At 41.0% G+C, this 72,089-nt stretch overlaps 1 protein-coding gene across 1 annotated transcript; it reads right to left on the minus strand.

Moving 5' to 3' along the window:
- Positions 1-6,430: 6,430 nt before the first annotated feature.
- ETAA1 (ETAA1 activator of ATR kinase) lies at positions 6,431-15,335 on the minus strand. The gene is made up of 6 exons (XM_064510157.1): positions 15,038-15,335; positions 14,077-14,214; positions 13,694-13,770; positions 12,013-12,131; positions 9,542-11,682; positions 6,431-7,715 (listed from the first exon to the last, which is right to left on the minus strand). The coding sequence occupies exons 1-6, from the start codon at positions 15,201-15,203 to the stop codon at positions 7,600-7,602; spliced, it is 2,757 nt and encodes a 918-aa protein (XP_064366227.1). The 5' UTR covers positions 15,204-15,335; the 3' UTR covers positions 6,431-7,599.
- Between the last annotated feature and the right edge of the window lie 56,754 nt (positions 15,336-72,089).

Genomic DNA, 72,089 nt, shown 5'->3' on the forward strand with positions numbered 1-72,089 from the left:
TGCTGAGATGACAAGTATGTCCGCTATGTCTTCCAAGAATCCCTCTCACCCTTTTGTGAGTGTTTGAATCTCTCCATTTCCCAAATGTATGTTTGTCTGACATTTTTTGTAACTAACAGGTGTTTTATGTAGTTTCACTGGTGCTTCATACTTCCTCAGAAAAATGAGAAAGGGTCTTTCTTTATCTGGTCTATACTGATTGACATTATCTTAACACATCTTCAAGTTTCTTTCCATTCACCTCCATAACTCTTCCTGCAGGTTACACAACATGCTTGGGCAGAACCTTTTTAATGGGTTATATTGTCAAGATTTGACATTCTAATGCAGCGCATTCAAACTTTTGATCTCTAGGAATTGTTCGTTGGAGATGTGGAGCCTGTCAGAAATTTCACGTACATGGATTGCCGGGTTCCTTCTTGTCATTGTCTTCATTCTCGTCATTCCCAAGTCAGCACAGATGAACTCTCTGCTCTCAGTCACCTCGCACACCTCCTTTAGAAGCAGTCCAAGTATCCCCACACACATCCACAGATTACAGCTTGAACAGCTTTAACACACTGAACTCCGGATCCTTAGCTGTCAGGAGTAGATGACTTAGGCCTTAGGAAAATATCTGAGTTTGAGATCTTGCTAAAAGTAAGTCTGAAACCTAGGAGAGAGCTCCAATCTTCTAAAAAGGCACAGGAGTCTGATTGCTGTATAAGTCTTCATAGGGCATGATTCCCAATTTGATCTACTGTTAAGAGAGCACACTTAAGGACCACCTCAGACAGTGAGGGATCGTCACTGAGGGACAGAGAGGCAAAAATCCCTGAGGAGTTTTGAAGAGTTTGTGTGACATTTGGATCACAGTATCTTTTGTGCTACTTCCACTTCAGCCTTTGTTATTGGAGAGAAAATGAGTCTGAAAGACATAGGCCCCCTGCGCAAGCATAGCATTCTTTTCCCTTCTTGCTGTTAGTTGGAAAGCTGGTATTTAAAGGAAAAAAAAAATCTTCCGGCATCTTCCGATCTTTCATATTGGAAATAGAAGTCTCATCTGGTTTGACTGCCCCTCCGATGAGGGGCTTGCATTGAAGTCCCACAAGTCAGCGTGCTCAAAATTGAGCAACTGATACGGAAAAACATTTTTAGGCAGTGTATAAAATTCAGATTCATTTACTCATTTTTTATACTTACTCAAGTTCAATAATAAAGTAGTTATTGGAATTAATACCATCTTTGCCTTTTCGTACAGAGCATTACAAAACATCTGGCCCTATCCAAGTACATTGTAACCTGTAAGAAACAACAAGGAAGGAAGATAGCAATTCAAATTTATGATATTTCTATGCCCATATTTCATGTTTTTGCTGTAGAACATGAGAGCTAATTAAAAAAGTCCTTCACCAGGCATTATTGGTGAGGGAAGTGTTACCACTTTATCTACTAAAATGTTGCCAAACTATTATGCAAGTCTTGGAGAAGACTTTTTTTTCCTCGTGTTCTGTCCGTTTTTTTATCACTGAGGTTCAGCTTTCTGCAGGTTTGTAACACCCAAAGCTAAGTATTCAATGGCTTATTCAACAAAACTATTCATCAAACTCTTCTTAATACCACTGTGAATTACCAGTGTTGAAAGAAACTTTTAGCCATGAGAAACCCCCGCCGGGTACCTACATATCCTTTGCCCTAAAGCCGTGATTCTGCAAAGCATGCCAGCATATGCTTTAGGCACGTAAAGGAATCCCACCCTTCTTAGCCAAAAAAGGGGGGGGGGGGAAAGCACTGAATTGCTATGCTGTGTTAGAATATGATTTTTTATTTGGACCCATCCATCTTGTGTTCATGGACCTGGAGAGTGCAGGAGGGCATGCAAAGTGTCATTCCCAAGCCTACAAGGGTCCTAATTTCCCAGGGTTAAAACCCAAACCAAGCTTTCCCTTAAAGAGGTCAACCTGCAAAGAGCAGGCAACATCATTAAAAAGGAAATCTGTAAATCCCGTATTCCTCTCCTCACTTCTTCAAACTACATTATTCTAGGTGAAAGCTGTTAACGGTGGCCTTTGAACAACTATGCATAAATGCAACCTTTTTTTTCCTGAAAAAGTTTGAAAATGAGCATAAACAATAACAGTTTCTGATAAATGCAGTCCTATTTTACTAGATTTATGTGCTAAAGACAAGAACTCCTTAAAATAACGAAACGCATGGGCTTGATTCTCTGTTCACCTGAGTCACTCCATTACCTCCAGTGCTTAAGGAAATTGCTGCAAGAGTAGAATCAGGCCCTTAATGGTTCGCCAGCCTACCACACTGGCATTACATACAGACAGCAGTCGAAGAAATTTATATTAGTTCCACAAGAACAGTACATGAGATATTTGTAAGTGTTTTATGAGGCAGGATGTCTCTGACTGTTCTGACAAAAATACCAGTACGCTTAGTAACTGGAGCTTTGAACAAATATTGCAGTTATGATTTACAGCACAATCGCCAGAGTATTTCTAGCTTCGTCTTTGATGGCTACTTACTCAGGCTGTCATTTTTAGCTCTACAGATTATATCTGCCTTGGCTTCTTCCACAAACACTGGATTCACTGGAGTGTGTTACAGACAATACAGCTCTCAAACAATGAGGCATTTGTGTTCAATTTCTTCTATTTTATCTTTGGAATTCTACTATTTAGGTCACTATCTGTTGCTTCCAGCTATTCTTTCCTGACAAATTGTAGCTCTTTTTTGGGCTTAAAAAGATATAATCAATGAATTCATCTACGTTATTCCTCTGGGTATAAAGGTCTAGATGTAATAAATGCTACATATAGCAGAAGATTAGATTGCCATTCCTGAACTGCAGCTCCAAGATTAATTGTGCATTAGAGGCCGAAATTTGAAGAGCTGCTGGGTGCTGGCCTCCTTGAAAATCTGATACAATTAACACAATAAAAAAACATATTAGTAAATTTCTGAAAATCTTTAAACATGATGCCTCACCAGCATGAACTGAAAGGGTGTGAATGTAGGTCTGTTGTTCCACAGCACACAATTTTAGATACAGATTGGGAGAATAATGATGAATGGATCATTTACCTGATGGTGTCCGTCTTCCTAAAAGAAAAAAAATAACCCACCAGCTCTTAGCTGAAAAATCTAATCCTTGGATTTTAGCAAGTAACATCACTGCCAGTAAGAGGCTTCAATATCCATGGAATAAAAATAATGTTGCAAGTATGGGGACATACAAGAATTTCATTTACATTTAAACTAAAGCTCACTGATTGCTCTGCTCATGTAAAAAATTACTATGCTCTGAACGAAACGAAGATGAGTGCTTAAGCAAACAGTCATAAATTAATTTATAATGAAACATGACAGTCATAATTTAATTTGGAATGTATTTAAGATTGTTGTTACTGTTTGTATAGGTCTTTTTTGCCTGGAGGAAGACATGCCTTCATAGTGAAATGTCAGCTATTGAAATACCGAACTTCTTATGCGTACATGTGTATTAATTAATTAAAATGATGTAGATACTGTCCTAATGAAGAACTGTTGTCTACAGCAAACAGTCAGACAAAAGCTTGCACAAGTCAAGCTGGCATAAGAAGAATCAGTGGGACACAAGATTGTAACACTAAGCCTGAGTATTACCTGCAAAATCTGGGGGGCTGGTGAGGCTGTGGCATAACTTCCTTCCTCAGTGGCCATGAGAGGGGACATCACACGAGAGCCGGCAGCAGGACTGCAGCTTTTGCACGTCTCTCCTGCTCTGCAAAGCTGCTGGCTGCCCACACACAGGGTGGCAGCTCTCTTGGCCCAGGACCACGTCCCTGCAGCGTCGGGTAGGCAGATGGCTGTCGTAGGCAACACAGTGCTAAGCACATCCGAAACATGGTTCAGGGCACCTAACGTCTGCATTATCCTCTCTGTGTCACTCACCGACTGCTATAGGAGCAGCTGAAACGACTGTCTGCCTAACCTGTGCCCCTCGGGTTCGGAGACACAAAGCCGTCTCTAGCTACCCCCCTACTGTGTGGCTGGCTTAATATCCAGATGTTCCAGCACTAGGCAAAGGTTAAATTCCTCCTGAACGGTAGCTAGCTGCGCCTGACGCTTGTCTGCACCCCTGCCACATCAGGGTGCTGCCCTGCCTGCGGTGGCCGGGTCCTCTTCCAGCCGACTCCAGGGAAGGGCAAGGCTGGTACATGGAGCGCTGGCCACTGTGGGTGCTTGAGGACGGACGGGTTCCTCCAGCCCGGACTCCACCAGCAGCAATTACCACTTCCCTAACGGGAAACAAGCTCTGTGCTGTATCCTTTATATTTTTTATTTTTATATTAGTATATATTATTATATATTATTATGTATATATTTATACTATATTTATATTATTATATTTATATATATTTATATTATATTTTATTTATATTACATATATTATATATATTATATATAATATATATATTATATAATAATATATAATATATATTTATATTATTATTTTTATATATGTGTGTGTGTATGTGTGTGTGTATATATATGTAGCTAGACAATTTATTTTTCATCAGCTTTCTCCTAAACCTTTCAGACATTTCTGAAAGTGTCCTCTCAGCCAATATGAAGATATTCCTTTTTTACAATAGGGAGTGACCATCCAATTTTTGAAAGACAAAAATTCATAGCTTTTGGAGTTTTACTTTCGATATTGAAGAGGTTGCTCTTCTTTGTAACTATTTGTAACCCCTAATGACTCTTTCTTCTGCCTGCACTGACCTTACCAGGGAAACTGTATTGAGTTATAGTATTTCTCTAAGCTTTTCACTTTTATCAAATTTGCCTAGTAAAGATGGTATAGAGGATTTTAATTTTGCTGCAAGAAATGATTTATCTGTTTCTAATAGGATAAAGTCACAAAAAGAGGAAATTCTATTCAATTTGTTAATTGAAAGATGATGGGCAGTCAGTGAGGGTGTGACCAGAAAAAATCTTCATAGTTTACGTCTTGACATCAGTTAAGAAACGATGTTCCCACATACTTGTGATTTCTATTTAGAAAGCAATGGTTGAGAAAGACCAAGTTATAGGCCTTGAAGTGTAACATCTATGCTAAAAATAGGTATTTATGAAAAGTAAAATAAAAACCAAAGCCCCTCTGTTATGATTAACTTAATGGAGGGGCTAGTAGATGCATTGTCTCTAGAATGTCAAAAATAATTTAAGCGTTTCACACTGATTCAGTGATTCACACTATTCAGGTTGTAGCATTTTGTATGATGATCTTGGGTAGCCATAATGTGCTTAGCCTGTATTTCATGTCAGGTTTATCCCAATTTCAGATCTGATTAGAAGTTAGTGCTTTTGCATCAGGGAATAAAATCTTCCTAAAAAGTATTGTCCAGCTCATGCTCCTTCCCTTCCAGTTAGCTCCTTTTCTCAAATGAGTATTATTAACTATATTATCTCTGAAACCAAAAATTATCCTGTTTCCTTTTATACAGATTTTTCTCTAGTGAAATATCCTGGAGAATGAAGATAAACCGAACACTGTCCTAGCAAAAGCCTTTTATCTTTCCCAATACGTTTTAACATTCTTGTGTATCAGGACTTAAAAAGCCAGTTTCATAACTCTCATATTTAATACTGATAGTAGAAGCCTTTCCTCATAGCCACTTCCTTGGTCAATAGCACATCTGGCAAGTTACCTGATAGTTTATATTTTTCTAGAATACAGTGAAGACAAACATATCCTTCACATGAAGATCAAACCACATTCTCAGCATAAATCCAATTTTTGCAACCACCACAACTTGGGTTTACATTTACGTGCTGTATGGACATGCAAATCTTGTGTCTTTAAACAGTTTGAACACTGGCAGCAGAGACTTGACAACAAGGAACCTTGCTATTCCATGTTATATTAAACGCATTATTATGGTGAAGTTCTTTAAAAAGCTGAAAACATTTTTTCTTGGTTAATTTTCAGTCAGATCAGCAAGCTGATCCAACTCTTCTGCTGCACAATGGATAGAGTTGGCACAAGGACAAGGAGCTGCAGCCAGAGCCTGTAAGTAACACTCCTTTTGGCACCAGCACAGTCTTCAGTGACTTAGGGATTTGATTTCATAATCAACTACCTAGCGCCCAGAGTTGTGGGCAAGAGAAAAGGACCTTGGCTGGTTTGAAAAAACATCTTTAGTATTCCAGGACTGCATTGCAGATGGTTATGTATAGAACCAGCTTCCTCAAGGTTCAAGGATTTTAGTTTAAATGGATCAAAGGAGGCACTTTGCCACCACTACAGGTAGAAATCTGAGGCGTGGATTAACCGGGTGTCTTAGCAAGAGAGAAAATTCAGGTAAAGCCAGTATGGAATGCCTATTCCACCCTCTTTCACCTATTTCTATATGTCTACCAAGTACTGTATTTTCCAAACCAGACTAGAAAATGTTTTTTAAAAAATTTAATGACGATTTACAAATATACAGTTATTTACATTTGCAAGAGTTACAAAAAAGGCACATCCCAGAGCAACCAAAAGCTTCCTGTAACCCTTTGGTACATCTCAAAGTTATTTATTTACAAAGCTAAATTACAGTCATTTTTCATAATGTCAGATGTTTATATAAAAGCATTTATCAGTTGTGAAATATCTTCCAGCTTACCCACAGGCAGTTTTTATAGTTTGAGCTCTTCTACCATCTATCACATCAAAATTTCTAGTTTATCAGTCCCAATTAAACAGGCATCACGTTGCATTTTTGTTCTAACAGACCTTAGTTTGAAAAATACGTATAACTCAGGGCTAAACTGATCGATAGCTGTTGAGAATTTCCCCTAGTGTATTTGCTTATGGTTTGGTAAAGGGACATATTCTGCCTTTTTTAGTAAGCTTGGTAATAGCCATTTAGGAAAAGGTTGTCCAAATTTGTTAGCTATGGTATTTCCAACTCTTTCTGGAAGGAGTTTAAAAAAAAAGTCCTTTTCCGGATGCTCTTTCACCTTGTAAAGCTTTCATATAAAATTCCTCCTTCACCATGTATAATTCTTACCTAAAATAAAGCAAGCTTTCCATGTCCTGTGTATTTCCATTATTTTTTCTGATGTTGGATGTTTTCTTGATTGTACCTTTTCTCAAACCAAAACTTAAAACTTTCATCTACCTGAGAGCAAAACTTAGCACTTCTTAGTCTAACTTTAATATTAAGCTATTTACATGCACTTGAAAGTCTTTGTCTAGATTAAAGTATTCCCAGAAAGAGAAATACAACCAAAACACATGTAGTCTGATTTTGAAGTCTTCTACTTTTGTGTGTGTACAAATACTTTCATGCTGGCAGGATATTTTAACTGTACAGCTTCAATGCATAATAGTATGCAATCTTAAGTTTCATTGCGCTGAAGATAGCTTGGGACTACACATTTACAACTGATATTTTTTAAGAGAGACTGAAAATCACCAGAGTATTAGTTATGGTTCAGGATGAAGATTTTTTACTGTGAATTAGAAAAAGCTTGCAGTCAGTAGCTGTGAACACAGTTTAAGGAATGTATTCCAGCATTACAATGGTTCACTTCCCAAAACTTATTCCACAGGCAGAATATACTCTAGTCAATTCAAGCATCTTTTAAGGATGCCTGCATTCTGGATTTTCTTCGTGCAAGAGCTTCTTGTTTTTTCCTTTCAATTTCTTCTTGAGAACATTTTCTGGTTTTTTGTTCTGCCACAGACACTGTAAATAGAAAACATGCATTAGGAGCCTTCAAGTTTGTTCAGTATGTATTTTAACTCATCTGTTTTCAATGTCTGAAGATATATGGCAAAAGCACACTGTTCTGACATGTGAGGCACCCAAGTTAAAAATGGCTCATCTATCCTGTCCTCAAGGCAGGAAGGGGGATAAGATACATGACCTTTGTAGTACTACTCATTACTACCTCCCAATGAAAGTACTGGGATGCAGACATTTGCTTCAAGGAAATTTTACTTGGCTGCCCTTCAAGTGAACCTTGAGACATCAGAAGTCAACATAGGAGATGGCAATGGGTTAAGAAAATTAAGGTTATCAGAGTGAAAAGGGCTCTACAATTTAGTGAGTTAGGCAGAGATATGGGCATCGAGATGGTATAGACACAGGGGTCAGATATAGTACAGGTGTCACACAAATAAAACCAGAAAGGTTGAAAAAAGGTCAAAAGCAGCAATAAAAATCTGCAAAGGAGACAAGAGCATGATAGCTAAGTGTAATATTTTATATGTTGTGTTACAGAACTATAAATTCCCATACAATAAAATCCTGACCTCACTGGAACCAGCAGAAAGACTCCCATCATTCTGAAAATGTTAAGATTTTTACCATTTATATGCCATTTTCCAATTAATGTATTTTTAATACATAGTCTTTCAAACTAGGTAAGTAAAACAAAAATTTTTTTTTTTTTTTTTTAAAAAAACAATTTCAGATGATTCTTTATTCTCTAGAATCTTCCACTGAATATCTGGTTATCCTCCCCCCCCACAGTAACATCTGAAATTGCTACTTCCCATTTATCTGCTTCTTGCCCAGGTATGAAAAAGAGATAAAACAGTGATTCTTCTAATAATGCTAGGTAATAGTTTGGAGGAGTTAATTTGGGGAAGGGCCTTTTTTTTTTTTTTTTTTTTTTTTTTTTTTTTTTTTTAAATAACAGTGCTTTCAGAAAATTGAGATTGATATAATACATTCTAAAGGCAGGTTTCATCAAGATTAACGTTGATTAGAACTTCACAAAGCCATGAGATAAGTAAAAACAAGAAGTGACTGACACCTGACTGAGTCTACATTTCTCTAGTAAGAAAGACCAGTGCACAGCATGTTACGTTTCCATTGTCAAGTGATTGTAAGAACTGACTGGGAGGCTAAATGAAAGGAAATAAGGCAGTTTTTAGATTGACTGCAAAGAATATTTAACTGGCAACTTTGGCCACTGAGCAAAACAACATAGGCCAATGTTTCAGAAATGCCTAGTGACCTAAGGCCAATTTCCAGGTGTACAATAATAAAAAGATTGTAAATTTAGCATTCCATTTTTCCTGCTACCTTCTTTCCCTCCCTCACTATTTTTTCTGAATCAAGGTGAGGTAAATAATTAACTTTTTTCAAAATGAGCTGTGAATTCAAAATAGACTTAGGCTATAGCATTTGCTAAGCATCAAACCAGCAACATATTTAGGCAAGTCAGAATATGGCATGCTGAGTGTTGCCATCACAGTATATTTGATCTTAGTGCATCTGAGCATCTATGGAGAGTGTGTAGTATTCTGAGAAGTGGAGTGAAAGTGAGAAACAGAAGTCTTTAACTACAGGGATTCAAAAGATATGTCAGGACAGTTTTATATTGCAGAAAAAAAAAATCAAGTTCTAGATGGAACGTTTACTAATGCCTAATCTGAATTCACGAATACTGAAATCTACTATAAGTTGAAATATGATATAAATCTCTCCTTTGGCATTATAATTAATTATAAATAAGAAAACAAACACAAACAGTTTAACAGGGTTAGTATAAAGACACATACCTGATGTAGGTAGTGCAAAAGATTCTGAGAGGTGTCTCTTGAAAGGCAGTTTCTTGTTTTCAAGCTTGCTGTGCAAAGTCATGTTCAGCTGATTCTTGCTTTCTTCCAAACCCTGCAGAGTAATTCCAATACCAGAATGACTCTCTGGATTTTCAGACTCTACGTGAAGAGTGACTTGAGAATTGTTAGTCTTTCGGAACTTGAACTTTGAAGGCATAAGTGACGTTTTGTTACCAGAGCTGTTATGTAGCGTCTTTCCCACATTATACAAAAGGTCTTGGCTGTCTAATGTTTTGCTACTAAAGGTGTTTATTGCATTAACAGGATTTATTTCAGAACCAGTCTTTCCTGCTGGCACAGAATTTGATCTGTACCATTTTCCTGAAATAGTCTTTGTAATATCTTCAGAAGCAGCTTGATGACAGTTTTTAGACAGTGTGTATTTACACTCCATAGGAGTACCTGAGATCACAGTTATTGGACTTGAGACATTTTTGCAGTTCACTGTGTGACCTGTTGTAGTCAATCCACGTGTAACCTTTGAGGAGTTTCTACAGGAAAGGTTTACTGAAACCGTGTCCTCTTTTGCATTTCTTTTTTGAGCAAAGAGGTGATCAGATAGACCTTGTTTAGATGCTGTGAAGCTGTTATCAGCATTTGACCTGGAGTTAATACTGGCTCCTTGTGTAGTTTTAGCTCTTTCATTTCCTTGTTTAACATCCTGGCTCTGAGTCTGTTTTTCTATATCGTCACATACCTGATACAACAATTCATCATCCTCACAGTTTGCATCCCAAAGACTATCAGATTCACAAAACATATCTAAAACCTCATCAGAAAACTTTGGTTCGTTCCAGTCAAACGATAGAGGACCTTTCTTTGGTATTTCAGTTTGATTTAAGTAACCTGTATTAGCTTGGCTGACCACTTTAGTCAGATCATTAGGTTTTGCATTAGTAGAAATATTGGATGATTGACAGGAAATACTGTGTGCATTATCCCCAGGTTTTTCAGTCTGTGGTCTATGACTATTAGATCTTGAAGGAAAAAGAGGAACAGGGTTACTTTTAGGCTGAACAGTTTCACTTCCATTCTTCAATTGAGATTGCCTTGAAACAGGAATATAGTTAAAATCATTGTTTTGGGCACTTTTCCAAGTAGCATTTATTTTGTCTGGCTTAACGTCACATTTGCCATGAAAGGAAAAAGTCTGTGTCTTTGACATTTCTGTCCTATTATATGGCTTTTGTAAAGAAAGAGATTTTGAAACATTTTGTGTGTTTTTACTAGACTGTTTCAAAGGTGAATACTCCAAATTGTTAGATTTGTGTAAAAAACCCAAACATGTTACTGAATTGCAACTACTTTTTTCCTTTGTTCTACTAGCATCACTGAAACCGTACACAGGTGGATTTGTAGGAACTGGTGAAGCCTCTTCAGTATTTATCAGTTCAGGATTTTGGGTTATTTGCATCACAAAAGAGTCATCTGCCAAAAAATCTGTATCCCAGTCATCAAAATCATCATTAACTACTTCAGCAAGCTTACTGGAGACCACCAATTTTTTCTTCAAAGAAGGATTTTGTTTTGTTGACATGAAGGTATGAGCTTTTGGAAAAGTCTGGTTCATGCTTCCTAGTAAACACGGAGTATCCTTTTGACATGTCTCTGAAGTAACACATTGCATGTTTTTGATTGGCTCGGGAAGGTGTTCCTCCTCCAAGGTGCTTTTGTTTTCCTGGAAACCATTATTTAAAGAAATACCTGAGAGTTCTTGGCTCAACTGTCCACTACATTTCTGGGTAGAGCAATCAAAAAGAGCATGAAGGGCTATTTCGGCTTCAAGGTCTATAGACTTTTGACTACTAGATTGACAGGGCTCTGCAGCAGGGATGCCAGTGCTCTCTCCCACTGGCTTCAGGGACAGAGCAGCATCTGTTTCAGAAACTTCATCAAGGACTGATTTCAGGTTCTTCATCTGTACTTCATCTTTACAATTACTTAAAGTCTCTGAGGCAGTCTGGATGAAGTCCTGACAAAGCTTCTCTTGTTCCTGAACAGCATCTAACTCTACCAGATTTTTATCAAATTCTTTAGCCAATTTCATGAGTTCCTCTTCAGGATTTTTTATTTTAAGATCTCTAGATAAAAAAAAATATACATAAAAAATAAAAATCAGAACTACTGAGAAAAAATTGCCAAGTTCAATTATACTACCCTATGAGCTGTTTATTCTCTAATTTAGCAACTACAGAGAGCATGGCTGAATCTTGTTTTCAAAGGACAATCAGCATGTATTCCTTTTGATAATTCCCAATGATAACCACTCTGTTAACAAGAGATAACAACCAAAAGTTAAAAGCATTCTGTATGCTAATGTACATTTACTCACTAGACATAAACATAATGAAATAATACATTCCTTTTCCTGAAAGTCTAGCTGTGATATACAAGACAAAACTGGAACTTACCTTGTACAACTTAACTTTGTTCTAGTTCGCAGTTTTACTACTCCAGGTGTACAGGGAATGGCATCCTCACCAATCCACGTCCCTAAAAGGGATCCTCCACTGTAGGCTGCTTTTTCATCCTGAATGATTAGATTTATAATGCTTAGCAATTTGATTTCAGATAAAAGATTCAACTAGACATACACCTTGCATTCGTTTAAGTTGCTAAAACAATTAAACTGGAACAAGTGTGCTGAAAGCCACAGATAGGAGCTAAACCAATACAAGCTAAGCAAGATTATTGCAACGGGGTCTACTGATAGTTTTATCAGTTTAATTAGATCAATTTAAAGCAGCAACTTCAATTAAAATAATTGAATTCTATTTTGGCACTCTAATCTAATACTGTTTTTACTTTTCCAATCAGGTTTACACATCATCTGCAATTTTCACTTTGCAAGCTATATTTTAGTTTATTTTAGTAAGCAGCTACTTGAGATACATTGCCTTTATCCAGATTCAGCAGCATTAAGAGACCAGAGAGTTTCAGAAAATCATATTCTGAATGCTTCCTGTTAAAAATTCTGATTTCTTCCATTACAACTCTTTCATACAAAGAGCCTTTAAAGAAAAATAAATGAAGTTTAAAAACTGAATGAGGTTGTTTCAGAGCTTCAAAGTGCAGGCTTGGATCTGAATTCTCAAATCTAAGAGACACAATACTGTAGTAGTAAAATTAGAAGTGGGCCAGAGCCAAATATGGAACATTAAGAAACACTTCAATTAGCCAGCAAAAAATAATTTGAACTTTACTAACTACCAGGGTGATTTGGGGGGTTAAAAACATTTTTTTTAAAATTAGGGAAAAAAAGGATATGAGCAACAGATAGTCCCAAACCCAGTTCAATTTCTAACTAACTTACAATCATGACAGTATTGTAATCATTAAGAAGAGGGGAAGCGGCATCTCTTATTATACTTTAAAATTTCAAAATCACTGATATCACATAAATATTCTAAATAGTGAAGAGAGCTGAAATGGCCCTGTCAAACAGGCATATTTTGCATGCCACTACTGTAACAGTATCTTATTTTCACTTTCCAGGCTGCAGACATCAGTTTCACAACTAGAGAGATATCAAGAGCATGGACGAGGGTTTAAAAAAAAAAAAAAAAAAAGAAAAGAAAAAAAAAAGGCAAACTAATTAGAATTAGAGGAACATTATTATGTCTACAACATTGTCTCTTTCATCTCAGTGTTGTCCTTACAGTTCCACAGTCTGTATTTCAAGATCATTCAGAATGTTTAAATTAACTGTCAGGTAAATACAGTATGTGAAGAAACTACCTTTTAATGGACAAGTGATTAAGGGTGACTATACCACAACTACTTTCTTAAGAACTGGGACAGTAACTTGCATTCTGAAAGCAAAACTTTCTAAAATGGAGATGCCGCAGATCCACTTTTCTTAATGCATACTTTTTTTATAGCATCTGCAACTCAACAACAGCTAGTCAAATGCTATGGCTGTGATTTTAATTGAATCCTCTTTTATGAGCATGTTACTACTTTTCTGCACACTTGCTTCTTCTCATACTAAAGATGTAATTTTAGTTACAGTAGTCTCTTCACTAAAACAATACTGTAACACAATTTTGATTATTGCTTATAGAGAGCATTGTTTTAGAAAGTAATAATTACCTGAGGAGCAATACGATTAACAATTTCTGAAATTTCTACTGCGCATCTACTGGTAATCTGTTTCTTTTTTTCATTGCCTTAAAAAAAAAAAAGAACCTTTTTAAAAACTGCAAAGTATTACCAAACTCCCTATGTCTCAAATAATTCAATTTTACTTGGTAAAATAAGAAACTGATTCAGCGCTACATTGAAGAATTTATGGGACCAGAATAAAAACAAAACACAACCAAACAACCTGATCATCTCTGAACCCCCCAACTCTACCACTGCCATGGCGGTAACAGGAAGGGGGCTTTTTTCGATAACTCAGATCTGAAAACTTTTAGTATATTCCAACATATACCTCAAATAGGCAACTGAAGTATGAATTTTGGTAGTATTACCTAGTCTGCATGCAATTGGTGAATGAGGATCCCAAAAGATTTCTTGCTGTATATCAGTATCATTAACAGGAGAGCTGAAAGTAGGTATCCGTGATTTCCTACTCAATGATCTCTTTGGAGTCTTATGTAAACATGACTCTGTGTAAACAGAAGAATGATCTTTATTAAACAATAACACATAAAAGGCTGAAATAACTCAGAACATACAACAGGGTAAGGCACAAAAAACATGGTGTATAAACCTTAAGAATAAAAGTTCACGATGAGTTCACACTCATCAGGATTCCTTTAATTAAACATCAGTGGTTTTCACAACTGTACATTTAACCCAAAACATGACCAGTAACACTCTACCAGAGAGATAATGGAGCATTATGGGATGCTTGCAGTTATATGCCTAGTCTCTAAAGGTAAGGAGAACTGTCTATCCTCTTCCAGGAACAGCAGCTTCAGCTTATTTCAAGGGAAAAACCAGACATGGTATGGGAGAAGGCTTTGCACCCCACTTGCAGGTGTCTATCCCCTAGACTCAGATTTGGGTCACAGCACTCCGTGGGGCCCCTGCCTTCGTACCTGCATATACTCCCCCGCCTCCCCCCGGCCTTTTCAGACACAAACGCTGAAAATGGGGACATAGGTAATCAAAAATTGCTCCTGGTTACCACGGAGCAGTAACGACCACACACATCACGTGCCGCTCCACTAGCCACACCTGCCTTCCAGAAGGTGAAAAGCACCGCGCGGGACGCCCTGCACGCGGGGGCTCCGCCCGGCCGCGGTCATCATCGCCGCAAGGGCAAGGGCGCGCCGGCTCGGCAGGGCCTGCGCCCGCGGGCGCGCTCCACCGCCGCCGGGCAGAGCGGCGGTTGCTGGCCCGGGGACGGGCGAGGCGGGCTCGGCTCCCCCGCAGCCCGAGCGCCACCCTCGGCGCCGCGGCCCCGCCCGGCTGCTCCCGCCGTACCTGCCGCGCCGCGCGCCGCCGCCGCCTCCCTCGCGGGGAGGCCTCGGCCCGCGCCGCCCGCCGCCTCCTCCGCGGGGGGCTCCTCCGGCCGCCGCCGGCTGAGCTTCTCCTCGCCGCCACTCCGCCTCCTCAGGGCGGCGGGCGCCTTGCGCCGGCTACCGGGCATAACGCGCGCTCCGGCCGCACCGCATACTTCCCCTCCCCCCACCGCCGCTGCGGCTCCCTCACGGCGCCGCCATCTTGCCGCGGAACCCGCCACGCCGCCGCCGATTGGCCGGCGCCGCGCCGCCTCGAGCGGTCATTGGCCCCGAGCGGCGGTAGGCGGGCGTGCGGACGTGCGGACGCGGCAGGGAACTGCGTCCCGCGGCGGCCGGTCCCGCCCCCCTGGCGCCCGGCGCCTGCTGCCCGCGTCCCCCAAGCGGCGTCGCGGGGCCTCTGCCTCCGAGAGGGGAACGGGAGTTAAGGGGAAGTCCGTAGCGACCGCTGAAGGGGTTTCTCAGTTTAATTTCTAGTTAAAAAAAAAGGGGGTAGACCTTTCTGGCTGCCCCGGAGCTGAGTGCCGAGGCCATCCTGAGGTGGTTGGGGGCATCTGCCGCCAGGCGCTGCGGCTGTGAGGAGGGGCGGTGTTCAGGCCCCTTTTCTCTGGTTAGCTGGCACCAGCGTCCAGCCCCGCGTGCCAGGAGGGGCCACCTCCAGCCGGGCCTGCCAGCTGCCCTGCTGGCCGTGACCGCCTGCCTTGGCGATTGAGGACCTGGTAGCTGGGGCAGGCCGCTTGTCCCACCTGGCATTCAGCGGCCCTGTGGGCCTGCCCTTGTGAGGGACGAGGTTTCCTTGGAGCTGCTTGGGTCCTGGATGAGGGAGCAGGGCAGCAAGCATCCCGAAAGGCACATAATTCCGGGAAAGGAGCAAACCGTTTCCGCACAACCTAAGCAGCGTGGAAAATTGGGCTGGCAAAGAGAGACTTACAGAAGCCAAACTTGGTAGGTAAGAAAATTAACATGATGTTCCTAAGGGATTCTAATGTTACATCATAATTTAAAACAATGTAAATGGAAACACATGTATGTATTGCATCATAAGGTGGATATTTCCTCCCCCACCAGTTAAACATAGACATATAAATACAACTACTAAGTAGGTCAAGGAACGAACTACCTGTATATTGGTTGCTTGCTTGGTGTTCATTTAATCAATTTGCAGTAGTTTGGGATCACAGTTCATTTACAAGATGTGAGCAGTGGATTTCAGTCTAGGAGTATGAAAAGTTTTCAAATCACCAAAAAGTGATTCCCAGAGTTGTGAAACCTTCTCTTTCTGCCCAAGGTCTCAGGCGAACAATGTTTTTTCGGTTCTCCATTCCATGAGGGTAATTAAAGCCAATGGAAGACTTTTTAACAAGGAAAAATTAAGTACTGTATATTAAACAGAGAAACTGTTATACATATGGTTACAGTATCACAGTTAAAAAGAAAGTTGTAACATTTGAATGATCAATTCTTTTATGTTGCGTATTTCAAATATAAATTGGAGGTAAGAATGAAAAAAATGGATCTAAAGGTAGGCTGCAGAAATCATCATTAAGCATCTGAGTATAGCTATTGTCTTGTAATCATATCAGCATGGGTAGATCTTTGTGTTAGTTATCTCAGATTAGTACAAAGCTGTGGTGAGGCTGCACATAATGTTTTTGATCACTGGTTTGTAATACATCATTTAAAAGCTGTGAGGTTTTGCACAGATACAGGAATGGCTTGTCTGGACCCTTTATGCCATAGATGCAATGTAGATTAGATGCCCTGTGTTGACAGATACCAAGGATACTGAGAAGAATCTGTGTCTGTTTACAGTAGTAGTAGATACAGCTTGCAAGCCAGCAAAACCTGTTTAAATGAACAAGACTTACTGGGAAGTGTTACTAAAGGCCTTGCTGTCTCTTACTGTTTCCTAGTGGCCACATAGCAGCTGGGCATTGTAAAGTGGTCTCCTTTCACACTCCCGTATGTTAACAAGTATATTCTGAAATACTGTCATAAATAATTAAAATTAAGTGACACGTGTCACATTCAATGAGTGCTGTGAATTTTTCAGAGCTGCCTCTTTGATTTCTGCTTTTCTCCCAGCTCATTGTTCACTAACCTTGTTCATAAAATGCAAGTATTCGCCACAGGTCTTTCACACATTAGTGAGATTTTACTCTTATGGTAAAAGAATTTTGAAAAAGAACATTTTTAATGTGTATCTAGTTCTGCATGAGCCATCTTGTTACATCAGTTTCAGCATGTGCAAAGTTGTGTTAACAAAACTGGGCAAAAGAATAAATATCTGCACATACAGAAAAGTCAAACAGGTCCATGATGAAAAAGTCCCATTTCCTAATGAATAAAAGTGTGTGTATCTCATTGCAGCTTAAGAACTTAGCTTTGAGCTGATGCTGTTTATTAAGTTAAGAAATGTAGTGGTGGAAGTCTGTGATGTTGAAGGGTTCCTCTGTGGAGCGATAGCCTCAAGGAGGAGGGAGTTTGTGTTCCCTTGTCATGGTACTAGCAGCTGGATCCATGGCTAATTGTGGTGAGGCTCCGTTCCAGGGATTCACAGCAAACGCTTAGTGCTGTGGTTTGGAGTCCTACTTGCAAATCAAGAGGGATAAATAATGGAGGAGGCTGACTGAATAATAAAGTTAGTTTTAGTTTTAATAGTACTATAAACTGCCTGAGAACTTTTTATTGTAGTTTATGAGACAAGGATCTAAAATGAAATGAAATAAATATGGAAGATCTGAGAAATTTCCTAACTAATATTCAACAGTGTAATGAGAACATTGAAAATATACATGAAAAAACCCTCCTCTCTAAAATCTTTTGAGTACAGAACTTTAAAGAGAACATTTTTATTTTGGAAAGAGTATGTATCATTAGTGGGATTTTTCAAAGTATCTAACACATCGCATCAATTTAATTAACAAAGAGAAGTGACTATGTTATAGTTCATCTTTCATACTTACTAGGGTAGAAGAAAAGGAAAATCAATGATGATAATTTCACTGAAAATATGAAGATTTGTGAGGGGACAGAAATTATTATAAATAATGAGTTTAATTTGACAAATACTATCTTTTTCTAGAATGTTTTAAAATGTCTGTGGCATTTTCAAAGTGAACTATCTTGATATTTTTTGTTTCCAAACTACAGTTTCATTTCAAAAGTGTTTTTTTTTAAATGCTGAAAAAGAAGTAAAAAATTCACACATGTACACTCATACCTCAAATTGCCTCAAATGAAAATGTGCAAGTGTATTTTCAACATCTGATACTAGGTGAAAAGAAAAATTCTCCAAGTCTAATATTTCTTGGATAACTTATTTCAAAAAATGGTTTGGGTACAAACTCTGCCATATGCAGAGTTGTCTGCTGTACGGTTCTTTAAACATGTAACTTGTTTCCTATGGAAGGAACTGTTAAAGAAAGAGTTTATGTAGCTGAGTAGTCATGTGTACTGTGTACCTAAGGAAATTTGATAAATGGGTCACAGTCTCACCTGTTCTTTCTCTGCAGTTAGACTTCTGGCAAGGCAAAAATCAAGGAAAGCCACAGGCTTTTGGGACCTATAAGATCCTGTTTGTTTCTTTGATTGTCTACAAAAGCAAATTACAAAAGCAAATGTCTAAAAAAACAAAAATATATATGTTTATAGCACTGCTGCATTCAGTCTGTAGTTCTGCGGGAGCCCTCAAGAGATTTCAGTGGTCCCGAGAGCAAGAGTCTGTCCATGCTTCATTTTGTGGTGCAGACTGCCCTCAGTCATTCCACGTGTTTCTGCAGGTATGGCTTGGAGATGCTCGGACATACGCGCAGGAGCATTGGATGAGGTAGCTTATGCACCTGAAATCTTTTAGCCATCTTTGCCCATTCAGAGCTGGTCCAGATGTTTCTGTGCAGTGCTGCCTTGTCCAGTGTAGATGTGTCCTGGTAGTCTGGCTCCACAGCTCTCAAAAGGAGGTAATAGTACTTCTGAAGCATCTGATTATCCAGGGGATAACCACAAAGCCATTGGATATTAGAGTGAAGGGAACTGTATAAGCAGAGAAGTGGATTTAGATGCTTAACCTAAGACACATTTATAAATACAACCCTGTGGACCAAAACAGAAATAAACCAGAACACCTATATAAAACTTAGTATGAAAGTAGAATACTCTAGCCACAGTTTTTAGCCTTTTTTTTTTTTTTGCAGAAATCCTTCTCATCCATATATCTCCTTCAGAAGCCTTGGAGTGCTTACTAAATTATAGCAGTACATGATAACAGATAGTTTATACAAGTTAACTGCAGGAGATATATGTGTTGTGTTGCCTTCATTGAGACTGTAGGAAAAACGGTGAGGGTACCTGAAATGTTAACTTAATGGACAATGATTTTTGCATCCATAGGGAAACCCAGGCATCGTTCATGTATTTTTGCTTTTATTAATAGCATTTTGATAGCCCAGTTTTAAAGCTTGCCCTTGACTTGCCTTGAAATATCATACTGAGTTCACTTATTACAGGACATTACTTTAATTTTTCAAGGTGAAATGTTCACAGTGCAGAAACTGGTGAGGAAAATATGGCCCAAACAGTTACATATACCTTTATTTTTAAAATGCTGTCCGGAAGGGTTTGCAGCACTCTCTGCTGAGGCGTAAATTGACCTAGACAGTAAATGATACATGACCTTAAAAATATCCAAAGTATCCTTGCTTGAGAATTTTTAGTAGAGAGTTATTAAATGTCACAGTAATTTACACAAGCGTATCCTGGTTTATACTTCTGCGTTCTCTCTTTCTGTCTTCTCACCACCATGTCATCCAAGAACCTTAGAAGCTTTAAAAATTTTTACATATATCTCATTTTTTCCCTTTTTTAATCATAGAGTTTCATTTTATTGTATTTATTACACTCTGAAAATCAAGTCAAACGTGAAACTATAATGTAGCTCACAAAGGCCTGATCCAGCAGAGCACTTAAATACCTGCATAACTTCATCATGATGACATTTTCCATTGCTCATTAACTGGCATTTAAAGGAAGTTTTCCATTGCTTGGTGTCTGGGCATTTAAGGGAAATTATCAGCCAAAATGGGTCAGTCATTTAGAAGAATTAGGTCAGGTAGTGAACCTGCTACAAGTTGCAGTGGTCTTTAGTGAGCCCTGCACCTCCACCCCCTTGCAGAGAGTGGGAGATAGCCATCGGGAGGGTGTTCTTTTAGGTATGTATTATAATGTAGCCTTAATTCCACAGCTGTCTTCTGCTCTCCAGTGCTCAGGGTGAGCTGCATTCTAGAGGTGAATCCTGGTTGTGTAAGGCTGGAGTGTTTGTAGGATTTCTACTTTAAATCTTAGCTGGGGTGGTTAGCCTGAGCACACTGCTGCATGGAGGTGGCTCGCTGGCATCGTGCTCTGGAAGAGGTACTGGGTCTGGAAGGGGTCTGGGCACTTGTGCACTGCACTGGCTTGGGTTCGGGACGCTTGCACTAAGAGCAGGAGGAATCTTGAAGCAGCCATCCATCCCTCATGTGCACACCCCTTTGCACAGTGGCTGCGTCCAACCCTGCTGCCAAGGAGCTTTTTGCTATTTTTTCCACTGATGTATGTGCTATCATCACTCACTGTACCAAGGGAGAAATGAGTCTTGGGTGATTCTCCCAGCTCAGATGCACCCTCTGCTACCTCACTGTTTATACACGGAGAAAAGGTGTAAATGAGGATAGGATGAGAAACAGCTCTTAAAAATTACACCAGCCATGTTTTCTTTTTTTTTTAAATTTGTCGATTCTGCTGTATTATGCCTCCATGCTATCAAGGAGTGAGAAACAAGTTTTCTGTTCTGCTCTCCTAGTTTCTGGAATTTTTTTTGTCCCTTATAAGAAAACAAGTTATAAGGTTCTTTAAAGAACAGGAAAGAATAGGTTTCCAGCTTGTTTTGAAAGTCTGACAAATATCTATCTTGTAAATGATTATTTCCCTCATCAGTGACAAAAACTGACCTGCATTTGAAGATCTAGAGTTGCTAAAACTCTCACATGCTACAGTGTAAATTAGTAAAGTATATTGTCAGCTACCAAAAACAAAGCAGCCGATGGTCAGCGAAGACAGCTTTTTGGTTAGGCATTCTGGAGAAGGAAAATAGGCACTGCTTATTTATTTAAAGTAGGCTTAGCTTTTGATTGATACATCTGTTCCAGGAGAATGTTTAGCCTGCGGTGCTGAATAATTTACTGAAGAATCAGTGATCAAACTAGTATGAAATTCTCCAAGTGCAGTCATTCTCTGCTTTTTCCCAACATACTCAGCGATTTCTGGGTGGACTGTTTTTACATAAAGTGTTCATAGCCTGCAGTTGAAAAAACAGTTTCTCTTACCAAAGTATTTTTTTTTAAGGCTTTCATTTTATAAATTCTATACATTATCCCTTGAGTCTGTATCCCATTAACTATAAGCCACAGTTTACCTGGAAATGCATAACAATGAAGTCTCTCTGTTCCATATGTGTGTGTGACTCCCATTATGCAGTACATATTGCTGCTGGTTTTGATGTTGGGGCGATTGGAGGTGATTCTCCCTGACAGCAGTTTTGTCATGTATGCATAATGATTCAAGGCTTCAGTCCAGTACCTGATGCTCACGTTACAGGACCACGGCCCTATGTGAACTGACTGGTTGTTTCAGTGACAGGACCAAGCATGCAGTGGATATGAAGGTTTGGCCCCAAACTGTGATGCCCTGGTTTCAGGAATGAAGCAAGAGGAATGTTATGGTTCTGATGCCTCCCTTGTTCTATGGTGAGACCTTTTTTTTATTCCAGAACAGTTGGTTCTGGCAGCTTCCTGAAGCAGTACTGAATTTTGGACCAGGGTTCCTTCCAGTTTTACATGCCCTGGTCTGGTGGTCCTAATTCACAGAGCGAGCAAACAAGTGCCTGGATAAGAATTAGACACCCTTTTGATTATTAATTTTTTCATTTATTTTCAGATGGCTTTTCCTTTTGTCATATTGTTCACACATAATACGTCTGACTCTTCCTATGTCACACTACATCTTTGCAGTAATTTGCTGTGCTGTTCTGTCCCTCTGGATTTTACAGCAGTGGATCAGAAAGGAAGTGCAAGCTCTAGCAGAAATAATAAATCCACTGCAGGTCTTGAAGGTACTAATTTCTGCAAAACAAAATACTGCCTCAGTTCTGTTATGGGCTAGAAGGGGTGATCAAAGTGAAATACATTCATTGTGGAATTGGTTTGCAAAGCCCGCTTCTAAACCATTACATACTCTTCCTACGTGTATTTTTTTAATATATATATATATATATTTTTTTTTTTTTCAAAAGTAAATAATGCAGTCGTGTCCAGCCTGGCCTGTAGCACGTAAGTCCCATGCAGCTCTCAAGGAAGTTCAAAGATTGCTCCCAAACCGGGCCGGTGTCACCAGATGGGCAGGAGAGCTGTGTTGGCCTGGGGAGATTTGGGGGAGGGGGCTGTCACTGGATAATGCAAATCTGGGTAATTTATAGGAGATCCATGAGGGGATGCAAAATGCAGTACTTTTGGGCTGCTCTGAGAGTTGTCCGTATGTCTGCCACACTGGTGTGATGGGAAACATGGTCATCTCCCAGCTGCTGACTCCCTGGGAGCACTCAAAAGTCTGTGGCATAAGTCCTGTGACTCCCAGCCGGAAGGTCAGGGTAGTTGGTCATCTTTAGAGTAATCTGACATTTGAAAAAATATTTTAGGAACTCTCCTGTAATTACAGATATTTCTAATCTATGCAATCTATCCAATTAGGTTCAACCATGCCCAATTCCTTGTCTGATTGCCTGAGTCTTTCCGCTTAACCAGTCAGGTTTATTCAATAAGGTGTCCTATAATGTTATTTCCTTCCTTGAGAGTGTATGTTATCATCCCTGACAGACTTAAGAATCCCTCCACTTTTTTCTTATTTTAAATCCTCTGTCTCTACAGTAAAGCTTTGTGCTTTAGTTAGGAATCACCTAGCTGAGGAGAAGCCTAGATGGGAGTTTGGATCTCATTAGTTTTAGTTTTAATTACCTAGAAAATTCTTAAGAAATACAGCAAGTGTAGAGCAGGTACAATATGGGTAGAATCCCTTTCTGTTTAATACAAGTTAGTTTCAATTGTGGATTCAAATAGTTAACAAGATTAGAAACAGTAAGAAATGAATCCAGTTGCACCAGTGGTTGACTCACTGTTACTGTCATTTCCTTTTTGCTTTGGTCATGGGGATAACAAGGTAAGAAATAGCTGTTTGTTTCCTTTTATTGATTCGTTTGATATTTGAAATAAAGATGATCTTTTTTTGTCTGAACAAGTCTTTTGTAAGTTAATATTATGTTAATTAGGATGGATGTCTTCCTGAACCTTATTTTCTCATTCATTTGATCTAATTAGCTGATTAATTTTTAATTGCCTACTGAGAGATCTTTACCATATTGTGATTTGTGTTTTACCTTTACATTTGGAAAACAATGGTACGCCTAAAATGACTCTAAAGTATTGTATTGAGGTATTTCTGCAAGGGATAATTGCAAATTATGATTTCTTCCTGCTACCTAATTTTAGTGCCGTCTACTTTGAGTCAGTGCTCATTAATCAAAAAGGTTTGCATACTGTGCAGTAGTAAGAAGGTATTTTAGTTAAGACGAGCTTCACAGAAGAGGGTCTATGACTTGGTGATCAAACGGAAATCAAATCTCTTGGCTATGTATGAATACTACAGTGAATGCTTCCCGACTTTAACCAATTTATTTTTACCCTGCAATAATTTTGAAAATGAATGTATTAATAAGCTTAGAAATAGAAGTATAAACTTAGAATGAGGCCAAGTGTTGATTAAAACATATTTTCCAGTGGTGGAAGATAAATCACGGTTCTTGGGAAGTTATTTCAAATTATTCCCTGAGAGTTTAAAATTTGCACCTTATTTTTAGACTGAATTTGTCTTGCTGTAACTTCCAGCCCTTGGATCATCTTGTTCTGCCTTTGCCTGCTAGATTGAAGAGCCCTCTATTATCAAATTTTTGTTCCCCATAGTAAGCACTTGTAGACTGTGATCAAATCATTCTTTAACTTTCTCTCTGATACGTTAATTGATTGAGCGCCTTGAGTCTCTTGCAGTAAGACATGTTTCCTAATACTGTAGTTTTTCCCCTGACTTCTACGGAGTCCATGGAATTTTTCATAATCTTTCTTAAAATGACACTGCAAACCCAGTGAAACTGGTAGTTGTTTCACTGATGTCAAATAAGATAACATAGCCACCCTACTCCTGTTTGGTAATGTTGGTACATCTGATGAGCATAGTAGCTTTTTTGCTATTGCATTACACTAGAAATTCATAATGATCTGGTCACTCATCATGGCCTTTGTTCCCCAGTCCTTGACTCCTCTTAGGGTCTGTTTTAGGATCTCTCTCTTGTTAAGTCGGTCTCATTATACTTGCTTCTAGATGCATGGCCTTCCCACTGGCTCTATTGAAGTACATAATGTCTGGTTAAACCCGCCTAACCCAACTGTCTCCATTATTGACCACTTCCTAGTCATCTGCAAATTTTGTGAAAAAAGTTTTTTTAACAAAAATAAAAGTCTAGGAGCCAATAACCAATACATGTAGTTCCCCAGTTACTTAATGATGGCTTAGGCATGTTTGCTATGAAGTTTTAAAGTCATTTAAGATGCTATTCTGATTCTAGGAATGGATTTATCACATCTAATTCTAGTCATCGAAGTATTAGCTTCTAATGTTTGGTAGTTTTCCAAGCTCTTCTTGGAGGATCTCAAGATGGGGACCTCCACAGAAAGATGCAGCTGACTAACCTGAAAGACTTTTCAGATAAGTCCTTTTTGACAATACCTTTATCTCTCCATTGACTGTAATGGAACACAGAGGAGTAATTAAAGTCTGGATGCCTAACTTTTAGACAGCTTTGATTACTGTGGATAAATCCCATCTTTTATGCTCTTTAGTTTTTCAGTCAAAATAGATGTGGTACCAAGTCAGTTCTCTAACAGGCGTCCATCAACATGGTTGCCGTTAGTGGTCCCATTTGTAATCACATCAAAAAATGACATCAGGTTAGCCTGACAGGATCTATTTTCCAGAAACCTATGTGGATCAGCTTTAATTAGATTATCCCTTTTAGTTCTTTATCAAGTTAGTTATCACTCATATGCCTCCTTTACTTTTCTATCAGATCTTTCTATCAAATTCCAACTTTTTCCATTTTAAAATTGACACACATCCAAATTGTGAACAATCTGAGGCACTGATGTTTCAGGGTTTTTTTGGTTGTTTCTGCCCCATCTATATCAGATGGATTTTTCTCTGAGAGGCTTCTGCACTCCTAAGCCAGTTAGCAACAGATATAAGAATGACTTCAAGCCATCTCTTATAAGAAGATACTCAGAAATTTCTGCCTTGCAGCCTGATGAGATGGCTTTACAGTGGAGGGTGTTTTTTTTTTTTTTTTTTTTTTTTTTTTGCCAGGACTTTATATGAAGAGTTTCATAAAGACATTAGATTGGGTGTTTTTATGTTCCAAATTAGCATGTTTTAGAAGATTTGTATATATCTGAGGATAAGTTACCACGTTTTTTGGTTCTCCTTCTTCTTTGTTCCTTTTTCTCTGTAAAAGATACTGCCAGAGGTAAACAGAAAGACCAGAGTGTCCCATTGCCCTCTGTCTCCAGCGAGGCTTCCAGGGGTGAAGGGAAAGCCATGATGACCATGTACTGTCCATGTGGAAAGAGATGCTAACCAACATTTTTTATTGGATGTAATGTTTTTGCATCGGGACGATGCTAGCATAAAGACTTCTGCCTCCAATTTGCAAAGATGATTTACAGAATGTAAGTGATAAGAGAAAACATACACAATGTGGTCTTCCTGAACAAGGAGACAGCCTAAAAGCTTGGAAGTCTATCTGACAGATAAGAGATGCTAGTGCAAGAGAGTTTGTTTTGCTCAACATACAAGTTAGAAGTCCACTGCTGGCAGTTTAAGTATCAGCACAACTAGGCTGACAGGTAGCAAAGTGGTGAATTGTAAAGGCAAATCCTGTCCAGCCTGATCCTTGTGCTAGATTTTGAGCAGCACTCCGCAAGACAGAAGAGCTCATATTTTATGCCAGCCACTTTTGTTCATCTGTTGGAGGGATGTGTTAGCCATTGTAGAAGTGGACCAGTTCAGAAGATACGTAAGGATTTCTTGTACCTAAACAATGATCAACTGCAATGTCACCAGTGATAGGAATTATTTGTTTTCTGTGAAGATGGATTAGAGCAATAATTCAATGACATCTCCTTCTTCCTGGGTAATCTAAAGACAGCTTTTCTGGGAAGGGAACTTGCGTTACTTGAAAATGGTGTTTTACACTGACTAACTCTGACTGTCTTAATAACCAAATATCAGGAAAGCAGTTAGCATCTAGTGTGACTACCCACCTTTGGAGATTGGTTTGCCTCATTTGGAGATGTATGGAATTTCCTTTCTTTGCCTTTCTTGGTCTCACCACATCTTTCAATTTTTGCTATTGTCTGCTATTTCTGCCTCTGCATTAAGAGTCAAGTTAATAGTTTTGCAGTGTCCAAGGCACCAGATGGGCCAACTGGAGAATTTAAGTTCATTAAGGGATTGGGGCTGTTGGTTTTTTTAGGTTCTTACTTTGCCAGACTGGTGTCATATGAGATGTTTTGAGAGAATGTGTTCCAAAATGCAGTTTTATAGTCCAGAACTAATACCTTGAAACACAGCAAGTGCTTCATAAGCACATTATACAGTTACTAGTACAACAGCTCCTACATGAGCTTAACAGAATATTTGCACTGAAGCCATTTCAGATCTTTGGGACAGATCACACTTAAGCTCATTATAGGAGTTACCTAATCAGCAGCAAGTTGCATCTCAACGGTAGGTATTTATGTGAGTACTTCTTGTGAGGTGTTCATCCAAGTGTAAATTACTCTGCCTCCGAACAGATTTTAGCTGGTGCCAACAGCTTGGATGACTGGCACATTGTCATTTTCATAACACACCTAGAAGGGAAGTGCCAAAAAATGTAAGTGGCATTGGTGCAGTGAAAAGATTTCCAGCAAAAAATTGTGTCAAGGTGTATCGGCAGAAATAGGTTGGCTTCAGTTAATATCTGAGATAAAGCATGATTAAAAATTACTGTTTTTCTTTCAGTCTGTGAGGAGATCTCAGGTCATGTCAAAACAGTGCATGATGATACTGCCATGATGACCCAAAATTATGGTTTGTGCTGCTTCTGGTGCTCTTTCTTTTCAGTTGTCCCTGAACTACCCCTTCCCCAGCTGGGCTAGTGTCATGAAGACAGTTTGCTTTCTTTCCTAGCCATTCTGTCAGAGGTTGTTTGGGGGAATCCTCTGTGCTCTTCTGGCTATTTTGCCCTGGTTTCCTAAAGAAACAGGGGTTATGCAGTCACTCTGCGTGTCTGCTAGTCAGCTGCGTCCCTCCCTTTCTATTGTCCCATTACAACAAAATTTGACAAAAGGACTGAGGTCTTTCTGAAGCTAAATTCCTACTAGTATTGTGAAAATTGGTGGTTAAGAAGAGCAGACAGACCCAATTTGTCAGTCTCATTCTGGTGTGTGACCAGAGGATCGCCACACTGCAGTGATGCTACATATGCTCTGAGTTCACACATTACTGAACACATCTCACATGTACTTTATTAGACAGTGTTTAGTCCAGTCATGGGATGCAAAATCAAAGCGAACCACACTTTGCAAGTTTACAGCTCAGGAAACGGAGAGAAGCTGCTTTCCTTCTGCTCACTAGAACAGAAATCCTTCTGAAAAGAAGGTCCCAACCTCTGCTTTGGTGCTGTGCTGCATGTGTTTTCATGCCATTAGCTGCGATGGTCACCATTCAGTCTTCCAAGGGATGATGTGATGTACCGGGGGAAAGGGTTGTTTCCAGTGTTACCGGGATAAATCTTCTTAGGAACACTTGACTGAGAGCATACATGTTCTACAGTGATGTCTGTTTAAAGAAACCAGCCATTTCCCCACAGTACTGTAGAATCTTCTTTTCTGGCAAGAGATGTGAAGCATTTGCAATTTCTATGTATTATAATGGATTTTAATGCAGAAGTGGTTCGTGTCCAGGTTTATAAAACAGAAGGTGTGTACCTCACGCTTTTGTTTGTTTCATTTATTTAGCATGGCATGACTAGGTCCTGGGACTGGCTTATATGAGGTCGTTATCCTATTGATTAAGTAGTGTGATGAAAAGGGCATGATAATACACTGCCGAAAGATTATTGCCAGACACTTTGCAAACAAAGCTGCTGAAAGGAGCGCAGTTGTGAGACCTTCAGCGTGGTGGGTAATTAGCAAGCAAGTAGGAATTAAAATAAAGGATACATGGCATGATATAGTGATTATGTGCAGATAATTAATGTTTTGAATACTCCCTTTTGGTAACTCTAATGAGAATACATCTTAGTACAGGAAATATCTGTTGGGACTACACTATCCAGAATCCTTAAATGAGCTGTGCAATATGTTGTCCTTGACAATGAAAAGAAAGCATAGAAGCAGTGCTGCAGATCTGTCTCTTCCTCTTTTCTCTCTAGATCTTTCTTTCCTTCTGAAAATCTCATACTGGTATAAGAAATCTCAGAGGAAAAAAATCTTTGGGATGACATGTCATTTCTCTGAAGAAAAAGAAACTTTCACGGTCCAACAATTGGTCTGAGCAAATTGCTTTTTGAGTGGGAAGCATCAGCTTCTATTCCAGGAAGCAAAGCACTAAATTTGGGAAGTGCAAGCAGTAGTAAATGTGTGACCGTTGCCTTTAGATTAGCCTCCCCCCAGCCCAGGGACACAAAGACTCACCGAATGCTCCTGAAATACTACGCAATGGAGGGCATCCAGTTCATTCTGTGGCATAAATTTCATCGCACAGCGCTTTCAGGTCTCAGGTCTACGACACCCAAGAGATTAGAGGACTTTTCAGGTGCCACCTCAGCTGCCTAAAGGGGAATAAAATGAAAAATTTTGGAATGTGACGTGAGCCAACTACAGGTGGATGTTCAGGTAGATACAGAAAGACTTCGCGCTGGCTCTACATTATTTCTTTGTCCAGCTTCAAGCTCCTCCCAGTCGTTTGTTCTGAGAAGATGCTGACAATTGCGTACATTTTATTGATGAATGTAAATCTTCAGAGCCCTTACCCGCAGCCTTTTAGACCATCGTTTGAGATCTCCCGTCTCAGAAAAAGAGTGTCTTCTTTCACAAGGCTCAGAGCTTCATGCTGAATACACTGAGGGAGAGCTAAACTGCCACAGCAACAGTAACAACAGGAGGGAAGAGGGCATGAGGGAAAGAAAAACAGGAGGGAAGAGAGACGAGAGTAAAAGGGAAAACCTGCTGTTGTGGGGGGAAACATTACTCCTGGCAGAAGGGGGAAGCTGCCATGGTGAGGGGGGAGTAAATGGGGAATACTCTGTCCAGCTCCATTAACCTTAATTTTAGCTCCTCTTTTCCATTTTTCAACTTAAGTAAGCAAGCGTATAGCCATGTTTATATAATAGCTGGAGTAATGAAGATGGAATATACCAATTTGGGGCTAATTCTTGCCCTCAGGAGAGCACAGGGACTGCAGCTGTGGCCAGCCCCTGCAGTAAGTGGTGAGGAGAACAGCTCCTTGTATCTGCCTTCCCATTACATCCTCACCAGGGACCACCATAGTCTAGCCTTTAAAATAAATAGATGAGGTTAATTTTTCCAGCAATAGAGGGTTTAGCAACCCTCAGCACTGGTTCAGTTTTGTTCTCACTCGTGCTAACGAAGTGGTTTCCCTGAGAACAGTGGGACCCACTGCAAACTTTCAGGAAAACCCATGTGTAGTCATTAGCAGTCACTGGGTTTGGAGTCTTGGGGCCATCTTTATTCTTTTCCTATTTGATATCTTCACCTTCCAGACCGTAACAGGCAGGGTTTTTGTCAACCTGTATCACAATGCTGTTAAGTACTTACAGCCATGTCCTTTGATTAGAGGGCGTGGGAGAAGCATGTGCCATGGCGCATTTGAGCGCATCCTCTGAAGCTGAGGTTGTAGCTGAATTAATTATTTTCATGACTGGAAGAGAGCAGGCAATGCTGCCTAAAGAGTGGGAAGATGTGTGCACGTGTGAGTGTGCGTTTGTGTGGTTATATTGTTTGGAAAGACCAGGTCCAGATACCCTTTCCCTTGGCATTGTTTATGTCCAAGTTCTCAGTAAAGATGTAGCCTGAGAAGTCTTGGTTTTCTGCCTAAAGTCCTGCATTTGCCTGAGGTTTCACACGCCTGCAACCACATCTCGCTGCAGAAGCCCTGGCCCTCTTGCATCCCTGTTCTGCCATTCCCCAACTGAAGCCCTTTGCTTCTGTGGGCAGGGGGGAAGTTGCCCTTCCTCTGCATTGCTTGTTTTCGTTATATTAGCAGTATGAGGTACCCTTTATTTATAATCTGAACATGAGGGATGTTGGGCCAATCTGGTGCTTCCAGCCGGCTGAACACTTCCTAGTGCTTTCGATGCCAGATATAACATAATTTATTGTGGAAAACAGTAGGGGTAATACCCTTCTTGCTATCAACGGTTAATGTAGAATATCAGCAGTTCTTCCGCAAGGGTACATGTATTGTTGGATGGTGTGTGATTCTGTATCTCATACTAAAATAGAAAAACAAACTTCCTTCCTTTTTAATGCTGCTGTTCTCCTCCTTTTTTCTTTCCTTCTTTCCCCCAGTTTTTTTAACTCCTTCATTGCATTACGCAGTTTTCAAGCATTTCCCCACAATGGAAAAAAGCAATTTTACTTTGTTTCACTGGCATGAAACTGAGCAAACTAGGGATTTTTTTTTTTGCTTTGTTTTAACTAAAACATTCATTTCTGTGCCAAGACAGAGGGAAACTGCTGAGTTAGCCAAGGCTGTAAATTGAACTGATCCTTTTACCTCTAGAAAATATTAAAGCATCCTTCTGCCACTGAGCTGGCACCCATTGCTGGATCAAGTGCTACTATTAACGGGAAATCGAGAAAGTACATTATCACTCCAGTGCTGTCATTACCAGAGGGTTTCACTGAACTGCAGTGTTCAGGAAAGTGAGGCTGCAAAGATGAGAGAAAAATGGAACACTTAAGGTAGGAGGAAGAAAGCTTCAGACAAAAAACTTGGAGATACATTAAGAGTTTGTGAAAGTACCCGGCCTGAGAGGCAAGTGGCTGCTTTTTTAAGAAGAGATATGATAGGTAAAACCTCCCATTATTCTTCAAGTACAGGTTTAGAAAGAAACTGGCATAGAGTTTTCTAATGTGCTTGTCTAATCAATTCTACAAGATCTGAAACCTATCAAGGCAAGATTGTGTCTGTCGGAAATATAATGAGGTACAGTCTGTACCAAGGAAAACCCCGAAGAGAGGTTTTTATTGTGAACTTTTTCCCTGTCTGGTAGAGTCAGCTACCTCTTAGTTGTTCTTTTGTTAGAGAGGTATTTTTTTTAATCATTGGAAATAGGTACTAAATTGCACTGATAGTTCAGTTAAAGAATATGATGGAAATTTGTAGAATAATCAGTTAGTAAATGTTGCGGCTATTTAAAATGTGAGCTTAACCGAGGCGTTGCATGGTCAGCAGCTGTCTTCTCCCTGCCCAGCCGTGCTGAGTTCACCTCTGCTTCAGCATCTGAGCGCTGGGGCGCACATTTCGTTATAATTCACAGCCTGGGCTGGATCTGACTTCCACTGTATGGTATAAAAAAAAGACAAATAATACTTAAATACAGTTCATTTTCCTTCTCCTTTTCAAAGTTCTTTATAGACTTGAAATAATCTTCCTGACACCCATGCAAAGTAAGCATTGCCACTGAGTTTTACAGTTGTGGAAACTGAGGCACATAGGGGTTAAATAACAACATTTGAAAATATCAGCGCCTAAAATTAGGCAGCTTAAGCCCAGAGCCCAAAGAGAGGTCCTGAACTCCTGATTTCACCAGAAAACAGAAGCTCAGCATTTTTTTGAGGCTGTGTCCAAATCTGAGGGCTGCAGAAGTCTGTCTCCAGTATGGTTCCCCAGCTCATGATCAGAGCCCATCGCGTTCCCAAATGATTTCCAGGACCTGCACATTATTTCTAGCCCTGCCTAAGACTTGGCACTCCGGAGATTTTACTGACTCTTGCTTCTGGCTTATCTGGTCTTGGTCAGGTCCCTCAAACTTTACACCTGTTTCTTCATTTGCAAAAGGTGTACCTTACAGGCATCATCAACTTCATAAGCAGATTTCTATAGGAAAATAAGATTGATTTTTGTTTTTATTTCCTGGGATAGGCTGCTCTCTGAGAATTACTCATCAAGCCACGTATTTGCTTTGCTCAGTGCTATTCTAATAGAAATATGTCTTGTTTGTTTAGTCTTGCACCCAGATCTGACCTGCCCTTGTTACCAGAATGCACTCACTTGAGAGCTCGGGGAATCCACGATGATGGCCCAAAAGTGCAAAAAATGAGCACTGATCTTGACTGCGTATCATCAGCGTGTCTGATTTTGGGGCACGGCCTGAGCTCCCGGGGGACACCCTGAGGTCGTGCAGGGCCGAGGCTGTTCTGGGTGCCTGAAAGGCAGCTGCCCCTGCAGTTCCGAATGAACATCCCGGATCGGAGGCTCCCGAGGAGCAGACGTACCAGTGTTTGTTTTGACTGAGCACTTACTAGTTAATGCAATTCCTGCCAATTCATAGTAACAGTAAGTCAAACAATATTGAGCTACTATTTCACAATTCTTAGAAAATCATCTATTTCCCAAGTTACAACAGAAAGGAATATTCTCCCTCCCGCCCCAAGTTGTTTTCAAAGAGGTTTCAAAAATCATTCAGATAATCAGACTTTAGTGCTGTGAAATTTTATCAAAGGGCACTCTTTCCCTGGACTCAGATATGAACCTATTTCGCCAATCAGATAAAACTTCCCAAGCTTTTTCCTAGCAGCATCAGTGGTTAACTTGATCTTATTGCACTGTAAAGGATTTTGTGCTACAAATCATTTTTCTTAGAATCTCTTTGTTATGTTGGGTGAACTGTGGACAAATTTTTTTTAAGAATGTTTCCAGGAACATTAGCAGCATGGTGTAGTCTTGAAATAAATGAAAATGACTTGGAAAAGGTTTCCTTTTATATTAATAAAAGAGAAAATGTATAATGAAAAAGGCTGATAAGGGAAATGTTTAAGTTTATTAACAGGCAGGAGGAATGCCTATTAAACAGTATAATATCTGCATACCAACCCCCCTTCCATTTTAAAATGTGTATGTTATTTTAGCTGTTGGGACTCCTTCCTTCCACCTTGTGAAAGCTGACAATTTTTGCTTACAGCCTGGAGCTAAATATTGCACTGCCTCGAAATGGAAGATGAAACAGGCCAACAGGTTTTCTTTGTCTTTTGAAAAAAATGGAGTGTCATTTCTTCTCCCTCCCCCTTGTGTGTTCCCCCCCCATGCTACACCCCGACTAGTATTAGCAGCTTTTCCTCCAAAAAAGCACTAGATGGTGCCCCTTTTCTTTGAGTGTGACAGAGCTGGATTTCCCAAGAGAGGTGCTACTGCCCTGCAGTGAGGATCAGCAGGCACAGAAAGTTGTAGGGTCTTCTTGGCCTTTAATAATGTTAAGAGCACAAGATAAGGCTCTTTTACTTCTTTCAAGCCTCCAGACATAAACTAGCTCCATCTTTAGGAGAGCATCTTGTTAAGGACTGAGAACGATTCATGGCTTCAAAGATTCCTGAGTGGTAAAATAAAAAATGTGATTTCAAACCAAAAATGAGAAAAAGCAGACTGTCTCCCTATCTCTCCTTGTCCTTTCCAGCACCCAGCACTCCAGCGTCAAAGAGCATTTGCTATATTCTTTGCTTCAAAGAAAACTTTTCAAGTCAGGGATTTTTAATTAGATGCTTGCTGGGCAATCGGATTGATATAGTTAGCTCATTAATTTTGTTATTATCCCTGGCCCATAACTGACCAAGCAGCATTCTGTAAACAGGATATATGTTACATACGTGCAACTGTATGTTACAGTTCAATTTTTTTCTCTTAAAATAAAGTGCCAAGCAGGAAATGTGGCCTCACCTTGTATTCTGCATGTTCCGTCAACTTACATTTTATCTTTATTATAAAAAAAAATCTTATTAGTCATGCTTAGCAGATTGTTACGTAGCCTTTGAAACTGGAACGAATAATTGGTTAAAAGGATATTATCTATCTGTATCTATATTTCTTTCTGCATTGGAATAACTGTTTACCTGGTGTATGTCATCACTTGTATTTAGCAGGTTAATATATTTTAGTACCCCAGCAGCAGAAACAGGTAATGTGACATTGAAACAAATTAAAAATCAACAACAAATGAAATGATGTCTGCTTGCTGAGAATGAAAGCTGAGGCAGATATCAAACCTCCCTATTATGAAATCCCTAAAATTTCACTGAAAGCAACCATTTCCTGCAATCTGTTTATATATGCATTTGAAATGGCATAAAAGTAAACATTCTTTGAAGTGACCCAAGATAGATTAGTCCAGGTTTGTCATTTCGTACTATTTTTGTAAATGGTCCTTAGAAAATTAGGTCTGTTGGCATCTGGGAACAAAAATTCAACTGGGAAAAGAAGCTTTAATATGAAACAGAAAGAATTATTCCCATGCTCTGGCTGCCCTGTCATATGTCATGACATGTGGCAGGTTGACTGCTCATTAATTCTATTTATATCAGTATGATAATACACCCCACTGAGTACACATGTGTTAAAATATTCATAAATTATGTTTAGTGCAAGCAGATATACATTACATGCCAAAAGAAGACTATTATTTAAAGACAAAACTGGTAAACAGTCAAACACGGAAAAGTCTTTTTAATGTTGGTCCAGTACATTGTGTATTATCAAACTTGCATTTAATTGCCTTTACTTGCAGACTCTGTCTCCAGTAATGCACTATGCAATGCACCTTTACATTTTTAACAACTTTCAAAAGAAGCAGCTTTTACTGAAAGAAATTGGAATTTCAGAAATTACTGTAAATGTCATATTATCTCCAAGCAATAAGTATACCAATTTAAAATATTTAAAATGAAGGCTTTCTTTGACCTTCAGGTATTTAAGGCACTCTTTAAATAGCTGAAAGCTCGAGTCTAAATTTTAAACAAATCCAATGTGAACAATTTTCTATGGGAAATGCAGTCTAGTTAAAAAAATAGTTAATCATACATTGTTCAGGGTATTTTATGCTCTGCATATATATTTCATAAACTTACTAAATACTTATTAAAACAATTTAAAAATAATTTTTAAAAGGAATTGAATTCATATAGAATGTGAAGGTAATCTCAGAATATTTAAAATGGTTATCTCTGCATCTTACAATCTCTTTGTTTAAAATCAAAATACTCCTTAAATGCAAAGGATTTTGCATGTGTTCATAACATTGTGATAGAATTAAGAAGACTATTTAGACCCATGCTTTTTAACTAACAGGACATCATTACTAATTGTGTTGAATTCCTTAATCTAAAAATACTTTAAAAATGACCGCTCACATTTAAAAATGCATTTCAGAACTTTGGAAATTATCACAAATTTCATGGGCTAATGTTGCAGGTGTTAAAATCACTGGGAGTTTCAAAGCTATTAACGGAAGGCATGATAGGGTACCCGTTTATTTATAGTTACTGTGATAGCAGTTACCCTCCTGAATGAGTACAATCCAAGCTGGTTTAGATATCCCGTTCATGCTTCATAGTTGGAAAACAATTTCAAAACTTTTAAAAACATCAAATGCCATAATGGGGATGGGGAAAAGGAAGGAAGGGTTTGCTTCATGATGAAGTTTTGAAAAGATGTACGATGAGGGTCCGAGTTTATGTAGTTTGTAAAGGGCAAGTAGTTACCCTGTTTCTACTCACTTTTAAGGGGTCTGCAAAGGGACAGAATGAAGTGACTGACTGTAAAGCATACATAACCTTTCTGATCACGCAACCATACTGAAGTTTCTAGCAGCCGTGAAGCATGTTGGCTTGTGATAAAGGACGAAAAAGGGGCACAGCAGTGCAGTGTTACAAAGCCATCCTTAGACCCGTTTTGTAGGAATGACGGCTTGCCCAAGTGCTCGTGGGCAAAAATGTTGCCTCTGTATTTTCAGCTGTACTGTCAAATGTGCCAGCCGAGGTGACTGTTCCCCAGCCGTGCAAGTGGCTCGATTTTACCCATCAGTGAAATGGTTAGAAGGGGTTGGGAATTTTCTGTTTCTTTGATTGAAAATGCTGGTTTGAAGAAACTGAAGCCTTTTTTGCAGGCAGGTATCAATTTCAAAGAAACTTTCATCAGCAAAGGTTTGTCAGCCGTCGGCTGGAATTTCTGGTCCCAACCAGGAGGAGATGGAAAGGCTGGAATATCAGGTAGCAGGGCAGTTGGGGCACTCACCTGGAATGTGGAAAATCAAGGTTCAGGCCTGGGGACTTGAACGTGAGATTTACAAAGCAAGTGCCCTAAATGCAAGGCTTTAAAGTTCTTCTCTTGCTGTGCATTTAACTATTTATACAAAGTGGAGCAGCCCTAACAGGAGATCTTGAGACATAACATAGCCTGAAGCCGGGTAGCCGAGGCGCACACGTGGAATGGGAGAGAGTGGCAAAGCAGGCAGTGGGTGAGTGCTTTAACTACCCAGCTTTTAAGGCCTGGTGTCAGTCTTTCTGCCTGCCTCTCATTTTAGTGGATAAACTTCAACAAGTCTTGGTCCCAGGGAGGAATGGGAACATTTTTGAAATCTCATAAAAGCCTTGCAGAATGAGAAAAGTGCTTCTTCCATCCCTCTGCTGATCCTCTTTGCCATAGAAACAAATTGCAAAAATCCACTGAATTCCTGGGAGCAAACTGTGACTCATATAATACAATTTGTAAATAGCTAGAGAATTTACTGGATGTAAGGTTCCTTGTAAGTATAAAAAGATGCTGTCCCTTAACAGTACAGCTTTTTACAATAAAATGCTTTCTGAATTTTAAGAATCTCCGTGATAATATAAGCAAGGCTTTTAATCTTGGTAATGGTAAAAGCAAATTATATACACCACCTAATTTTATCAGACGGTAACAGTTGTAGTTTTTATCTACAAAAACAGGTTGTGAGTGCTAGAGGGGAATAACTCTTCATAGCAAAAGCTAAGTTAATTTTATGTTGTCTTATGTTGCTAGCGAGGAAGTCTCTTTTTTTTTAGTTCATCCCTTTTTTCTGATTTTTCTGAAAAAAAAGGAGTCATACCACACAACAGTTATTTAAATACAAAAAAAAAAAATCCTGTTAAAAAGGTCTCTCATTATAAGCTTTCTGAAAGTTTGCTGTGCACTTTCATGTAAAACTTGGCCTCAGTACAGAACTGCTGTACAATCATTTTCATCTGAGATTTGAACATATTGGAAGAACTAGAGCAGTTCTTTCTTCTATCCTGTCATTTTTTTCCCTTGGAAATGATGAGCATATGGCAACCACCCTCACTGGATTCTCAAACAACAGGAGGGACCTTATTTTGATTCCTACATCCTGTCATCAGTGAATCCCATGATATTTTGTTCTTGCAAGGCTAAAGATGTGATTCGCATTTGCCATAAGGACAGAGCTTAATGTGATGCCATTTTACCACAGGAGCCCTCAATCAGTTAATTAAACATGATATAAATCACTGCATGTATTTGTAAAGTAAGATTAATATGGCCAAGTCAGAGTAATGAGGAATCCTCACTATTGTCTGAGTGTGAATCACTGTTAGGAAGATTACCCTTTTTGAAACTGGATAGCTTTGAGTGGGTTTTGTTGGTTTAATCCCTCAGACTGTTTTGTGCAACTTGAAACCCAGAGCTGTCATCTTTAGCCAGAATTTCAGCCATAACTTCCTCAGCTTTCACCCAATCATTTAAATCAGCATTCAGCATTCGAATACTTAGAAAGATCAAGCCTTTCAGCATACCACAAGGCTTCTTCATACCACCTGGGACATTGGCAACATGTTTAATAAATATTTCATTTCATTTCATCCTGAAGATTCTTCTTTTGTTTTTTTTTTCGGGGGGATTTATGGGGTACCCACAGCAGCACATTCCATCACTGCGGTCACTTTGGTTTACAGCCTTAATAAAAGGCTTTTTTTTTTCTTTCTTGAAGTGCTATGGAGCCTTGTTAAACTAGAGCAATTACAGACACACAAGATAGGTGCTCTGGAAAGATCAAAGCCCCCCTAAAGCCAGCTCGGTAGGATTCTGGAGCTCTCTTTGAAAAGTGCTCGGTTTACAAAGTAGAGATGTATTAAACCACACATTAAAAACCCCATGTTCAAGTAATGCTAAAGGCCTGACATTATTTCATGTGGAATCCACTTTAGCCACTCTCTTTTCACATCAGACTTCGAACCAAAGGAGCTCTCCTGGTATAGCAGCACACTGTGACACTGTGCACACCGTGGTGTGTCTTGCGTGGAAAACTAGCCCTTGCTGTTCTAAAACACTGGAAATACGCTGTGTGCGCGGAAGGCAGTCCTGGCCCTCGGTATGTCAGTTAGCAGGGGGGTGGATAGGAAAGGAAAGAAAAAGGAAAAAAAGGGGACGATCCTTGTTCTTGAACTGAATCCTGTGCCCATCAGGCACAGGGAGACTGGGATTAGGGAAGAGGCAGGACGGTAACGGCTAGATCCAGTGGAAGGACAAGGTGTTGCAGCACCTGCCTCTGTAAGCAGGACGGTGTGCTGGATGCCTGTGCAGTGGCTGGAGAGCATCTCAGAAGCGTAATTGTAGTTTACAAAGGAGATAGCAAGAGGATATGATATCATCTGAAGTCTTAAGTGCTTTCCGGGATCTGTAGAAGGTGCGGGATTACTCAGAAGGTGCTTCCATCAGTCCCAGCAGAAGGGGCAATGCTTTAAAAATGTCAGTCGTTGCCTCAACTGGGGCTGTGATGCCTGGGGAATAATTCAGTGTCAAAGGATTAAACTCGGAACTCCTTGCTTGCAGGAGAAAACACCTCTACCACCACGCAGCCTGGTCTTTTGGCAGAGAAAAAAGGAAAGGAAGAAAAGACATGGGTGCTTTTGCTCCTTCCAATGAACTTGTGCAACTGGACAGCAAAGGTTATGAGTAAAGAGTACAGTACTGACTCCAGAGCCTAGAGGGGAAAGAGATGTTGCAGAGTCCCTTTTCCTGTCCCTTTGCCCACGTTACCGGTGGACGGTTGTCAGAGCTGACTCAGCAGTGCCACGTGTGCGCAGAGACCATCCGATGTGCACCGATGGAGTCCCTCTGCCTCCAGGCTCCTGAGAAGGGATCTTTTGAGCCTCTCTTCCCTGTTCGTGTGCCTCCGCTGTGTCTGAGGCCTTTCGTGGACGTAGCACTTCAGGCTTTGTCTCTGCAAGACCGAAATCAGGAGCCTGTGATTTCAGTGCGCGCAGAGCCAAGCCCCAAGGACTTCTGTGGCTGCGGAGGAAGACCCTCTGGCTGACCTTTTCATCTGTCCCGATGGCCTTCAGAGAGCTCCTGGTTCCTGTACAGCTGGAAGTCCTGTCACTGCTGTCAGAGGTTTGAAAGGTCTGTGTCTGCGAGTGCATGAATGATGAAAGTAAAAAGGTAACAGGACTCCGGGAGAATCCCTGGTGTGCTCACAACTTTCTTTAAGCTGTAGGCGCATAAACATAAACACTGGAGATGTGACGATCTCTTTCTGTGTTCTGCGGTAAGCTAAAATAGTCCAAATTGAAACTGAGGCCAAAAGCTTTATCACAGGGCTGAAACTATATTTCACCTGTGATAGGTATTTTTTTTATTCATGTTCTTTTCTAAGTTCCTGATTCAGAAGATTTGTTTTGGATGCAGCAGTTAATAAGCATCACTGTGATACTGATTTGTGGATAGCTGTGTGAATTTTAGTCTAAAACTATGCATAAATTACCTTACAATACCTTGAAAAATGGAGTGGTTAAAGTACTTCACTTTTCTGTGATTACTTTCAATAAAATTTTCAAAATAAATAGATTGTCGTTGTACCAAAACAGTATAGTCCTGAAAGGGCATCAGATAAAAGACTTGCTTTTCTTTGAAGTCTTATCAGTATTCCTAAATCTGTTATGATACAGGATTTTTATCATAAATGTGTTGATTAGAAAGAATGGAAACAAAAAGAAAACAACAGAAATAAATGTGATGAGGCAAAACTTAGAAAGGAAGCTGTACGCTGCATAAGAAAAGTCTTTGGAACTGGGCTGCATCTGTAGGTAGGCGATGAAGGAAGTCAATGTGGGAGCATTTGCCACCATCACTGGGAGTGTTGCCCTTACTCTCAGAGGCTGCAGGATTTTCCCCAGTTGTGTGTGTCGCACTGGACTCCACTCAGCAGGTGCTTGAAAGCAGTTGCCGTTTCTGCCCACTGAAATGTCCTGTAGCAGGGCTGAGCTGGCCTACGTTTTTTACCTAGTGTTCTGTTTCGAGTTGCTTCTTTCCCTGCTCAGGGAATCCATCACTCCCATAAAACCCCGGTCACAGCTGCATTTACTTACTGTGTGGCTTGCTTTTACAGCTCTTCCAAACCTGTATTACCTTTTACACAACCTGCAGCATATATCCCCGTGTTCATGCTTGTTCTTATTTTTGCCCTGTGGGTCATATTGCTTACTTATCCAGTGCTGTCAGACTCTAAATAGCTTTTTTTAAATTTATTCCATTCTTACACTGCTGTGTTTTCTGTTATCTCTAACCTAAAATTCCTCGTCATTTACAATGAAACCTTGCAAAATGCAAACAGTTTACTTAGAGGATTAGGGTTGATGTGAAGGATTAATGCAGAGCTAAGGAATCTCCCTGCAAGATAATTGGATCAAATCCAGCCTGCACAAGTTACGACAAGTTGTAGTGAGCAGGGATAATGCACGTTTTCATTGGTTTGGGGGATTTTTGTGCATAATCACTTAACTCTTGAAATGGCTTTGCTTCATTCACATTGGTAAGCTTTTAGGGCTGAAGCAATACTGTCATGTTTTGGCATGAGCATTTGCACCAAGTGAATTTCAAAGTTGGTGCCTGAGCGTTCATGGAAAAGGCACTTGGAGCCAGTAAGAAGTTACATCTGAAGTACAAGGTCTGTGTGCATGTCCTGCCAAGCTATGGAAACGAAGCCATGGGACTTAGGCGAACTCTCGCAATTGGCGTAGCTCAGCAGACAAGTAGAGAACTTGTTTTTGATCCATTCCCAGAACTAGACTAATTCTTTCCCAACCTTCCTGAATATTATTGAAAACACAGTAGTCAAGGCCATCATATACTGCTTATAGATTCTCCATAGAAAAAGTTACCTGGACTGAATATTCATTCACTCAAGGCATGTGTAAGCTTATTGCCTGTGCATTATCCTCTTGTATACAACAGTGCTGGCTGGCTGGAGAGGTGAAAAATCCTATGTTTAGCTGAGGAAGGACTAGCTCAGAAGCACCTGTGAAACTTCCTGGGGCATGAGAAGGCTGAAACGGTGTAGGAAGAGCTACCTTAAAGCCACTTCTGCAGGTGAAAAGGTCCTGGTCTCAAGTTCTTTGTGTTAAGCAGTTGCTTCCCCCAGCCACTAGTATAAAATAGTAAATTTAATACTAAGTATTGAGTAGCAAACGTTGGGTAGTTTCAAACGGGCTATTCCAAGGATTAGAGATCAAGGATTAAACCCCCTTGCTGGGCCAGTTGTAGAGCAGCCTATAGTGCCAATATGCTCATCTGTTGATCCAAATCTTTGATATAAAAGTGGAAAAAATAAAGATGAGCTTGAAAAGCAATCAGGATCTCTGCTCATATGCTTTACATTAAATGTGTGTTCTAATTTCCTGTCAGGTTGTTTTCTGTAGCTTTGTAATCCTCCTTATTGTAAGATTAAGGCAGGCGTATGGGGCTGTGTTAGAGGGCCATCTACCTGAGTCTGCCTTGAAGGGAGTTGAGGGATGCAGTCACGACTGCTCTGTTATGCTGGCTGGAGTGTGTTGAGGATCCAACCCAACCTTGGTATTTGGTGGTAATGCTTAAGTAGGCTTTAGTGGCTTTTGCTTTGCCTTGTAATTTCTTTGCAGCATAATAAAAAGCTCTTTAGAACATTGCTACGTAGATTAATATAGAAAGTGCTTGTGATACTTTTATACACAGGGAGTTTAATACTTGGATGCAAGAGCAAATTGATTGCAGGCAATTCTGTGCTTGGGTACGCAGGAGTGAAAGGAATGATTACAATAACCTCTGGGATTTCTTCTCAGAAGTGGTTTCTGAAAACACCCACACCCACAAAGTATTGGGCACAGCAGAGTATTGTTCCCTTCTGCTGTGGAATCACAGAAACACATTTTACTTGGGGAGGTGGGAGGGGCTGGGGGGAGAGAGAAAACTCAAGAGACATTAAAGTTTAATGTTTTTAATTCTGTAAAATGAACAACAAAAAAGGATATGGCTATGTGAGTGCCTCTGAGATTGTTTAAACCCTGGCAGCTTGCTGTCAGATGAGATGCTAAAAGCCGGAGAAAGAAGCAGCTGAGAGGCATCCTGGGTAAACTGCTGCTATTTCACCTTTTAGCACCCCAATCTGACTGAAGAGTGAAACAATGGTGAAACAAATTTGGCATGCGTTACTGTGGGCTCAGTGAAATGACTTGAGCCACCTTGAATTGTGCCAGATGGGACCTTGACTCGCAGCCAGGCAGGTGTATTTCTCTTATTTGTGGAGGGTTCTAGCTGTTACAGAGCTCATTTCCCTGGCCAGCTCCTGGGATAGGCAATGTATGACTTGCACCTTTGCTTCACTTATCCTTTCCAGATTGCCCTCTTCTGCCCTGACGGAGAACGTGTCCATGGCTGAGGGCTCCCCGGCAGACAGTTCAGCATCTCTTAGGGATGGGGAGTATTTTCCGGAGGACCTTAACACCTGTTCAGCCTAGCAGGGGGTCAGTTAACCCCAAGCAAATGCTGAAGAGTCGAATACTTGTTATACAGGTAGGAGCAGTGTCTGCACACATACTTCACAAAGACACTCAGGAAGCACCACTGCTTTCTGTGGCAGAGTCTAAAACTTTGGGGTGGGGAAGAGTGACGGATAATTTCAAGAGGAAAAAAAATCAGAAAAAAATCAGCTTGGAATCCTATGTTTGTTTCTATAAAATATTTAAATACAGGCCTCTGGTATTTTAAAATAGTAAATAGATAATATCAATATTGATAGTTTTACATACCGTAAAATAAAAGCAAAACAAGAAAATTGAAATGAAAATTCCCAATCTAAACAAAATTAAACAATTTCACCTTTTCAGAGCGTGGCCTTGATGCTTTTGTTGAAGTTGGTACGCTTTGTTTATGTGAAGCTGCATTTCCAGCAGAAAAAAATTCTGCTGATATTTTTTGCCCTTCTTCGAGGCTGACTGATTGCTTTAATTTGTAGGGGGTTTGTGCTTAAAGTGCTCAGATTGGTCGTATCCATCTGGTGTATACAACTGTCAGTGGTCAGGGCATGACAGCACTGAGCCTCCGTGGAGGTCGTTCTGGAAGGGGACGGAGGAGTTGCTCCAGCACAGCTCTGCCACCAGCGAGGCTGTGGCAAAGGCACAGATGTCACTGCAGGTGAATGATAAGCTGCTGTTACAGGGGGTGGTGGTGAGCACACTGCAAACGAACAGCGATGAGGTCGTTTAGGTGGGTGCCGTTTTATATTATTCCTTCATTTGGGCCATCTCTTCTAGGAGCCACCTGTGTTGTTTCTGCTGTGGTGGAGCCCAGAACCGAGATCAGAGCTTCCTGCAAGTCTTTAAAACCTGCAAGAGGCCTGGGAGGGAGGGAACTTGCTGATTTATGGGAACGGCTATGTGGAGAGGACCAGGTTTGCCAATAAAGAGCCTTCTGCGAGGTTGGAGTCTGCAGCTTGGCAAGCCCCTGGCCCATTTACTCCCCAGAAACTTTGTGGGAAAGTGAAAGAGTTTAAAGTGGCCTCAGGCCGTACTCACTTTTCCGTGTCCCTGCCTTTCAGCTGTGGACCCCACGTATTGGTCCAGGAGCTGCTGGGACAGCAGTTTCTGGGGGACAGTGGGGAGCAGCAAATGTTTCACAGCCAGGACAGATTCATACAGAAATTCATGTCATTCACCTGGCAAATGCCATGGGCATACAGAAGATAAAAGTGATGCTGGTACTTGTTTTACAGTGGGCTAAGGATGGAGAGACTCAGCCTGTTGCCTAGAATGATGTAGGGAACATTCAGTGTAAGAACTCCTGATATCTCTCTTCTCAAGGCTACTCTGTTTTTTTCTCCCTGAGTAAATGGAGAAGCACTAGGCTCAGTACTTGCATCAGTCTAGTGCCCAATCCAGGAAAAGCACTCTCCCTAGCTGGCCCAAAAGCACCTTGCAGGAATAAAGGCATTTCTTTTGTCTCCTCATGCAAATTCTGTCATACCAATACTTCAGTCTGTTTGTGTTTGATGACTGTTGCAGTTGCTTTCGTTTTATTTGGATGATGTAGGTACCATACAGTGACAGATGCTCACTGCAGTGTTACTGAAGAGCTACTGTACGCTAGGGCAGCCCTAATGAATAGGGGTGTGTGTAGCAGGCAACAGGAGAGTAGTGGAGTTTTAAAAAATGCACCATGCTGCTATGAATCAGCTTGGTTCTAACTAGTTTAATTTAGAAAAAAGCCTCTTCAGCAAATGTGGTTTTATGGCACCCCTCCCAGTCGGTCTCACTTGCCATACAGATTTTGAAAGGCAGTGCAGGTCAGAAGTAGACCCGAACTTCTCAATATGAGGGGGGCTGCTATTCAGTGACAGGCATCTTCAGTGGAAGTGATAGACTAGATTAGAAATCCAGAGCTGGGTTTTGATTCCAGACTGTATGTCAAGTACCTTTCAAACTGTATTTTAAAGTGAAGCAAAAGATGGGATCAAAAGGAACTCACTGTCAGCAACCATTAGGCCTAAAATTAAACCTAGTGGGCTGTTTAATTTACAGTCATGCAAAAGTGTGTTGGACCGCTGCTGTGCACTGAACCTCTGTTCTCACAAGCAGGCAGAATACTAAAATGCAGTAATCCTGTATCGACTTCTGTGCCCACTTTGCTGCTGAAGTTTTTAAGTCCTTTACAGCCCAAGCCTCATCAAGCTTCTCACCATTCCTGCAGCATAAACTCCAGCTACTGAGCACTGCAAGACCCACCACACAGGTACAGCTGCCCCTGCTCAGTAAGCAGTGGCTGTTTAATGATTGTTCAGAGTATGACCAAAACGAGGTAGAGGGTAAACTTTGGCAAGTCTAGCTGATTGCCCAGCTCTTTCCCTGTCGAGCCGACAGCTGTGAAGGGAGGCGTGGACGGTGAAAGCCCTAGCACTGGCTCTGTTTGAGGAGGGTCACAGGTTGAAAAAGTTTGGAGCTGAGTGATGGTAGAGCTCTCCAGGAGGAAGGATATCTTGCTCAGGTTGAAGAAGCTGGTTCTGTCACTGCTGTCTTTTCCTGGTGATGTTATGAGGATTGTCAATCTGAATAGTTCCCATTTAGGAACATGGTTTTGTTTCCTTGCTTTAGATGGGACATTGCCTTTCCTTGGTGAAAATCCACCACTGAAATGCTTTTGGACCTACAGGTCTTCCCCAAAGGACCCTCCAGGAACTCCTGCCCCTGGTTTCCCTTGCTGCAATAAGCCATTCAGATCTTCAGAGCGAATCTCATAATACAAAGGTGGGTTAAGGCACAAATAATTTCTGTTGAATTAAACAGTTTCTTGGTGTTAGTCTCAGCCTAATCATGCTGTTTTGAGGGGTTTACCTTGCAAGGGGCTGTATGTCGTGTTTCCATTGTGGCCAGCCAAGCTTGCTTTGCTTTCCACTGATATTGTCCTATATTTAGTGTTTTGACTTCACATGACCCCGATGTTGTGTAGGGGGAGGAGGAGGAAAAAATGTATTGCTGAAGGCTAATCCTATGCATAGCACAGAGACTGTGTCCACTCTAGCCATTTTTTTCACAGTAATATATTTTGTTAGCAATAAAAGGATTAATTCTAGAAATCAAGCTCTTTGATTATGATAAGCATGATAAATATTCTAGACAAATTGCTATCCTTTTAAGAATATTAGTAAACAAAGACCTTTGCTCTCCTTGGCTAGGCTTGAGTCTGCTGGTACATGCATTCATACCATCTGCACTGTGTGCTAATACAGCTCCTCGTTGTCTGGTCTTCCTGGGAATGCATTATATAGATTGCAGCTGGTTCAGAATGCAGCTGCCAGGGTCACGACTCACACTAAGATTAATCATTACGCCTGGGTTAGCTTCATTACTTTGACTACCCATTACATTTAGCAGAGATTATGAGATGTTGCTTTTAACTTACAAGGCTTGGGCTAACACCTACTAACCTCAGTGACATGCTTTTATGGTATGTTTCTCTTGGTAAGTCTCCTAGAGCAGTAGAGAGTCTCTCTAGATGCTGTGCTTTCGGTTTTAGGAGAAAACCTTCCAATGTTATGTGTATGAAGTGGCATAGTGTGGGATGCTTTCAACCCTCTGGATTCACTCCTTAGTGTGGAATGATTTCTTCCCAATATGTACTGTCAATGCAGAACTTGTTGCCAGAGAAAACAGTGTGATGAGGAGGAGGATGAAAATATCATCACCACCCTATACATGATTAACGTTGTAATCTACCTAGTTCTCTGGATTTATGGCCTTATAATTTGGGTGATAGCCATCCAAAGACATGTGGTTTCCTAGGAAGGAAAGAGAGCTAGTGCGAATACTTCCACTGCACATGAAACTGAGATCATGAAACAATATGACATTCCCCAACAGAAGCCTGCAACATAAATTTAGCTAGTGAAAATGAACAGAAAAAGTCTAACTCTACTACATTCCCTGAAGCTGAGCCTCTGAGATCTTCTCAAGCATAAAGGGGAAAAAAGCCAAATGTACAAAAGACGTTTGAAGGACAATTGACTAAATATGCCTGTGGTATTCCACATCAGAACTAAGGAGAGGAAAGCTGAGGTTACCTTTTTATGTACGTATGGTTTTGGTTCCTGCCCCTAGGGTCATAGCAAAGGCTATTGTTGCTGAAGAAAAATGAATGCTCGTGTATAGGATAGAAAGTATGAAAGAATTTATTTACATTATTTTAGATACTATAATTACATTATAATGTCATACAGGCTCCTACTTCAGGCTCAGTCCTAACCATAGTGAGGAAAAAATGTAACAAGAGCAGAGAGCCAGTGGGTCTGACAGCTACTGATTTAAAAAAGACAACCTTTGTAAGGAGAGAAATAAATTTTCAGGAGTTTGGTTTTGCGCAGTGTGGAGGGTAGGGCTTGTTTCTCTGGTAAACAAACTCTGCATTCTGATGGGCATTGCAGCTGGAGGTTAGTTGCGTGCCAATCTTTGGGAGAAGGTCAAACTTCTTAAGAAGTTTTTTGTAGCGGTGGCCTGGATTTATCTCACATTGAAATTAAGCACTTAGCTGGGGTCCTTGAGCTACGGGGCTGCTCACTCTCAGCAGCTTCTTTTGTCAGTGGTAGGAAAGACCCTTCCTAGTGCCAGCAGCAGGGCCAGGGGATGTGTTCAGCCGTCCTGTACAGGGTCTCTCCCTTGTCACTGGCTTCGAGTTTAGAAATGAAGCACTTCAGGCTGGTGGTTAAGGCTGAACCAGAGGAATCCGGGTTGCAATACAAATGTAGTTCGGACCTACAAAAGTCCTGCACAGCAAAATCAGTCCTGGATTCGGTTCTCTTTATTAATTGTTTGGAAACTACCAGGTCTAATCTGCCAGTGTAACGGTTCAGAGGGCATAGAATGGGTAGAAAAGCAGTGCTTTGGACCCTGGAAGCAAACGTGTGCTCTGTGGAAAAAGAAGAAATCTGTGTTAAGCCCTGTTTGAAAGGAGCAATTAGCTAAGCTCCCCTATCCTCCTGTGAAAGACAGCAGGAGTCCTTTAAACTAGGCCAAGCGAGCTCTCTGAGCTCACCTGTGGGGCTGCAGAGCTGCTCGGGAGCCAGAGCTCAGCTGCAAAACCAGGGGCGAGCAGCACTGGGTGGCTGAGATCTTCTCTGGCTGGGAGCTGCTCTTCCTGCTGTGCTGCAGAGCTAAGTCCAATGCTGAGCTCTGGGTGGAGGAGAGCAAGGAGCATCTTTGGGGTGTGAGGGTGTAGCAGAGCTATGCCTGCTCGTGTTTCCTCAAATGATTGCTGCCAACTGAGGGATAGTTTTTGAGAGAAAATGGTCAAAAATAGTAGACCAACCTGCTTGTTGAAGACTACTAAATTCCAGAAAGCCAACAGCCATCTAAGGTAGGATGCTTTAGTTGCAGGGTAGACTCAGTGGCTCAGGGTCATTTCCATCCTGCATCCTATTATCTTATGTTTGATTTCTGTGTTGGTTTTTTTTCTTAATGGTCCCAAAATGACTTTGTGCATGACTAATGGTCATACATTTCTGGATTAGGATTATGTGGTAAGTGGCTCCAGCAAAACTTGGAGGGTTCTTTGATATAATAGCAACTTTGAAAATGCCATAGGCAACCTCTTTTTCATGCAATATGTCTGATTTTTTTTATTTTTTATTTTTTATTTTTTTTACAAATTCAATATTCACTTTGATTTCAGTCCTTCAGTGCTTCCTATATATCTGGGTGCCTAGTATTTCCAGTTTCACTGTATTGATCACTGTTTTATGTAATCATGTGAAAGAACCTTCTAATTTCACAAAAAACCTGTCCTCATTTAGGAGCTACGCCCTTATTTCCCAGTGTCTCACTCCAGCTTTAACCTCCACAAGCCTGTGTTGCTCTCGCCATGTTTGGCAGAAGATGCTTCATTCGAATCCCTCCTTCCTGAAGAAATGCTAGTGGGGAGTGTTCATACCAGTCATTTTTCAAGCTAGCTTATATATATAGGAGGCCTGCTGGTGGGATTGTGTGTGGTTGTTAATCTCCACAGAAATATGTATTTAGTGTCAAGTCTGAACACAGAGGTAAGGAGCAACCTAGACTGGGGCCTAAGGGATGTGTGGCAGAAGGCTGTGCTGCAACTCCACCGTCTGTCAGCAGATTTCCATGGGATGAATCTTATGCTACTGCAGGTTCCTCTGAGATCTGCCTGTAAACCTGAGATTTATGGAGTTGTGTGTTTCTGGGGTGATTTACAAGTCTTTGAACCTGAGAAATATGTTGGTGATAACTCAGGCTCCCTCTGTATATTTGAACCTCCTTGTTGCTCTTTTGTAGGAGAGGAAGTTGCTTTTTCTTATTTGGCTGCGTGTTAGTTTTGTTTTTAGCTCAGGTTCTTTACCCTCCTTCTGTTGTGCAGCCATAAATTAATAAAGCAGTGGCTTTGCACAGCCAAGAAGCTGTGCACTTTGGCATGTTTTAATATGGTCATTTTGAGGTAGGAAGAAAGGATGCTGTTTATTAGATGATTCTTTAAATCCCTGAAGATTCAGATTTTCAGCTCAGTCCTCACCGGACTCCTTTGTAGGTCACTTATGTGTGATACCCAGATTGCACCCATGATTTGGGGATGTCTGTGTTCAAGTGACCTAAATTTCATTGGGGGAGGGAGGGAAGGGGGAGGCAGTGAAGGACTGGGGGATGGTGGGAACCAGTCTGTCTGAAAACTCAGCAAAATACAGTGCGGCTTTCTGGAGAAATCAGTTCCGCCATTGGACCTGTTTAATAGCTATTCAAAATATAAAGGAATAGATCAATTTAGGCAGGAAATGCAGTTCATGTATCAGCTAAGGCTGTGGGCAGAGGTAAAAATGCAATTAGAAGTATGGCTATGGAGGTGGAAGAGGCTTGACAGTGCAGTGTCTGGCACAGTACGATCCGGTAAATGACTTAAATTGGCTGTGTTGATGCAAAGTTTTTCCGAGAGTGAAGAAATGTTCTGAAAGTGATAGTCCCATTAGCGAAGTGATATGCCTTTATTAACATTATGTGGCTGCAATAATCTTAATGGAGCAATCCAGTGTTCTTCCCAAAGGAAGACCTTATCTCACTTATTAATTGTCTTTCTAGTAGTTATGAGTCCATCCGATCTTCAGCATGTCTGCAGAGTGAAAATGTTGGTACTGCAGACAGGGAGCGGTTTTAATACAACATGCTGGTAGCTGTGTCCTCTGCAAGGGTCTGTGCTCAGTAACTCGCGTGTTGCTACGCATTTCCTACTAGCTTTACTCTTGACCGTGTAAATGTTCAGAGGAATTGGAGCCTGAGTTAGTCACCTGTTACAGTGTGCGAAGCAAGTGGTGCCTCCTTTCAAATGCTGGCGAGTGGTGAAAAAATATGAAACACTGACTGTTTTGTACTTCACGTAGTAATTTTAAGTGACGCTTGTTGGGGGAAAAACTACTTTCAGTTGGTGCAAAGTAGTACTTAGTAAAACTACACTAGTTTCTTTGCCGTATGGAGATGTTGTGGTGGGAACAGGGTTGCATTGCCTGGGGGCTGGTTCCAGGAGTCCTCGTGTGCCTGTGCCAGTCGGTGGAGGGGCAAGACGCGTAGGAGGTGTGAGTGGAGGGCGTTCGTGTCTTGTGCATAGGCAGACGAGCCGTCTCTCCTCCTTGGTATGATACCTCCCCTTATCACAGTCACGCAAGGTACCTTAGGGATGAAGTGACTTGAGATGTAGGATTGCATGCTCCGAATTGCTCTCTAGAGTCCTCTCTGTCAGTCACGGATGTACTTTGGCTTCTAATCTCAATCTCCTTCCTCTTTTCCCCTGCCCCCTTCTACTCCAGCAGGGAATGTGGATACCCATAGCAGAGGACAGGATACCACCCAGCTAACTCTCTGGAGTATAGCTATTGCACAGCTTCCTACTCGGGAGCTGAATGTATGGCTTATGCCCTGAAGCAAACTGTATAATGCTCGGAGAACAGAGAATGTGTTTCTTTGTGTGTGTGTGTGTGTGTGTGTGTGTCTCTTTTTTTTTTTTTTTTCTTTGCTGCTGGAATAAATTACCATGTCCGAGTGCCATGGCTTGGATTTATCCCTAGATGGGCATCACCAGTAGCATGCATTGAGCCAATAATATTGACTTGAAAAGATGCTTCTTGCAGATCCTATGGCTTTGCTACAGATGGAAAAATAACAGCATTTGGGACTTGCAATGTATTATTTTTTTTTTCCGAGATTAACCCCAGTGATGCTTACCTCTCTGCATCCTTCAGCATGATTTTTGTGGATCATGTGATGCTGCCCTTTAGCCATGTGGGCCCATTAAATGGTCTACCAAGCCTAACATGCAGGATACATGGGGTGAGTAATCCAAGAGAAAAACAAAATGGCTTCATCTCTAATATTCCTTTATGTGTTTGCCAGTAAAGAACGCTATTCTTTGTGTTTATTTGTGGTTGACACAATACCTCTGGATCCATGTACAATATTCAGTATAAACACACGGTGCTTTTGAGTTGTTATGACCTCCTGTGTCCAGCTGTTTAACTTCCTCAAGAAATTTCTCTCGGGCCAAAATGTGATGTGTATGGTGTGAAATCCAAGGGGGATGGACTCGGAGCTAGAAGAACTGTTACCCAGTTCTTCTGTTGACCAGAAGAGCTGTGTGAAGTCATCTTATTTTCTCCTTAAACTGAGATTGCAGTATTTGTGCCACGTAGCTATAGAATGAATGAAACTAGGAAATTAAACTTGAGGGACTGTTATGGAGTGAAAGCTTCCTACTGTTTACAGCTCTGCAATGCTGTTGATATTGTAGGAATTGTCGGTTGCTGAGGGAAGTGTTTGTGGGTTCAACACAGATTTTTTTTTTTTTTCTCTCTTCAGTTGGACAAAAGAATAGTCATCTGCAAAAGAAGTTTATTTTTTTCTTTACACACACATGCACTCTTTTTCCCACCCCCTTTCAAAGTATATTTATGGGGCTTTTCAGTGCTGTGAGGGCAGAGTACATAATCATCAGCATATAAGGGGGAAAAAATGCCTTCTGAAACATCTGTAATTGCTAGGAGAAATAAAGTGTTTGATGTATGATCCACATAAGTTTAGTTGCCATGAGTAGATTTAAGTCAAAAGTTGGCCTAGGTTCAAGTTGTAGCATCATTAAGCACCTATACCTCCATTAATGCTTATTAAAGAAGCAGTGTTGCTGGCATGACTAAGTGACCAATAGTTGTATTTTCTTTGTTAGAATCACATAAAATATATTTTTTTCAGAATTGGTTACAGAATTCCCACCACAGAAGAGGTAGTGTGGTGTGCTTCACTTAACAGTAGAATAGCATGCGTTTCTTGAGTTTCCTAACTCATTTTATTTTTCTCCTGGAAATTCATATAGATTCTCCTTCTTTTCTTTAATTTAAAGAGCTTGCTTTTATCTGGATTTTGAAGAATTTACAATGATGGGCAGGGGCATATTGTGCAGAAGAGTTAAAGCAAATAAAGCACAGTAGAAAGTTTTAAGCTATCAAGTGGTTTTTTTGTGAAACTTATACTACCATGCTCAAAAAAAAAAAAAAAAAAAAAGGTTGAGTTGCTTAAGAGGTTTTAGGTCAGCTGGCTGATCAATATCAAGTATTAGTAATGTTATATTAGAAAAGACTTGCACTACACTTTTAGGCCTTATTACCATGATGTCCATTTATTGATACTAACACTTGATCATATACAGCAGATTATTTAGAAGTTATTCTTGATGAATGTTGTTCATATATGTTATATGGCTTGATCTTGCAAACCTTTACTCCTGAGGGTATTCAATTGTCTTCAAAGATTTGCAAGAATGGCCCATATGCAATACAACCTTGATTATCCAAATGTCAGGGGAGACACTGAATAAGTTCATATAATCGACATTTTGAATAATGAGGAAACTTTCAGTGCAATTAATAGATGTCAGGGGACACGACCATCTTTCAGATGATGGAGTTTTTAGAAAATTTAGTTTTTGATGGCAGAGTTTCTAATGTATGTGCTACTGACAGACTGAAATTGCAGAACATTTGATATGTACTTATATATCCTTTAATAGCCCTTCCTCTGAAATTTTACATTAGCCTGAGTTCTGTTGACTATGGTATTGACATTACTGGTCAAATTGTCGCAAGCACTTAGCTTAACGTGGATTAGCTCAATATTGCAATCTCCTGAAATAAAATATTATTTTGAAATACATCAATGTTAAATTTGGAGTCTAGTTCTAACAAAAAAAAAAATCTGTAAAAGACAAAAAGTAAATTAAGGGAGAACTCTGGGAGATAACGAAAAAGTACAGAGAAATCCAGACTCTTTAGTATGAACTTGAAAGTACCCCAGGGAGCATCAGTTTGTGTCAGAATGACTTTTTGACTTTTTTTTTTTTTTTAAGCTAGGAGTTGATAAGTCAAAGATATTTTGAGGCCTAAATTCCCGTTTTGGACTCCCGGATGTCTCTGTGCAGCCAACAGAAGGTGCTACAGCGGGAGGCACGGCTTTCTGTCCTCCCCAGATGGCTGAGCGTGAGCACCCAGGGATGCATATGTCTCTGCTGGCTCCCTGGGCAGAGAGCACCGATGGTGTCTCCGATTGCCAGTCCGCAGGGCTGCATTGCACTGCGTAAGCCGAGTTTATCTTTAGCAGCTCAGATGAGCAATGTGGTCTTACCGGCTTCTTCAGTGTTGATAAGTGGCAGAAGCAGAGTTGTGACAGTCACAACTGATAGCGTGCTTAGGGTGTTTGGACTTTGGTCCTGAATCAAAATACTAATGTTTGTAGGAAGCTGAACCTGGTTCATCAATTTATTTCTGCACAGAGATGAGCAATCACTGGTTTCCTAGGAAACATGGGTCTGTGCATATGCAGCTCAGAATGTGTGCCCTAATGTTTTCTTTCATGTTTATAGAGTAGAAAGTTTGTCCGAAGAGATCCGATATGCTTAAAACAGAAGGGAAGATAAATTTGGAAAGTTGCATTATTTAAGGAAAGGAGATAGCGGCGATACTGCCAAAAATTGTAGGGATAAGGCAGAAGTAATTCATGAAAATAGAGAAAATGTCCTTTCCATCTATCTCATCTGTGAATCTGGAGATTTTTAGTTGCAGAGCCATCTGCTATATTTCATGTATTGTGCAACTTTGCTACCGCACCATCATCTGCTTGCTAATCTGCCTTTTTTTAGGTCTACTGCTGAAATTCTCAACCTCTGAGCATCTGTCAAATAGCTGCCATTGTTTTTGAAACAATAGTATGATGTATAAAGACTTTAGTAAGTAGTTTTGCACGATGGCCATATTACTCTGCAAAAGCTTAGCCATTTGTGAATAAGATGCTCACCCCCTGCTTGCCGGTAAACCCCTTCCAGGACACCCTCGCTCTTTGTATTTCTCCCTGAAAGAGTAAATGAAACATGATTTGGGGTGGTGGTGTGTACCGGCTCTCGAAACGTGGCTTGGACTGCAGGGCAGCCTTTGGTGCTGTTCCGGTCTGAACAGTGAGTTCGGTCTGTGGTTGCCAGAAGAGGACTGAGGATTATTAGCACAGATCACTGACCTCAGTGGGAGTCTTACCATTGACTCAAACGGCTGAGCCTTGGACCAGGGTCCAGGGCTTTTGGATGCCAGGCCTAGGCTTAATATGTCATCTTCAGACCTAGCCCATTCTGTTGTAGCCAGCCCCCTACACAGGCATTGCTGAGATGACAGGAGAAGAAAAAGAAAAAAGAGAAAAGAAAAACACATGCAAAAATGCCCCAAACTCCGCATTAACTAATAACCACCTCCTCAACCAACGTGTGGAATTCCCCAGATCTGGTGTTGAAATGGGTCATTCTTGATTATTTGTGGTTAACAACCACCACAGCAACAACAAAATGGATCTAGCCGAAATGCGGAGTTGCTGGCAGCTGGGTCTGGGTGAAGCTGTGCCTCAGCCATACCTGACACACTTCCTTTTGCGCGTTCTTCTAATGGCAGGCCAGCTGACGTGATGCCCAAAAATGGATTCTGCTTGCCAGATTCGTACAGTCCCTGATGCTTTCTGCCCCGTGGCTCAGCCTCAGGGTTTTGCTCAAGCCCCGGGTGGAGAGCCTGGGCTTTGGGTTCAAATCCTTGCTTCCTGGCCTGGCTGAAGTGTGGAGGCAGCTGGCGAAGCCCCGGGAGCTGGGGGAGCCACGGCTGCCTCTGCTATGAGCTGCTGCTGGAAATAGGAACTTGCAGGTTTGAGGGACCAGGTCCTCGCCTGCCAAGTGGCGGTCAGGACGTCGCTGCCCCTGTGAGGCTTATGGGTACCTCTGCCACTCCTGCCCTGAGGCTCTCTTTTTTCTTTTTTTTTTTTTTTCCTTAGGCATTGATTTCATTTTGCCTGCTTTAGGTAAATCTCAGTAGCAGTGGATGATTCAGCTCAAATTGCTTTCTTTGGGGACTAATCATTCTGTCTTGATCTGCTCTCCTAAATTTAGAGGTTAATCTCCGCAGGCTTCTTCTGGGGGAGGCTGGAGCTTCCCCTCTGCAACCTGCTCTGAGAGGACTAGCCCCAGGCATCTTGAATCACGCTCTGTCTGAGCCTTTTTCTCTCTTGATTATGTATGGGACTAAGGAGACTGTATTTCTAATTTAGGTGGTTACAGATGAGGTACCACAAGATGGATGAGCTGATCTAACAGCCTGCTGATACTTCCTGGCCATGTGTTTCTGCTGCTCCTCTTGCTCCAGCTTGGGTGCTTGTGCTAAAACGGCAGGAAGCTAGCCCGGCAAAGCAGACGGAGCAGAGGTGCCCTGAGCCTTCTGGCTGAGGTAAGGGTCCCCTGTATCCTCTAGGGTAGGAACACTAGTCAGTGACTGTCATCCTTGGTATCCTCCTGGTGCAGGACTTCCCCTTTAACTGAGGCTAAGAACTGTGAAGTCTCGTTACTGCTGTTTTGACAGCAGTGGCACCAAGATTTGGTACTGTGCCCCTGATGCTCCTGAGGCCTCTATATGCAGCCTAGGGGCCAAAAGAAACAGAATAGGGTTGGCAGCACTCCCGAGATAGGAATGAGGATGTCTCTCTCTTGTAGGAATGCATCTGAGTTACTGGGGAATGGTCAAAAACGCATCATCGCTCTTTTTTAGGAAGAGTCTCTTGGTGCCTGAGGTGTGTGCCTATCAGTGTGGCAGGTGTAATTAGATGTGCTGCTGGTCTGAGAGGAGGAGAAGAAGCATTGCTGCCCATAGATAGCCTCTTAAAATCATCCTGACGATAGTTATGGTCAGTTAAATCTAATAATAAAATTAATAAAATGGAAGCTCCTCAATAAAGTCAATTCTGAGATGTGCCTCTTACCTGATATGTAGAAACCAAACCCCTGCAGCAGAAAGACTAGAGCTGCACCTCTCACCTGGCCTCTTTCCCAATTAATAATAATTAATAGCAGGTGGAAAAGTAGGATTTTTTTGTGGAGAAGAAAGTATGTTGGATTGAACCCTCTCCACCTCTCCAGCAGTTGTCTGACTCAGTAATTTCCACTTCTTGAGTCTGAAGTGCCTGGCATGGTGAGGGAGTCGGGACCTGGGCGACTGTGAAAATGTTTAGAGGGGAGAGTCCAAGCAGCAGTAAAGCTAGGTTGGTTCATCCAAAGAAGCGATTTAATCTTTTCCATGCCTGTTTGTGATGGACAAATTGGAGGACCAAGCTGCGTAGGCGAAACAGAGCAATGAAAAGTGAAATAATGACCTTAGCCTGGAGGTCCAGCTGAAGAATCCTGTGTTGGGCTAGAAAGAAAAAATTTGAACTCTGCAATTAAAATTTCAGACTTCATTTGAACTCAGTGATTTTGAAGGTTATCCTCTTGTTTGACCGAACTAGTGCATGTGCATATGGCTCAGCAGGGAATGAATCATGCTATGGATTAAATCTGAGCTGGTTTTGACAAATCCATCCAGTCCCATGCTGTGGAATGTGTGGACAAGGTTCAAGTTTGTACTGATGAAAATGGAAACCTGTTGCTGTACTGAGTTCACAGTTTGTTTTCACATGTGGTGTGTTGTCTATCTGGTATGTCTATTTTATTTATAGCTATATAAATATATATAAAAAAGGAGCTGGTTGACGATTTTCACATCAATATTGTGTTTTCAACAGAAAATGGCTTTTTAGTCAGCAGAGGCTGCTGGCAAGATTTTTTCATTTTCATCTAAAATGTTTGGTTTTAATGAAATATTGGGAAGTGAAGACCTGGAGGTTTTTTTTGTTTTGTATTCCTGTAAAATCCTGAAGAACTTGATGCATTTTTTTAAACAAAAACCAATTTGTTAACAAAAGAATTTTGAGTGCAAGTATATCACAGCTGGCTGAAACGTACATGCACATGCATTATATATGTGGTGTTATGCATTTTGTCTGCTGAGACCCTTGAAAAGAAGTTCTTTGCAATAGGAGGGAAAACTAGATTTGCAAAGAGGATGGGGGGTTTATGGATTTTTTTTTTTTTTAAGATTATGGATTAAAAAACCTCCACCCTAGTAAATTTGCCAATATTTTGATTAGATCCGGCAGCTTGTCTTTGAAACTCTGATTTCCAACTGGTGTTCCCTGTTTACCTAGAGAAAGCAGGAGGCCCAGTTCACAGTGTTTGCTCTGAGGTTGATGCACTGACAGGCAGGCATTTGTCCACATATTTTTTTTTTTTAAATTAACTAGAACAAGCAGTTAAATAACCAGGATTAAACCATCAGATTATGACAGAGTAACGTTAGCTGTGGGGACCGAGGTAGAAAGGATTCCAAATGTGATTAGGTGAATACCTGCCCTGTAGGGGAAACAGTGAAGTGGGCTTCCATTTTCACTGGTAAGGTAGATGTTTCTTGGGCCATTCTAGGCAGGTATCCCAAATCTGCATTTTCCAAAGATGTTGCAAATCCCTGATGCCAAAGAAAATATTGTATTCCAGACCTAAGCCAAAATCGTCTTCCTGATGAAAATCAGTGATTTTGCCAGAACACATAACATTCTGCTATTGCTGTGAGTAGTTTTCAGATTTTTTTGTAAATGCAAAGAAGTGTTTATAGCATACAGGTAGAAGGATACTCTCTTTGGAGAGGAAGAGTGGGGGAAAAGCTGTTGTCGGAGAGCTCTGCTGAAGCCCGGTTTGTGGGACAACTCCTGCTCCCACTGAAACAAACGGCAAAACTTCCCTGGTTTCAGTGGGAGCAAAAGCATGATCATGAAGTTAAATGTTCCCTCATTCAATATAGGTAAAGAGATGTTTAAGTATGTATGTTTTAGATGATTGACTTTGTCATCCATTCACATACAAGTATGTATTCGGGATATGGGAGATTGTATTAAAAATCAGAAGTAGAGAAACGACTTTTGGATTAAAACCATCTATTTTCCATCAGTCTATTTAGAAATCCAAATCATGTAATAACCTTGCTTGAGTACAACATAGGGAAGTTCATTCTGTAAGGAGCTGGCAAATTCTTTCACTGTTTCAGGACCAATGCTGAGAATGATTTTTTTTTTCCATTATTAACCACTTCAGGCTGTCTTTACAAAAGTGTCTAGGTGCCAAAATAACTGTATAAAATCTGGCGCTGGACCACTACAATAAACTTTCCCCAAATGCTGCATTCAAGTAGTTTTCCAGTCAGTGTGATCGGAGAGAGATTACACAGAGACCTCACAAATCTCTCTGCAAATGGCCGTACTGTCTGCCTCATCACTGTGTAAGAAAAATGAAACGGACGTAGGGCACCAAGCTAATATTGGTGAAGAAATAAAATGTCTAGTTAGAGTAGATAATAGTCTTGGAACCTTTCCTCACTGATTGGTCTTGAGCACTCAGGCTAACAGTGCAGATGTGCTTAAACATCTCCGAAGGTGACATCACAAGCATAAGGCTCGGAGGGAGTAAATGTAAAGGTGACTTTTGTGTCCAGATGAGTTTAAATAAGTCTCCCAGAAGCGATCAAGACTGACAACTTTTCACCTTTTCATTTAATTATTTATTTGCTCAACTCTGCTTAATTTAAAGGTTGCACTGATGTAGCTTGCAGGCCTGGAGAAACATGTGCAGGAGAGCAGAGGACAATGCAAGTTAGAACAGCCTCAGTCTATTCCTGTTTCGGTGGATGCCCTTCTTTTTCTCCTCAAAGTTTGTTTAAAAGACACTGAACCTTAATGTAAACTTGTTTGCCTTTTCCTGTGGTGTAGAGGAGTCATTTCAGTCACTTGTTGAACCACTCAGTGAAGTTCAGAGGTTCCAAGGTATGGTACTATATCCAGATGTGCTTCCTTTTAAAAAAACAACAAAACCCACCCTGCATAGTCCTGGAAGAGTTGATGGAAGAAATCTTGTGTTTTACAAATGATTCTTAAGAGGTCTGGTCTCTGCTGAAGTTTTTCATTTGCGTTTGCTGCTCTTTGCGCGTTCATCCATGGCCTGATCCAAAGCTTGGTGAAGTCTGCCTTTCTGTGAATCTTTATGGGCTTTTTGTTAGCGCTTTTAGAAAACTTAGTTTGACTTCTGTTATTGAGAGGCTTGCAAGGCTGATCTGGGATTAAACCAAGTCACGGAAAGCACTTTACTTTCGTTGCCTAGAAGGGAAATAATTTAGGTGTTACCTTCAACTTCTCAACTGTCATTTCCAAAATTGTTCCCTGCTACACAGTGCGTCTGGCCATCTTCCTTAACGAAGAGGTAACACTCCTCTAGTGGAAAGCACAAGATCATAGCTAATATGACGGAGCTTTTTTACCCATCGGGGATTACGTAGAGGAGCAGAGCAGGCTCAGGAAGCAGGACTGCAGAGCAGAAACAGGAGTGGGTTAGGAGGAGGGGGCTGTCTTGGTAGACATGTTCAGTAAAACACTAAAAGCAAAGCTTAGCAGTATTCAACTCAACTGACTTTCAACATATCCGTGGCCCTTTTGGCAGTGGGGCTTTCCCTGAGAAATCCGCTATGTGCTTTTGAAAAATGTGGGTAAAAATGGAAGGCTTGCTACAGGTGGCAAGCAGGTATTTTTACAGGGAAGAGGCCAACAACTTAAAGCCGACAGAACTTGTGCCGAGCAAAACAAAATACCTCCCGGGCAAGCCAGACCTCTTCTGTTCAGACCTCAAGCAGCGGTTTCTGCTGCAGACGAGCGGGGCAGTACTTCTGAGGCCTACCCTGCGTTCGAAAGCCCAAAGAGGAAATTTATTTTGGAAGTGGTACAAGCTACAGCTAATCCGTTTGTAGTTTGCTTTTTACCTGCGTGTTTTCACCCAAGTATTTCAGAAACTAGAATGCCCCTGGGCCTTGCAGAAGACTAAGCGGCTCTGGTAACACACGAGATCATGACAATAGTGAGGTAATCTTTCTTTTCCTGTATGACTCTCTATTTCTAGTGCTTCCAAAACAAATATTTAGGTTAAGAAAGTAAACAAAAACCCGAATCCCAGGCCCATAGGTAAAGTCGTCTCTTTCATGTTTTTATTACTGCTTTAATAACAATGTTCGCCACACCTGTGGCTTTAATGAGGCTTGAAAAAAAAATGTAGGAAAGTATCAATATGATCTTCAGTCTGAATATAAAAGCATTTTGTTTTTTGTAGTTGGTCTGGAGCCTGTTGACTTTGAGTCCTTCGAGTGAGTCTTGGATGAGGCCCCAAGTTGCTTAATTTTGGGGGGTGTGGGGACAGGGAAAGAGGGAGCAGAAGTGTGTGGGGTGCTTCAGCGCTGATTTCCAGAGGGGCTTTTGCAAGGCAAGCTGCGTTAGGCTCTTCCCGTGGAGGGTATGCTTGCGCTGCCCGCTTTCCCGTAAGTTTGCCTCCTTAAGCAGAGCAGAAAGTCCCCCAAATGTGAAAAATTCAGCTTTGTAATCAATTGCAGTCTCACCTGCTCTTTTCTCTTCCTCTACCTTGTTTGGATACTTGGGAAAAAATAACAAATGGTCTTTCCCTTATTGTTATCTATGTCTTGGATTAAATTATACAAGCAGTTGCTGACCATAATTGATGGAAATAATCAGCCAAACAGTGATGACTTTGAAACAAAAGCAAAAAGGTGTTACTTATTTTAATGGCTTTGTCCTTAAAGCTTTAGGTATGATAGTCATCCCCCCCACCCCAACTGAGATAAATATGGATGCTTTTGTCTCAAAACAGAGGCCCAAGTACCAAATTGTTGAACAGATTTCTCCCTTGAAAATGCCACTGTCACTTGAAAATGCCATGTGCGCAATGCAGCTGTCTGACTTCTCAGGATTACAAAGAAACAAGACCACATGAAGCCTATAAACAAGCTTGTAACCTGATGTGTAAAATTTCAATGTTTATTTCCAATGTTTTGAGACTTTCCTTTGCTGTAAAGTTGTGTGTTTGCTTGCAAAAACTCCCACCCTTCAAGTGATCATATTGAATTTTGTAGCTTTTGTCATCACTTCTGTTCGCACACTCTTCCATGAGTCTGAATAATGCAGTATGTTTTTAGTGTCAGACTTGTTCCTGCTTTTTAGTCTTTTATCTACTTCTTTTTTCCTACCACACAATTTTATTTTTTACCCCTCTTTTTAGTCCTTCATAGAGTCTCTCTCTCTCTCTCTCTCTCTCTCTCTCTCTCTTTTTTTTTTTTTTTTTTCCTACCATCTCCTCCTCAGATGTGGGCTTCTGAGATTCCCATTCTGAACTGCCACTGAGACATGTGCTTTTAACACATTCTTGTTATCATTAAAACAATCCTTCACAGCTAATTCAGTAAAGGGGAGGAAGTGACCGGCTGCTGTTGGTGTTGATGAATATGATGATTTTATCAATTTGTCATCTGGCATTACCATTGTCCTCTTCTTCAGCTGGTGTTCATCTGAGTTTATGATCCTACAGAAGTATCAATACGCGATGGTTTTACTCAAGTTTGGCCAGAAGAGATCTTTCAATAGAATAATAAATTGTCTTTGTTTCAGCTCTGTGTATATTGCAACACCAGCTTGTGATGTTGTGATGAAAATTCCGTAGTCCAAACAGATTTGGTTCAGATCAGTGGTTGCAGAGCAAATCTCTAAGGAATATTTATGAACAGATGACACCCTTACCAGAACCAGATCAGTACATGAGGAGGTGCTGTATTTATAGAGTGAGATGTAGACGCATAAAATACTCATATCCTCATCCGTAGGAGTCAGAATTTCAGAGGATTTGAGCCTTGGCCACTGCGTTTCCCAAAGAACACAGCACAGTACTTAGGTCTTGTCTTAAGCTGGAGTTGACCTTCCAGCCTCAGTTAGAGTGGTGTTGAGAGGCATTAGACAGCTGCTGTGTTCCAGACCAGAGCTGGCTGCTCTTCTCAGTAATGTCAGCAATTTAGCCTAATGCTTTCAGATCAAAGAGAAAGTGTAAAAAAAAAAAAAAAAAAAATCATCAGTGCAGCATAAGACATAATCAGCATGCATCTTTTAATATTAATAAATAGAACTTCCCCCCCTACCCCCTTTCTCTTCTAGGTCTTAGATGTCCCTGCTGGAAGAGGGAAGTTTGAAAGTTACCATCTTCCTAACAAATTTTTGAACTACTGCTGCTGGCAGGACAAGACAGAATAGGCCCCTGCTCCAAGATGACCAGTACTAACTCTGGAAAGGTACGTTTGCTATTTCTGGTATCTTCAACATCTTCTTAGCCTGGATACAGCCCTGTGGATCCACTGAAGAAGCAAAGAGTAATTACTGCTGTGAAAGATGATGGGATGCTGCAGGGGGTCTTCACAGGCCTTGCTTTAAGCATTTGAACAGACCTGAGTAGGCTGCCAGGCTCCGTGCGGTCAAAGGAGTGTGGGAGAAGTTTTTCTGTGTGGCAGTGCAGAGTGTGACACAGTTAGCTGCCCAGTTTGGTACCTGTCAGTGTATGAAGCCAGGTCCTCTGCATTAATCCCTTAAGTCTCAAACTGTGCCAGGATGCAAGACTTCAAGAATGTATAATGTATAACTTCCTAGTGTGTTTAGCTCAACCACGCTTGCCTTTGCAGATTGTCTCTGAAAGATGATTCAGTCATCAGCACAGGTGAGTGCTGCACTTCTCACTTGCAGGCAATGCCCAAGAGCAGAGACAAGGGCCTTAGGGTGACAATTGCTATTCACTCGGCTTTGTGGTGCTGGTGAGAACCAGGTGCAGTGTGCAGCACCCTTTCCATGTATTGCCTTTTCCCCCCCCCCCCCCCCTCTTCCCCCCTTCCTTTCAACCCATGAGATGAAAACTAGTCTCCACTTTGACTTATCAGAATTTTAGGGAGGGGACAAAGTAAACCATGTTGGACTTGTATGTGTATTTTAGTAAAGTCTGTTTGCTGCACTTCATATAATTCACATCCATTAATTGCCAATACAAATGTTTTTGCACGTGGTGGGAAATGAAATCTTGACTTCATTAATGCTAGCTTCTCTGCTTTCAAATGGGGAGTAGAAAAGGTCCTGGAGAGGTGGTATCCTTGAGAGATCTGTCATGTGCAAGCATGGTGCATCCAGGTAACTGCCTGTTTCTTCTTGTGGCTGAGTCACTTCTCATCTCGCCACATGTACCCATCTAAATGCAACAGAGCTACTTCCTGGGCCATGCTTTTTTGGGGCAGAAGAGGAGAAAAGTTGGTAGTCTGAGCATGGCCAGTCTTAGGTCTAGTGATAAGTACAGCCCCCAGGGAAGGGCGGTGAGGAGGCTGAGCCTGTAAGAGGTGCTTTCTGGTGACGAACAGAGGGTCTCTGCTTGTGTCAGGGCCTGGCCAGTCTTGTGAAGAATGATTGCAACCATTTCTTCATGAAACTGAAGAAAAGCAGCATACTGGGCTGTGCAAGCGCTCTCAAATGAAAGAGTAAAATCCCCCCCACCTAAGGAAGGAAAATAAAGGGCACATAACCAAAACCAGAACCTGTACTTGATTCCAACTTGCATTGCACTAATGATAGTAGCTCTTTTCCAAGCCACTACCTACAATAAGAACATCCCCATTATCATCTTCCAGGACAGCTAAAACATGCGGGGGGATAGAAGCTTGAGAGCTGAAGGAGTGCGGTCAAAAGTTAATCACAGGCTATGTTAGGATGTGAATTTATAGCTCGTCAGCTACTTAATGATAGCTAGCTATAGAGAGTATCTTTGCTGCCAAATATCTGTTGTGTTGTAAACGTGAGGTAACTCACTGCAAATACCTGTGAAGTAAGAGCATACATGTAGATAGGTTTGCAGCTTAGCTCATCTAGTGGTAACTCGTACCCCTTCTTCAGTAATGAGATATGAAATGGATTCATTCCAGCTAAAAGGTGAAGATTGAAATGAAAAACTCATTCATGAACTTTCAGTGAATTTGAGTAAATATAGTGTAAATAGGCAAAATACCAAATATGACTTCATTTTTGTTTATAATTCTGGAGAGTTTACAAGTTTTCAAGAAAGATTTACATGAAAACTACAGATAAGTAAATAAACGGAGTGAGTATATGATTGATGTTTTTAAAATAGTAAATGCTTCCCATTTGTAACATTCCTGAAACAGATTGGCCAGGCAGGCCATGTTTTTCTTCCCGCTTTACAAAGCGGTCTGTGTTTTGTTTATTTACTGAACAATTTTTTTTTTTTTTTTTTTTTTTTTTTTAAATCTTCAATGCTTCCTTTTCTGTTTAATCCACAGGAGAATTTTGGTCACTGGCAAGATCATTAAATTGTATTAATAGATGCTTAATTAAATGTTTATAACAAAATATCTATGATAAATTATTGTATGTGTAATTAAAAGGAACTAACAGGTTGAATAATGACAAAGTATAAAATGAAATTACCTGTATGAGTGAGACAAAGTGTAATAATGTTAAGAAAAGGACCTGCATAGGCAACTTCTTACTTTTTCAAGATACTGCAGCTTACAATTAACAATGCAATAGCTCTATCCTGTGATCAGGAGTGTATTTAATGTTACTTAATAGTGTCTGCTTATTGTCGTTCTCTTCTGTTGCTGCTCACCTTGTACTATGTCCAGAGCAGTGAAATAGTGTTGTTTCTGCCTAGCATTTCTGGAGGTTATAATCTCTGTTGTGTTCCTGCCTGTGCCAGGAGGGCAGTTCGTGTCTGGGGAGGTCGTGTTGTTACTACGTGCCTCGGTTTTCCTCATTTGTACGGGAAACTGTGATATTGACCTGGCTATGGAAGTGTTTTGATAGCAAGGGGAAAGAAAGCTTAGCGTTCAAGCTGGATATTATAACTATGCAATAATCTGCTTTTGTAGTAGTTCATGTACTGCATGTTAATGACTCCCTAATATTACAGAGACTCTTATATTACACAGATTGCTATTAACATGGTGAAACTAGGTAGCTTTGATTCTGTGATTTTGTTACAGTAAGTTTGGGGTGGAAGTATTTTAAGACAGCAGTGGGCATGATTCAGAGTTTTGAATCCCTTTTTAGATGAGAATGTGTCTCATTCAGTTATTCCAGCATAAAAACAGAATTCTGCTCCAGTCTGACTGCTATTGCCTGAAATCCTTCTGAATTCAGATACAAGATGTTGGAACTAAACCCTCCCAGATCTGGGTGGTGTTATTATGCTCTAATACAAACTTTTTCCCAAAGTTCAGGGTGTTCAGATTCAGTCTTGGATTCACCTTGCTACAGAGAGGTGCAAGCCATAAAGCCCAGATTAAGGGGCTTGAAATGTCTTTTAGAGCTGTGCTGTATTTGGCAATTTGTAGTCCTTTGGGGTTGACAGAATTTTTTTGGCAGTTAAATTTACTCCCTGAGTTTTGCTCTGAGATTCAGGTTCGAATAAGTCTGAAACTCCAGGCAGGATTCAGTCCAAGTGAGAGAGTTTCCCATGGTTTCTGTCTGAAACAATAAATCCTTCCTCTGAGAGAGAAGGGCAAACCTCCACCTTGATTCATCCAGAAGATTTGCAGATGCTTCTATGAACCTGGGTTTAATTTGGGGTTTGTAAGAAAGCCCTTTCTTATTTCTTCAACTCCTGTTTCAACTCCAGGGTATAACCCTGGCTGTGTCAGATTTAATGGGAGTTTTTCCGCTGCCATTTGCAGCAAAGGCAGGATTTCCCACCCTGAAATTCTGTCTGTTTGTGTATTACCCATACAGGCCAAATACTGAGATAATAGGTATTTTTAGTTGAGCGCCTATTGATTTCAAAGCTGAGTTTTAAAACCTCAGGATTTCATGCTATTCTTCTTCTTAATGGTATTAGAACTGGAAGCATATTAGCTATCAAATGCACTAATGACCTTGCAGATGACGAAATTCAGTTGAGGAGGTGTAGTTCACTGAGAGCGTATACTTTTCCGGCTCTTTTTCCTGTGTTTTAACAAAGACTTTTTGGCTGCCTTGGAAAATTCACATGCCAGTACCCCAGCACTCGTTGTATCACCTGTATACACAGCACATAGTGTACCTCCTGATTTGGAAAAAAAATAAATAAAAAAGTATTGTTTTGCTTTCTAACTGCAGCCTGCTGTCCATGTAAACTGGAGCAAAAACAGTCTGTCTAATCGATCCTTATTTAATAAACAGTGTTATCAATGCCTTTGAGACAGCTGTACAGTGCCTGACACAGGGACATCAGGACATTCACTGGCTTGTGTTAATTGGCATATTGGCTCATCCCCCACATGCATAACAACACTCTGCTTTTTTTGGCCTGGCACACCGGATCAAAAATTGAATTTACGAAACCAAACTGTAGTTATCTACATTCCTTGATGTCCTCCCAGGTGAGCTACTGGGCTTCATGCTAATAACTTCTAAAGCAAGCAAACTTTAGCTAATTATGTGCTAGTTTATTCTCCCTTGCTAAATTTTGGCAGGTTGCTTCTGTAAATTATGAAAAATAAATGTGAAATATGCAGATGTCTTTTGTTTGAAGCAGATGTTTGGTCCGCCTTGCCAGAATCTAATCAGCTGTTTCCCTTGAGTTTCTTTCTCCCCCCACCCCCAATATTGTCCAAGAGCTATTTGAAAACATGAAGGGTTGGAGGGGACTGTAGAACAATAGGACTCTTATTTTCTTTCTTTCTTTTTTTCTTTCTCTTTCCTTTCCTCCCACCAACTACCAGACTTGAGGGTAACTTCAAGGTAGATTTTAGGCCGTTGTCTTCTCTGGCTGAAGCCACGGCAGAGGCTGGCGCAGGGCCCGCAAGGCTCGATGTCGTCTGGGGATGGGCAGAATGGGAACACGGCCTTGGCCTCGCGCGGGGAGGGGGCAGCGGGCTGGGAGGCTGCCAGCAAACGCCGGCTTTGAAGTCCTGGTGGTAGCACGCGGCCAAGGCCTGCCGCTCGCAGGCGTCTCGCAGATGGGGGCTGCCGAGCTCTGGGAGCTGCTCCTGCAAAACGAGCCCTCCTTGGAGGAAGAGCCTGATCCAGGCTGTGCCTCTCGCTCCGCTCCCAGCCTGCTGTGTGTCATCGCTTCCAGCCTGTAGCTGTGCTGGCGGAGCAGCTGCGTCTGCCTTGCTGTGGCACGGTACCCTCCCACGTATCACTTCTGTCTTGGCAGCACCAGGACTGCAGTTAGAAACCACCATAATGCGCAGAAAAGGGTCCAGATGAAGATCACGAGAACCTTAAAGATCCTCCTCCAGGTCATTAAAGCTCCAGCAGGCTCATCAGAAGGTCACTAATAAGAAATTATCTTTTTTACTACGGTGCTCAGCACCTGCGTTACACTTTCCATTTAAGGCTTTTGCAGCACTTGGTGATGGTGCATGATAACCACTTCCATACCATGCTACTACTTATTTTTACTGTGTTTGAAGCACAAATCAGGAGCGCGTTGTGGTAGATGCTTTGGAATTAAAGTGAGGAACCCTTGCCCCAGGGGCACGGGTCTTGGGATTGTGGCAAGATGCCGTTTATGGGTTAATAGATAAATTACTGGAGGGAAAGATGATCCAACAGTCCTCTTAGACTTTTCTTTTACATGAATTCTTTTATGAATTCTTTTACAGTAAAATTGAAGTGGGAAAAGGAACAATTGCCAAATTCTTTGTGAAGTTCTTTCCATTTAGGGTTAAAAGAATCCTTTTTCAGTCTTTACCAAAGCATTTGTTTGTTCTGACTGCATCATCAAGGAATATTACTTTTTTTTAAAAAATGAAGCCTCGTATGGTGGTATGAATATATAGGCCTTTGATTATTCAAAAAAAATTGTACAAATCAAAATAAATTTGCCTGAGCAATTTAAAATAATTAACCTTTGACAAACCTCCCTCTCTGGTAATGAAATAGTAACTATATGAATAAAAGATAAGTCGTGACATTCAATGAATTACAATATTCATCCCATAAATTACAGTACGAGATAGCAATATAATCTACATTTTTATAACTGGAAGATGTCCTGCACAGTAGTGCCATGTACTCTTCAGGTTCATTTTCTGCTTAGCTGCCATATTGAAGCTTAACTTGTGACACTGTCCTGTTTATTTGAGGTCTCCAGTCTCTTTCTGTAAAGAAAACTTTCCGAGTGATGTGGTGTCCACAAAGGCCGTGGCCCAGGCCTGCCTTGCCTCTCCGTGCCGTGAGGGGAAATGCGTGCTGCAAGGGGATCCTCCTCAACGGTAACTATAAGTGCAAATTATGACCCTGGGAGTCTCCTGCTATATAACCAAGTACAATGCCAATAAACCAGGGGTGTAAACCACATGAGCATATGGACAAAATATGGTCTGAATGGCATGATTATGTTTCTCAGGACATAATGAATTCATCCCAAGGTGCAACTGTACATCTGTTGTTATAGTGTTCGTGATAGCAAACACTACAGTTAAGGTTGCAGTTTAACTCAAATTATAGCCACCTGTTTCCGTTCACTAACAACTTTCTTAAAAATGATTCCTTCTGGACTGATTCACATCGGTCCTAAAATGGCCATTCATTTATATATTTATTTGGGGGAAAATCTGCTTGATTTATAGAATATGCAACCTGAAAGATTTCCCCCCCCACACACACACACTCTGAGAAACGGTTCTCACTATGTTTCTGGCTTTTAAGGGACTGAACCAACTCACCAATGTGAGGAAAAAAAGACAATTCTTTTTCTGGTGCATATTGGTTTGGGCTTTTTGTGACTGACTTTGTGGTTGTTGGGATGGTGTAAAGCTTTGGAGAATCAGATCAGAATACTGCAACTGTGAAACTTTAGCTGCTTAGAATTTAGGAGTCTTGTTAAAACTAGCATTCTAGCGTCTACTCTGTGTATAGTTGATAAGGGTGTTGCTTTCATGAGGCAATTCATCCCACTTGTCTTCAGATGGGATAAATCCAAACCACTGGCTTTACAGGCTAGAGAGGAAGGCGAGGGTGATTGAATCTTGACGACTGATATCAAGGAAGATAAATTCCTTTCCTGAAGGTTTGCCTGTCTCCTGGAGGAATGTGGCACAAGACAGACCATCACCTATTACCAAAATGTTAAAAATGGCAAATGAGGAAAAGCTGGTGTTAGGCCTATAAACATCCATGTTCTCTTTCAATGAGTGTTGTAAACTATTTTAGTGCAAAAATCAACTTTGCAAAGGTGAATTCCAAGTCAGGGTATACAAATATTAAAGGAGAGTCTCCTGCAGATACTAGTTTGTTTGTACTGCATACATCTTGAAATATCTTCAATTACTTTACCTTGATACAGAAGATTTGTTTTAGGAGCCTGGTAATGTTAGTGATAGCTAGGACTGTAGACTTTCATGAGTAGGTTTGCAATGTTAACTTTATACTGATACAGATTCGGCAATTGCTGTATTACTATGCAGTTTCTTGAGATAAATGGAAACTCCATAAACAGCGGTGCATGTCAGTGATGTATGAAACATTTTAAAGTGTAAACGAGCCTGGCTGTGATAGTTTACTGGTAGGCAGCGTTTTAGGGGGGAACCTCCTATTTCAGTAAGCTTCCATAGGGTAGCCGTTACTATGTGTACTCTGAAGTGCTTTCACCTGAGGGCAATAAATGTGTGGCTGTGAGTTCAGGTTCGTTTTTGATACGGCAGGGTAGGGAGAGCCACGCTGTTCAGTGTACCGCTGTGCCGGCTTTCATTGCAGCCCCCGTCTGACAGCTGTCCGAGTGTCGGGGGGGATTATATGGTGGTTCTTCAAAGCATCGTGGTCAGCTCCCTCTCACAGGGACAAACACTGATCCCAGCGTACAGCCAATTAGACTCCAAGTCAATCCACAGAGGTTGGTGAGAAAGAAACCCTTCCCTTGAGACTTCAGAGTGGGACCGCTCTGTTTCTCTGACCGCAGGCTTGCATCGATTCCCAGAGTCGCAGTATGCATTGCCCATGGGGGCCAGTGGAAAAGCTGCAGCAGGGAGTTACCTATCCCTTTCATTTCTTCTGCTTAAGCAGCCCCCCTCACTGAGTATGGGGCATTTCCCCAGTGCATGCGGAGTGTCTCTTCAGGCGCGTAATAGCATTGTTTAGCTTTTATATTTGTAGAATCCAAATACAGCTTGCAATGGAGACTCCTTTCATTATCATCCTTAATCAGAAGAAAAGACTCGTCTGCAGTCTTGCAGCAAGGTAGTGGCAGACTTGGGTTTGAAACCTACCTCCCAACCCCATGCAGCCAGCTGGGCTCGGCTGCCTCTGCGTACTGGCTCCTTTGCCTTCAAGCCTCTCCATGCTTGTGAAAGTGGGAGCATTTATGGACTGTAATGTAACAGCTCTGCAAAACCTCTGCTGAATGCGTTAAAACTGTCCGGTTTAGTAGAATGACCTCTCTGTCATTTGTGCGTAGTTTCAAGCAGGGACAGTACTTGTGGTAGAAACTGTTGAGAACCACAGGAAAGACTGCTTGAAAAGAGTCCTATATGTTGCTGCTTGGCATTAGGACCTGTGCAGGCAGCCCTTTTGTTCACTTGCTGTATTGTCAGCATATTGTCTACCAAGCTCTCACTCGCTTGGATGGGACGGAGGAAGATGCTGGCATGGTGTGGACAGATGGATGGCAAGCTGCCATGCTCAGCTCGGAGCTTGCAGTCCGCATCTCTGTAGACCCACAGGGCTAAGCGTGGCACAATTTGGAGCCTGAAGAAGGGAGTCAACTTTCATGATGTATTTTTAGTAACTCTTCTCCTTACCTTTGTTAAAAGGTACCTTAGTGAAAGCTTGTATTATCACAGTTACAAAGACGCATCAATATAGTTATATAATGATTGCAGTAAATTAGCCAGATGGAATCATTAAAGCAGCTTTTCATATTATTACTGCAAAAGTTAGTAGTGTTTTTTTCCCTTCCCCCCCTTCCCCCCCCCTTTTTTTTTTTTTGAGGAATTCTATTGCAGTTTCAGTGTTGCTGAAAATAAAAGCAAGATTGTACCCTTCCAATGCAGCAGACTGACACCGTCAAGAGTCGTGTGAGTGACATGGAACCAAAGCAGAGAAAAGTGTGTTCTTCCCTGAACTCTGACTGGGTGGCATTACAGCCCACTTTATCAGGCTCTCAATCATGAAATGGCGTTCTTTCTTGAACTTGCAGGCAGAGGAAATGGCTTACTTCACAAAATACAGATATTTTTATGCTTAATATTTAGCTGTTTGCAAGGAAAATGTTATTTATGTTGATGAATTCATGGGGGGGGGGCATGAAATCAACTATTCTCTCTTTCCTTTCCTCATGGCAATCTTGTGTGGATATTCCTGTTTCCTGTTAATGATACAGGAGGAAAAAGGAGGGGAATATTGCATCAGTCTGTTCCCCTTCATCTACTTTTTTTATAGGCATAGAGGCCAGAGAGGGGCTGCCGGTGGCAACGAGATACGTGTTGTTTTCCAAGATTTGGTGTATATTGAAATCTTAGCAGTAATGCAACTTTTGTGTTACTTTATTCTTGTTCATTATTGTGTGTATTTGTAATTTATGTTTTCAAGGCAAAACTTGGTGACTCACTCAGGGGATAGGTAATTGGATATAGAGCCTTTCACCTCTAGGTCAGTGGTTCAGATTTGTCACAGGTCAGTACTGCCTGGGAGTTGTTTCCATGTGACAGCTGCTCGGTGGCC

Source organism: Dromaius novaehollandiae, chromosome 3 (genome assembly GCF_036370855.1).
Source record: "Dromaius novaehollandiae isolate bDroNov1 chromosome 3, bDroNov1.hap1, whole genome shotgun sequence".
Taxonomy (NCBI): domain Eukaryota; kingdom Metazoa; phylum Chordata; class Aves; order Casuariiformes; family Dromaiidae; genus Dromaius; species Dromaius novaehollandiae.

Excerpts from the sequence above, each read along its gene's own strand:
- ETAA1 (XM_064510157.1), bottom strand. The coding sequence starts at position 15,203 with ATGCCCGGTAGCCGGCGCAAGGCGCCCGCCGCCCTGAGGAGGCGGAGT. Across the intron at positions 12,132-13,693 it reads TTAATCGTATTGCTCCTCAG|GATGAAAAAGCAGCCTACAG; the intron begins GTAATTATTACT and ends CTAATCATTCAG. Across the intron at positions 11,683-12,012 it reads ACAAAGTTAAGTTGTACAAG|AGATCTTAAAATAAAAAATC; the intron begins GTAAGTTCCAGT and ends TTTTTTATCTAG.